Source organism: Quercus robur, chromosome 5, assembly GCF_932294415.1.
Source record: "Quercus robur chromosome 5, dhQueRobu3.1, whole genome shotgun sequence".
NCBI classification, from domain to species: Eukaryota; Viridiplantae; Streptophyta; class Magnoliopsida; order Fagales; family Fagaceae; genus Quercus; species Quercus robur.
In genome coordinates, this window is record NC_065538.1 from 3,604,663 (window position 1) to 3,663,479 (window position 58,817).

General features: G+C 37.7%; 3 protein-coding genes across 4 annotated transcripts in view; 1 reads left to right on the forward strand and 2 right to left on the reverse strand.

Annotated features, from left to right (window-relative positions):
- Positions 1-2,805, reverse strand: part of LOC126724861 (probable nucleoside diphosphate kinase 5) — a 5,265-nt gene extending 2,460 nt beyond the window's left edge. The window contains exons 1-3 of one of the 2 annotated variants that reach the window (XM_050429286.1): positions 2,642-2,805; positions 2,252-2,341; positions 525-749 (exon numbers count right to left, since the gene is read on the reverse strand). In XM_050429286.1, coding sequence (XP_050285243.1) covers positions 525-749; positions 2,252-2,341; positions 2,642-2,694 — 368 coding nt within the window. In that variant the 5' untranslated portion in view covers positions 2,695-2,805. Of the gene's footprint in view, positions 1-524; positions 750-2,251; positions 2,342-2,447; positions 2,593-2,641 lie in introns of those variants that run through there. The other variant, XM_050429287.1, reaches the window with a different exon arrangement.
- Positions 2,806-3,784: 979 nt separating this feature from the next.
- LOC126727687 (uncharacterized) lies at positions 3,785-5,794 on the forward strand. The gene is made up of 2 exons (XM_050433614.1): positions 3,785-4,104; positions 4,954-5,794. Exons 1-2 carry the CDS (start codon positions 3,785-3,787, stop codon positions 5,792-5,794), a joined length of 1,161 nt encoding a protein of 386 aa, XP_050289571.1.
- Positions 5,795-28,880: 23,086 nt separating this feature from the next.
- On the reverse strand, positions 28,881-38,183 carry LOC126724862 (uncharacterized). Its single transcript, XM_050429288.1, has 13 exons — positions 37,524-38,183; positions 35,424-35,576; positions 35,134-35,346; positions 34,969-35,058; positions 34,664-34,780; positions 33,722-33,991; positions 32,879-33,035; positions 32,225-32,302; positions 31,788-31,888; positions 31,406-31,576; positions 30,634-30,708; positions 30,020-30,127; positions 28,881-29,383 (listed from the first exon to the last, which is right to left on the reverse strand). Exons 1-13 carry the CDS (start codon positions 37,944-37,946, stop codon positions 29,045-29,047), a joined length of 2,295 nt encoding a protein of 764 aa, XP_050285245.1. The 5' UTR covers positions 37,947-38,183; the 3' UTR covers positions 28,881-29,044.
- Between the last annotated feature and the right edge of the window lie 20,634 nt (positions 38,184-58,817).

The window sequence follows — 58,817 nt, forward strand, 5'->3', positions numbered from 1 at the left end:
AAAAGTTGGGGCAGGGCTCATGAGTCACAACAGAGACTTCTACCAGATGACTTCTCCAAAAGAACTCAACACCTCCAACAACAAGGCTCTAATAAGCTCCAAAGAATCATAGTACAGAAATTAATAGTTTCATGCGTTGAGTAAATAAAGTCATCAGTCAACAAATTAGTCAAGGAAATACTTAAAGCATGACTATGCTTTTCATAATTTTAGCATCTCAACCATTTCCATGGGCATTAGATATATATCTTTATAGCATATATCAGCACAATAGTGGTTGCTTGGTAAATTATTTTATGAGCTAGGAAAGATGTGACTTTCTTCAATCTAGCAATTTATCAAAAGGATTCAGACAACTAATATGGAGCTTGCCAAAGAATAAATGCCAACACAAGAACAGCAGGCAATCCACTCAAGAACCAATTTTCATAACCTTAATTTTTTTTTTTTTTTTTTTTATTATTATTATTATTATAAAGTAATTAAAAATAGCATGTGACAAATCACAAAAACATAATGGATACCTCATCATGTATTTGACAAGGCTAGAAAAGAAGCTCCTCGTAGAGTGCTCAGCATAAAAGTTTGCAGCACTGTCCTCATCAAGTGGAACAACCTTCTCCTTGAAAATGATGAAACCAGATTCCAGAATGACATTCTTTATCCTATCAGTGTAGTTCCCAAACAATCCATCTGGTTTTATCATAGCTAATGTTTTCTCATTCAGCATGCTCCCATTGCTTGAAGACCTGTTTTCCCCAACCATTAACATAGCAGGCCAATAAAATTTAAAAATAATATAAAAAAAATTTAACAAGACATTGACATAGAAGTCCCATGACAAAGTTTTCCTCCAAATGGAGACATCTCCTCTAAACTATTACATGGCATTTCAAAAAACTGTCGATGTCTATTTAATCACATGACTCATTAAGGCATTTAAACAAACCAAATGACCAAGTCATGTGATCAAAAGCACACACAGATAGTCATTTGAATTACCATGTAGTAGGTTGAAAGAAATTCATGCAAACTAGTTTAGAGGAAATTTTGTTGAAGCCCCCACACCAAAAAAAAAAATGTTGAAACGAGAAAAATACAAGTCATTCACAAATTTCTTGTCAAAAAAAGGTTCAGATGAAGTTAGAAACAGAATTAGCGGCATCATTAAAACTGGGAGATGACTCCTAAATCCTAGGACAACAACAACAACCAAGCCTTAGTCCCAATTTTTTTGGGGTCAAACGACTCCTAAACCCTAATGAATCAAATTTCAATATTTTGTTTCTTTAATCATCTCCTTTTTTAATAAAATTTTCCTTTTCAAGTAATGCATAGGCATGTAAGCTCACAAAAAGATTTGGACCTCTTAAAATAAAGTAAAATAAGACCCTAAATCCCATATAGAATCTCTTTCATGCTTTTATTTCATTCTATGGATTTCCTTAACGAGTAAAGAAAACAGAAATGCACTTCAATTTCTGTATATTGATTGCAAACAACTAAATACTTTCATTCTCGTAACCTTTTTTGGACTCCCTAATATGATATATGACACTATCTGAGTGCTTATTCTAAAGCTCATGAGCTACAATTCTTTTAGCAACCAAACTGAATATAAAAAATTCAAACAGAGTATTTGTACACTTCAATGCTCTAAAATTTCCAGAAATTTTCTCAGAAACCAAACAAAGCAATTCAATACAACACTATCTGAGTACCTATTCTTAAGCTTGTGAGCTAAAACTTTCTTAACAAAGCATTTTCAAATACAGCAAATTCAAAACCAGAGACTTGAACTATAATACTTTGAATTTCCAAATGTTACTTCTCTTTTCTTTTCCTGAATTTTCTCAGCAGCCAAACAAAGCAATTCAATACGACACTATCTGAGTGCTTATTCTAAAGCTCATGAGCTACAATTCTTTTAGCAACCAAACTGAGCATAAAAGTTCAAACAGAGTATAGGTACACTTCAATGCTCTAAAATTTCTCCAGAATTCTTCTCAGGAACCAAACAAAGCAATTTAATACAACACCATCTGAGTACCTATTCTTAAGCTTGTGAACTAAAATTTTCATAACAAAGCATTTTCAAGTAGAGCAAATTCAAAACCAGAGTAGATACACAATAACACTTTGAATTTCAAAACGTTACTTCTCTTTTCTTTTCCCGAATTTTCTCAGCAGCCAAACAAAGCAGTTACTGATTATCAAATTCAAATGTATATATGAAACCCTAACTTTTTACCAGCAAGGGAAAGGCACAGAGACCAGAAGGAAGAAGAATAGAAATTTCGCGAGGAACGGAACGATTCGAAGCGTCATTTGAAGATGAACACTGCAAAAAAATAATAATAATCATTTAAAAAATTCCAGAAATTCAATTGAAACACAAAATAATGATAATAACAATTCGGAAAATGCAAAGAAGAAATGGAAAATACGCAATGGATCTTTTTTCTATCGAGTTTCCTGGTTTCAAAGCTGTGTTTGGTTGCTAAGAAAATGGAGGAAAAGAAAAGAAATTATGAAATGGCTTTACTCAGTCTAAGACAAATCAATTAGGCAGAGTTGTTTAGTTTGTAAAAGAAAATTAATAATATAATAAGCGTAGAGTTTTGTTGTGTGATTAAAGTACCTGTAATGGTGAGGAAGAATAACCACAAGGAAGAGAATGAAAGTTCTTGCCATTGAATGTGAGAGAGAGAGAGAGAAGTGGGCGGGAAAATGGAAAGAGGGAAAGATTTTTGGTGAGAGAGATTGGATTTATCAATTGCGTAAAGACTAAAGAGTAGCTACTTAATTCTACCGGGCTTATGTTACTCTTGTTTAAACAAAAGATTTTTGTGTTCAAAGAACATTACACATTTTTTAACATATTTTTTTATTCATATATATTTCCAAAAAAAAATTATATTACTAAAAATCTCTTACCAAACGGGTCAAATTGTGGCAATTATCTTACATGTGATTTCTCAAAAATATATATATATGTACATGTGGTGGGTAAAGTCTGTCAGTTGATGTTGGGCCATAACTCATGTACCCAGCCCAGCCGTGATAAAGAAGAAAAGGCGTGGGCGTAGGATACCCCGTCCCAATAGTGATGGGCCGGGCCTACTAAGGGGCGTCCGAGGAGGAACACCTCCTCGGACTCACCAAGTAAGCATCCAATTTGCACCCCTTACTTAGCGAAAGGTCGCCCAGTACACGGAAACAATGCGTGACACTCAGGAAGGAGGAAGAGACAATCACAACTGCCGCATTAAATGCCAGGGAACTACTTTTCCAGCCGCATTAATGTGGAAGGGACAGGAACGCAGAGTGACCTTGGCCACTGCAACTCACAGAAAGGAGGGAGAATGACCTATGGAACAGGCACTCGAGTGGAGGATGGGATGACTGACAAGTGTAGGGACATGATCTCAGGAAGGGAGCTATATAAGGAAAGGAGATCCCCATGGAAGAGGGATCGGAGGGTGTAGAGAAGAAAGGATAAAGGAGGATAAAAGAGAGAGAAGCAACAAGAACAGCCTCAGGGACCTTTACTAAAAATGCTCGAAGGAATATCCCTACGTCCAACTAGGTTGCATGGCTTGGTCGTAACTTCATTTTCTCCTGTCAAAGACCTAGTTCTATAACTCGCTCTCTACAAATTCATTGTTGAGGGACTTTTGGGCCAGGATCTCCCACCGGTTGGGCCTGAACCCCGAATTCGTCACCCTACAATTGGCGCCGTCTGTGGGAAGAACTTGTGTCTTGACAAGTGAAACAGCAAGGGATGGAAGGATCAGGTCCGCGCCAAGCTGGACGTACTGAATCTCAACGACAGGACAACTTTGTAAACCTCGAACGAGCAAAAGACCAAAATGATCAACGAGAGGGCAGTGTGAACACCGCTCACACGAGTAAAAGTCGCTCGAAAGGGAAAGACCATGCATCCCGCCAGCACAACGAGCAGAAGGCTCTGCAGCAAGAGATTGAGGATTTGAGGAAAAGGCTGCGGCGAGCCCAACAAAAACGTCCTTTGCCCATTTCGGATACTAGCAGTGGTGAGGATGATGAATACAGACGAAGGAGGAGGACCCCCCCGAGCGAGACGTTCTCCTATGAGGAAGAGAGGCCTCACAAACGCGGCCGCAAAAGCCCACCTTACCAAGGCTTAGTCAATGACGCCATGAGCAAGGCCCTGGATCGAATCTCCCAGTCGCCATTTACCCGTAGGATAGAGCGGGCGGTGCTCCCTCGGCGATTTAATCAGCCAACGTTTAGCCTGTATAATGGTCGAACTGACCCAGTGGAGCACGTGAGCCAGTTCAACCAGAGGATGGCCGTTCACTCCAGGGACGAGGCGTTAATGTGTAAAGTGTTCCCCTCCAGCCTGGGGCCCCTGGCCATGAGATGGTTTGATGCCCTCCCACCAAACTCTATAGACTCCTTCAAACAATTGACGCAGGCCTTTGGTTCCCGCTTCATCACCAGCACTAGAGTCCCTCGGCCCCTCGATTCCCTTTTATCTCTGTCCATGCGAGAAGGAGAGACGTTAAAGGCCTACTCGGACAGATACTGGGAGGTGCACAACGAGGTAGAGGGGAGTCACGATGACGTCGCCATCAGTGCCTTTAAAAGGGGCTTGCCAACAGAGCATGGTTTGAGAAAGTCTCTCACAGGGAAGCCAGCAACCAGCGTGCGGCAACTTATGGACAGGATAGACAAGTATAAGAGGGTCGAGGAGGACCAGCAAACCGGGAAGGGAAAGGCGAAGTTTGTCCCCCAGGAGAGAAGGGACTTCAGGTCGGACCGCTTCAGTAACAGTAATAAGCCGAGAAGAGATTATGCAGAACAGTCGGGATCTACAGGGGCTCAGGTAGTCCACGCTGTGTTCCGAGAGCCATTACACGTGATCATGGGAAAAATAAAGCACGAGCCCTATTTTCAATGGCCAAATAGGATGGCAGGTGACCCCTCAAAACGCAATCAGAATCTATATTGTGCGTACCACCAAGAGCCCGGCCATGTCACAGACGAATGTAGGAATCTGAAGAACTATGTGGATCGACTCGTCCGAGAAGGAAAGCTAGGGCATCTGTTGCAACGTCCTGAGCAGTCAAATGTCGATACCAGGCAAAGTACCTTGAGGCCACCCATCGGCACGATAAATGTCATTCTTGCCGCACCTGGGAGAACCGGTTCCGTCCCATTCAGAGTAATGTCAGTAGGTAGGTTCCCGACAGAGTCAGGCGAAAAGGAATCCAAGAGGGCTAGAGGGAGAGTGCCATTAATTGGATTCACGGAAGAGGACAAAGAGGGAACTATTCAGCCCCATGACGACGCCCTAGTCGTGACACTCAGAATAGGAGGCTATGACGTGAGGAGGGTGTTAGTTGATCAGGGCAGCGCCGTGGAAGTGATGTACCCGGACCTGTACAAAGGGCTGAATTTAAAGCAGGAGGACCTGTCGCCATATGACACTCCTCTGCTTAGCTTTGAGGGAAAAATCGTCATCCCTAAGGGCATGATCAGATTGCCTGTGCAAACAGACATAGAAATAGTGGAAGTGGATTTCATTGTGGTGGATGCATACTCACCCTACACGGCTATCGTGGCACGGCCATGGCTTCATACGCTAGGGGCTGTGTCATCTACCCTGCACCAGAAGGTGAAGTATCCCTCAGAGGGCCGAATCAAAGAGATAGTGGGGGATCAAGGAGTGGCCAGGCATTGCATGGTATCGGCCATTGCTCGACAATTAAGCGACGCGCCTTCCACTTCAACCGGGAATACCTTATAGCAATCAAAAGCCCCGGTCCGAGTTGCAGGTAATGAAGGACCGGACCTGGAGGTGAGTTGTGAAGAGCTAGAGAAAGTGCTCGTCGGATCAGACCCCGAAAGGTTTTTCCAGATTGGCTCGGAGCTGCCAGCACAGGAGAAGTCGGCGCTAATTGATTTTCTGCGTCGAAATGAGGATGTGTTCGCTTGGGATCCTTATGAAGCCCCTGGGGTCGACTCAGACCTAATACGCCATCACCTTAACGTTAACCCAGCTATTACCCCAAAGAAGCAGCCGCCTCGGCGCCCGTCAAGGGAGCATGCAGACGCTGTGAGGGAAGAGGTGGCGAAATTGAAAAGAGCTGGGGCTATCAAGGAAGTCTTCTACCCCGAATGGCTGGCGAACACAGTCGTGGTGAAGAAGAAGAGCGGGAAATGGCGAGTCTGTGTGGACTTCACGGACTTAAATAAGGCTTGCCCGAAGGATCCTTTCCCAATGCCGCGAATAGACCGACTGGTCGACGCAACCGTCGGGCATCCCCGAATGAGTTTTTTGGACGCTTTCCAGGGCTACCATCAGATATCCTTGGCCACGGAAGACCAGGAAAAAACTGCCTTTGTCACCCCAATTGGCAATTATCATTACAAGGTGATGCCTTTTGGCCTGAAGAATGCCGGTTCGACCTATCAAAGGATGATGACTAGGATGTTTGAACGGCAGATGGGAAAAACTGTCGAGGTGTATATAGATGATATGGTTGTAAAGAGCAAATTAGAGACCGACCACATCAGGGACCTTGACGAGGTGTTTCACATCCTGAGAAGGTACAGGCTGCGACTGAACGCATCCAAGTGTTCATTTGGAGTGGGATCGGGAAAATTCCTTGGCTACATGGTAACCCACCGGGGGATCGAAGTTAACCCTGACCAAATAAGGGCCATTCATAGTATGCAACCGCCTCAGAATCCCAAAGAAGTCCAAAAGCTTACCGGCATGATAGCAGCTTTGAACCGTTTCATCTCCCGCTCGGCGGATCGATGCCGACCTTTTTTCCTCTTATTGCACAAGTGGAAGGGTTTCGAGTGGACTGAGGAGTGTGACATGGCTTTCCAACAGCTCAAGGAATACCTCGCCCGACCTCCGATCATGTCCAGCCCCGAGACCGACGAGGTACTCTATGCGTACATCGCAGTAGCCGATCATGCAGTCAGCCTAGTACTGATCCGAGAGGACAACGGCACGCAACGGCCCGTGTACTACGTAAGCAAGTCGCTACAGGAGGCTGAGACCCGGTATCTCCCCCTCGAAAAGGCAATATTGGCTGTCGTGCAAGCTACAAAGAAGCTTCCCCACTATTTTCAAGCACATACAGTTGTTGTGCTAACCCAACTTCCATTGAAATCAGTCCTCCGCAGCGCCGACTACACTGGGAGAATCGCTAAGTGGGGCACCATCTTAAGCGCCTTTGACATCAGATATATGCCGCGCACCGCCATAAAGGGTCAAGTCCTCGCTGATCTGGTAGCTGAATTCGCGGAACCAACCGTGGAAGGAGTGGACGTGTCAGGGTCACCGAATAATGATAGGAGACTGGTCAGTGCGATTTCTGTGCAAGAGCACGATGAGTGGAGGGCATACATTGATGGCGCAGCGAACCAAAAGGGATCTGGAGTGGGGCTCGTTCTGATCTCTCCCGAAGGTATAACCCTGGAGAAGTCGTTGAGACTGGGATTCCAGGCAATGAACAACGAAGCTGAGTATGAAGCGCTGCTGGAAGGGATGTTGATGATCCGGAAGCTGGGTGGGAAATGCGCGAGCATATTCTCGGATTCAAGACTCGTAGTGGGGCAAGTAAGCGGGGAATTGGAGGCGAAAGATGAAAGAATGCAACGGTATCTTGCCCAAGCTAAACGCTTACGCACCCACTTCGATGGCTTCCGTTTGATGCATATACCCAGAAGCGGGAATACTCACGCCGATTCTTTGGCAACACTGGCCACATCCTCGGCCCAGCCCCTTCCGCGGGTTATCTTGGTCGAGGACCTCTGCCGCCCCACGGAGGAGGTGGCTAAAGGTGTTCGGATACACAATGTCGGCCGCGGACCAAGCTGGATGGACCCCCTTGTACAGTTCTTGAAGAATGATTCTTTACCCAACGACAAAGTCGAGGCCGACAAAATCCGGAGGAGAGCCTCTCGATTCTGGTTGTCCGAGGACTCCAAGCTCTACAGACGTTCATTCTCGGGGCCATACTTGGTGTGTGTACACCCAGGCGCAACTGAACTCATTCTGGAGGAGTTGCACGAGGGGATTTGCGGGAGCCACACGGGGGGCCGGTCCCTCTCCCACAGGGCTATGACGCTGGGTTACTGGTGGCCAAGCATGCATAAGGAAGCTCTGGAATATGTGAAGAAGTGTGACCAATGCCAACGGTTCGCTCCGAATATACATCAGCCCGGTGGGGAGCTTAACCCATTGTCCAGCCCTTGGCCATTTGCACAATGGGGCCTAGACATACTAGGTCCGTTCCCCAAAGCTGCGGGGAACAAGAAGTTTCTTCTCGTCGGCACCGATTACTTTACGAAATGGGTTGAGGCTGAGGCACTGGCAAACATTAGGGATGTTGATGTCAAGAAGTTTATCTGGAAAAACATTGTCACCCGATTCGGCACCCCACACACCCTAATCTCGGACAATGGACTACAATTTGATAGCAAGGCCTTCAGAGAATATTGCAGTGAATTGGGGATTGTCAACAGGTACTCTACACCAGCCTACCCGCAGGGTAACGGACAAGCCGAGGCAGTTAACAAAACCATAGTGAATGGGCTGAAGAAGAGGTTAGACGACGCGAAAGGGAGGTGGGTTGAAGAGCTCGCCCATGTTTTGTGGACGTATCGCACCACGCCCCGCCGATCCACGGGAGAAACCCCCTTTTCATTAACCTACGGGGCCGAGGCCGTCATCCCATTAGAGATAAACTTTCCCTCCCAAAGGACTGCTACATTCGACCCTATCGTTAACAACGGGCTTCTAGAGAAAAGCCTGGACCTCCTTGAAGAGAGAAGGGATTGCGCGATGGTGCATCTAGCTCAGTACCAGCAAAAGCTCAAGCGGGGCTATGACGCCAAGGTGAAGTCAAGGCCGTTGATGCCTGGGGACCTAGTGCTAAGGAAAGTCCTCGGCAATGCGAGGAACCCTGCCTGGGGAAAACTCGGGCCGAATTGGGAGGGTCCATACCGTATCACCTCTGTGGCTGGCATTGGAGCGTACTATTTGGAAGACTTGGATGAACGTGTAGTGCCACGTCCGTGGAATGTAAATAACCTGAAAAGGTACTTTTATTAATGAAGAATATTTTGCTTGATGTAGCTCTATTGTGCAATCTTCAATAAGTGTTAAATAGAACCCAAGTCCTGCATGGCTCCTCGGACCACAGACTTGGGGGAAATTAACCAGACAACGATTCTCACTAAGCGTTAAACAGAACCCGAGTCCTGCATGGCTCCTCGGACCACAGACTTGGGGGAAATTAACCACACAACGATTCTCCGTAAGTGTTAAACAGAACCCAAGTCCTGCATGGCTCCTCGGACCACAGACTTGGGGGAAATTAACCACACAACGATTCTCAGTAAGTGTTAAACAGAACCCAAGTCCTGCATGGCTCCTCGGACCACAGACTTGGGGGAAATTAACCACACAACGATTCTCCGTAAGTGTTAAACAGAACCCAAGTCCTGCATGGCTCCTCGGACCACAGACTTGGGGGAAATTAACCACACAACGATTCTCAGTAAGTGTTAAACAGAACCCAAGTCCTGCATGGCTCCTCGGACCACAGACTTGGGGGAAATTAACCACACAACGATTCTCACTAAGCGTTAAACAGAACCCAAGTCCTGCATGGCTCCTCGGACCACAGACTTGGGGGAAATTAACCAGACAACGATTCTCACTAAGCGTTAAACAGAACCCAAGTCCTGCATGGCTCCTCGGACCACATACTTGGGGGAAATTAACCACACAACGATTCTCCGTAAGTGTTAAACAGAACCCAAGTCCTGCATGGCTCCTCGGACCACAGACTTGGGGGAAATTAACCACACAACGATTCTCAGTAAGTGTTAAACAGAACCCAAGTCCTGCATGGCTCCTCGGACCACAGACTTGGGGGAAATTAACCACACAACGATTCTCAGTAAGTGTTAAACAGAACCCAAGTCCTGCATGGCTCCTCGGACCACAGACTTGGGGGAAATTAACCACACAACGATTCTCACTAAGCGTTAAACAGAACCCAAGTCCTGCATGGCTCCTCGGACCACAGACTTGGGGGAAATTAACCACACAACGATTCTCAGTAAGTGTTAAACAGAACCCAAGTCCTGCATGGCTCCTCGGACCACAGACTTGGGGGAAATTAACCACACAACGATTCTCAGTAAGTGTTAAACAGAACCCAAGTCCTGCATGGCTCCTCGGACCACAGACTTGGGGGAAATTAACCACACAACGATTCTCACTAAGCGTTAAACAGAACCCAAGTCCTGCATGGCTCCTCGGACCACAGACTTGGGGGAAATTAACCACACAACGATTCTCAGTAAGTGTTAAACAGAACCCAAGTCCTGCATGGCTCCTCGGACCACAGACTTGGGGGAAATTAACCACACAACGATTCTCAGTAAGTGTTAAACAGAACCCAAGTCCTGCATGGCTCCTCGGACCACAGACTTGGGGGAAATTAACCAGACAACGATTCTCACTAAGCGTTAAACAGAACCCAAGTCCTGCATGGCTCCTCGGACCACAGACTTGGGGGAAATTAACCACACAACGATTCTCACTAAGCGTTAAACAGAACCCAAGTCCTACATGGCTCCTCGGACCACAGACTAGGGGGAAATTAACCACACAACGATTCTCACTAAGTGTTAAACAGAACCCAAGTCCCGCATGGCTCCTCGGACCACGGACTTGGGGGAAATTAACCACGCAATTCTTACATCAAGGGTTAATCGCTCCTGACTCACGAAGAGCGTTGAAGGGAGCCCAAGTCCTGCGCGGATTTCTCAATCATGGACTGGGGAAAAATCAGCATTGAAAGCGGTGTTGCTCAGCTACAAAGTATCGCAATTCTAACGTCTTTATTTATTATTGTTCGATTTTAAAGCAGTAAAAGGGTAAGACCAATATTCATCCATGATTAAAACAAAATGAAGTAAGGCAGCGATATGCGTAATCAAATAACTTTTGTCATATAAAGTTCAAAGTAATTCAGTTCTAAAATATTAAGTAAGGATCAAACAAAACAAAGTACAAAAGCGGGACAGACGAATTCCTAGTCTACGTCCCTAAGGGCCCTGAGTTGGGGCAGGCTGATCATCCACTACTGGGTTCTCCGGGGCGATCCCCTGGGCCTGGGCGAGGATCTCGCTGATACGAAGACTATCCTCGGGTGACTGGCCCTGCGTAGCTTGTTCCATGCTGCCAGTCTCCGGAATGGGGGGATCTGCTGGAAGGGGCTCAGTGGAAGCAACCTCCCCAGGTGTCTCACGTATCTCGGCAGGATAAAAGATGTTCTCAGCTTTCCTGAGATCAGAATCTGCGGGAACGGCTGCCCTATCCATGGCCAATCCCCAGGTCGAGGTGACATAATCCCTGCAGACAGTGGCGATTTCCTCGGTCAATCTTTCCTCGGTATCGTGAACTCCACGTTCATACGAAGCCGCCACAGCCTTCTCGGCAACCTCCCTGGACAAAAGGGCTTCCTCCTTCGCCCTCGCGAGCTCGGCCCTAAGCTCCGAGACCGCTTCTTGCTCCGCTGACAGTTTTTCCTCAGAGTATCGGAGCTGCTTGCGCAGCTCTTCGGTTTGCTTTTCAGCAGTCTTCAGGCCAGCCTCTGCACTCGCCGTGGCCTTCTTTGTTTCTTTCAGCTCATGATCCTTACGATCAAGATCTCGTTTGAGATCGCTCGCGGCCCTCTCAGCTGTGGCACGGGACTGAGCCTCCTTATGCGCCTCCTCCCGAGCTTGCTTGGCCCATTCCTCAGCAACATAAATTTGTTGGGTGACCTGCACTCAGACAGAAATGAAGACGATACCAAGATAAGACGATAAGAAGGTTCTCAACACAAAGATAAGATAGAAGATTCCACTTACCACAGCCATGTCCCTCTTCAGTGACATGAAAAGCTCCGGTTGACGAATTTTCCTGAGGCCTTCCATATCACGAGGCAAGAGAAGAGGTTGCTGCAACGCTTCAGCCAAGAACGAAGCTGGCTCACGCTGGGACTCCCATAGCGTCGCATCCCAGAGGATTGGAGCGCCATCTAGCTCGATCCGAGGAGACCATGTCCGAGGTACCCTCTGAGTGACCGCCTCATCTCGGCTCTCAGTGGACCTTGTTCTTTTTTCCCGGGTCTCTTTTGTTTCCTTGCCCTTCTTTTTAGGCCCGGCCTTCTCACGAGCGACCTCCCCCTCCTCTGCCTCTTCTACAGGCCTTTTTCGCTTTAGATTAGGCATGGGCTTCAGCGCCGCACCCGACGAGGGAGGGGGAGGAAGAGCGGGGGCTTTGGAAACGACCTGTTCTCTCGAGGCCTCCTTAGAGGTCTGCCCTTTGGACCTGTTGGATAAAAGGCCCCTGAGACCAGTCCTCGGCTGGAGGTCCATTCCTTCTTCTTCTTCTGTGTCCTCGCTAAGATCAGGCTGTGCTACGACCAAACCAGTACCAGGAGCCGCTGAGGCACAGTCCAAATCAGCTTCAGAGTCGGAGATCTCTACTACTCTGACTGAGGCCTCCCCTTCCTCAGTAAATTGGAACCGGTCTATCTGATCCTCTAAGGATGAATGCGAGGAGCCGGACTCCACCTCTGGGATAACTACTGGGGGAAAAACGTGTTGGGGGGGTAATTGAATTGGAGGCAAGTCTGTATCAGCGAGGAACCCTGGTATGGACACGTCAATCCGTGCTAATCTCGGACTACCGGCCCTTATAGCTTGCCCGGCTTCTACCTGGGCTCGTGTGAGTGGAGTATAATCCAAAATTAAAGGAGCCGACCGTAGTTGTCCGTCCCTGCTAACAAAAATCTCGGACCTCAGGAGGTAATTTAGAGCTGGGACATTGACTAGGCTCAGCCGAGGAGTGGTTAGCTTCTTGTCTGCAAATGCCGTCAAACGATTTATGTTAGTCCGAGGAAACATGCAATCAAACCAACAAATCTAAAACAAGTAAAAGAAAGAGGGGTGGAGGAGCTTGAAACCAAAATCCTCCCCACGGCATCTAATTCTACGACACCCCACCTGGTTTTCCCTCCCTAGTCGGACAGTGAGGGCCGTCAGACCATGGCCCGGAGACGATTAAATGGTCGTCCTTCAAGCCTTTGCTAGACTTCGAAAGGCAAGATATCAACCTCACTGCGTCAACCCTAGACTTTAGATAGTATGTGTCGCCGAGTTTATGGCATTCGTAAAGATGAACCACGTCGTGCCATGAGAGGCCGAGGTTCATCTGATCGTTCAGGGCTTCGACACACCCCAGGATCCGAAATACATTAGCGGTGCATTGATGGGGGGCCAACCTATGGCCACGCAGATAGTCCCTAGTTATTTTCCCCATCGGAATAGTCATTCCTCCTTCCACGAAGGCTATCATTGGAATTGCGACTTCTTCTGTTCTCCGTTTCATCAAAATGTCCTCCAGATGACAGTACTCTAACCCTACCTCCGGTGGGATACGATACTTCGCCCTGAAGCCCGCCATACCGGCCGGAGAATCTACCAGTTTCTCAAGCCTACCCATCCCCTCTAATCCTAAAAACAACTTGAAGGCAGTATGATTAATGAAGAATAATGGAGAAGAAGCGCGAACTTACGGGTAAGAGGTTCGAAGAAGTCTTCAAGAGAATGGCAGCGGAAGCAAGAACAGACTGGAGGAATAGGCTCTGAGAAGTTCTGAATATTGGGAAGCTCGTCAAAAATAAGAAACGAGCGCCCTCAAGACCTGTTATACTTGGTGGAAATCGAACAGACGCGCTCGCGTCTAAGGCATGCGAGGCGCTGTCCACCGTAGATCCTGCCTCTAACCGTTGGATTGAGCGAGTGTAAAACCTCAAAAGCTGCGGTTACTTCCCCCTGAGCCACCAACTGCCCACAGCATTAATGAAGCACGTAAAGGCGTGCACTCCCCCTTCCACGTGTGAAGCAGTGGTTAGCCACGAGCCGTCTAGTGGGTATCAAAATCCCGCCTTTTCTCCTCGGACTCAAAAAAGGCCGACATTTTGAGGGGCTATTGTGGTGGGTAAAGTCTGTCAGTTGATGTTGGGCCATAACTCATGTACCCAGCCCAGCCGTGATAAAGAAGAAAAGGCGTGGGCGTAGGATACCCCGTCCCAATAGTGATGGGCCGGGCCTACTAAGGGGCGTCCGAGGAGGAACACCTCCTCGGACTCACCAAGTAAGCATCCAATTTGCACCCCTTACTTAGCGAAAGGTCGCCCAGTACACGGAAACAATGCGTGACACTCAGGAAGGAGGAAGAGACAATCACAACTGCCGCATTAAATGCCAGGGAACTACTTTTCCAGCCGCATTAATGTGGAAGGGACAGGAACGCAGAGTGACCTTGGCCACTGCAACTCACAGAAAGGAGGGAGAATGACCTATGGAACAGGCACTCGAGTGGAGGATGGGATGACTGACAAGTGTAGGGACATGATCTCAGGAAGGGAGCTATATAAGGAAAGGAGATCCCCATGGAAGAGGGATCGGAGGGTGTAGAGAAGAAAGGATAAAGGAGGATAAAAGAGAGAGAAGCAACAAGAACAGCCTCAGGGACCTTTACTAAAAATGCTCGAAGGAATATCCCTACGTCCAACTAGGTTGCATGGCTTGGTCGTAACTTCATTTTCTCCTGTCAAAGACCTAGTTCTATAACTCGCTCTCTACAAATTCATTGTTGAGGGACTTTTGGGCCAGGATCTCCCACCGGTTGGGCCTGAACCCCGAATTCGTCACCCTACAGTACATATTTATCTTATATGTGTGTCGTACTGTGATTGGCTACTTAATTATCACTATAGTATAGACTCACCACTTTTTATCCACCATTTACAATCTGCCAACTAGACAGTTATGGCACAAATTTTACTATTTTATGTGGTTTTAAAAATTTCTTGCGTATTGGGCCCCAGGCCATGGGCTCGAGGAAGGAAACCGATAAGTCAAAATACTCTATAGTGTTCTAAGTAGGAGCTGGAATCTGAAGAAAGTAGAAGTCAGTGGACGATGGGGAAGCTTCTAGCCTGGTGCAGCCTGTTGCATCCGCATTAAATAGTGGACAACAACTTTATTAGCCGCATTGATGAGGAAATGACCTGAACAGTGTAAACTACAGCTAAGCAAATTCCTTTCACCATCTTCTTCAGATGTGAAAGGTAACAAGTGTAAAAAAATGAGGGAGGTTAGGTGAAAATGGATGGTGAAGATGTGATGGAGGCAGAAGTATATAAGGAAAGGGGAAAGCACTGAAAAAGGGGATCGAAAAAAAAAAAAATAGAAGGAAGAACATTGAGAGAATAGAGTGAACAGTATTATTTTTTATACAAACTTAGTCTCCTCTGGCGAACTTGTGGAGAGCCTGATACTCATTTGTTTCTAAGTACAAACCTTACTTTTCCTTGTAACTGTCCTCGGGCAAAGCCCTCTATTGTTGTTAGTTCCCTCATCTTACAAATTTGATTGGTTTGGGCCAAGGTTGAAAGGCATAACCCATTATTCTAAGTGGGCTTGGGCTACAAATTTTCTGGTCCTTACAACTTTAATAATAAAAAGATTAAAAAGTTAAGTTTTAAAAAAATTGTACTCTTAATAAGTACTAGCCTCTGAACACGAGCTCATGCGCATGTTAGAGGCTTTTCTATTTTTCTGAAAACTGTTAATAATTTGCATTCATTATAATTAGGGATTACTACATTTTCCAATTACAAATATACCTAAAGGTGTGATGAGTGTTATGCGTTTTGGATGAAATAAATTTTTCATCACACCCCTAGGTATTTTTGTGATTGGAAAATGTGGTAATCTCATATTATATGGATGCAAATTATTAATATTTACCAACAAAATTGAAGAGCCGCAAAGGCTAGTTTATTTCATTTTTCTTAAAAAGTGATAACTTATTGAATTGTTAAGTTCTAAAAGACTATTAGATCACATACAATTCTTAGAGTGACTATATTTAAGAGTAATATGTATTAATCTGTAAATATTTGTTAAGGATTCTATAATTATGTAGGCTAAATACTAATTACCATCTTAAATATTTATAATCCACTTAATAAAATAAGATTTACAAAAGAAAAAAAAAAGTGAAAAAAATTACCCAGTACTTGATTTCTTGAAAATAAAGTATCATACAAAAAAAAAAAAAAAAAAAAAAAAAAAAAAGAGATAACCTAAGGGAGGTAAAGAATTAAATTTCAAATCACATGTAGGCAACTTAAATTTCAATCAAATCACAGGTGAGTAAATTGTAATTTACTCTATTTTAAATTTGAATTTATTAAAAAAAATATAAGTCTCAATCTCATTCCAAATTATATTAAATTTTAGCAATTTAATCTCAAATTTGTTTCACATATATTTATTAATGAATCCAAACTCATTTCAAACTCAACTCTTTATTTATTTTATCTATAAAAAAAAAAATATATATATATATATATATAACTTATCGAATTGTTAAGTTCTAAAATACTATCAAATCACATTCAAATCTTAGAGTGACTGCATTTAAGAATAATATGTATTAATCTGTAAATATTTGTTGAAGATTCTATAATTATGTAGGCTAAATACTAATTACTATCTTAAAATTTTTATAATCCAATTAATAATATAAAATTTACAAAAAAAAAAAAATTACCTAGTACTTGATTTTTTGAAAGCACTATACAAAAAAAAAGAAAAAAAAAAGATAAAGATAACTACAAGTGGGTAAATTTTAGCAATTTAATCTCAAATTTGTTTCACATGTATTTATTAATGAATCCAAACTCATTTCAAACTCAAATCTTTATTTATTTTATTTATAAAAAAATAAAAAAGATATAACTTATCGAATTGTTAAGTTCTAAAATACTATCAGATCACATTCAAATCTTAGAGTGACTGTATTTAAGAATAATATGTATTAATCTGTAAATATTTGTTGAATATTCTATAATTATGTAGGCTAAATACTAATTACTATCTTAAAATTTTTATAATCCAATTAATAATATAAAATTTACAAAAGAAAAAAAAATTTACCTAGCACTTGATTTTTTGAAAGCACTATACAAAAAAAAGAAAAGATAAAGATAACTACAAGTGGGTAAAGTGTCAAATTTCAAACTACAAGTAGACAATTTAAACTTCGACCCAACCATAGGTGGGTAAATTGTAATTTACCGTATTTTAAATTTGAATTTATTAAAAAATTATAAATCTAAATCTCGTTCCAAATTATATTAAACTTTAGCAATTTAATCTCAAAATTGTGTCACATATATTTATTAATGAATCCAAACTCATTTCAAACTCAATTTTTTATTTATTTTATTTTCCTAAAAAGAGATAACTTATCGAATTGTTAAGTTCTAAAATACTATTAGATCACATTCAAATTTTAGAGTGACTATATTTAAGAGTAATATGTATTAATCTATAAATATTTGTTGAAGATTCTGTAATTATGTATAATTATGTAGGTTAAATACTAATTACTATTTTAAATATTTATAATCCACTTAATAATATAAAATTTACAAAAAAAAAGAAAAAAAAAAAAAAGATAAACATAACCTAAGTTGGGTAAAGTGTCAAATTTCAAATCAAATGTAGACAAATTAAATTTCGACCAAACTACAAGTGAGTAAATTGTAATTTATCCTATTTTAAATTTGAATTTATAAAATATATATATAAAAAAAAAAAATATATATATATATATATAAATCTCAAATTTGTTGCACATATATTTATTAATGAATCCAAACTCATTTCAAACTCAACTTTTTATTTATTTTATTTTTCGTAAAAGAGATAACTTATTGAATTGTGAAGTTCTAAAATACTATTAGATCACATTCAAATCTTAGAGTGACTATATTTAAGAGTAATATGTATTAATCTATAAATATTTGTTGAAGATTCTATAACTATATAGGCTAAATACAAATTACTATATTAAATATTTATAATCCACTTAATAATATAAAATTTACAAAAAAAAAAAAAAAAAAAAATTACTCTGTACTTTATTTCTTGAAAGTAAAGTACCATACAAAAAGAAAAAAGATAAAGATAAAGATAACCTAGGTGAGTAAAGTGTCAAATTTCGAACCAAATGTAGACAAATTAAATTTCGACCAAACTACAGGTGAGTAAATTGTAATTTATCATATTTTAAATTTGAATTTATATAATATATATAAATCTCAATCTCATTCCAAATTATATTAAATTTTAGCAATTTAATCTCAAATTAGTTTCACATATACTTATTAATGAATCCAAACTCATTTCAAACTCGACTTTTTATTTATTTTATTTTTTGTAAAAGAGATAACTTATTGAATTGTGAAGTTCTAAAATACTATTAAATCACATTCAAATCTTAGAATGACTATATTTAAGAGTAATATGTATTAATCTATAAATATTTGTTGAAGATTCTATAATTATGCAGGCTAAATACTCTTTACTGTCTTAAATATTTATAATCCACTTAATAATATAAAATTTACAAAAGGAAAAAAAAAATTACCCAGTACTTGATTTCTTAAAAGTAAAGTACCATACAAAAATAAAATAAAAGAAAAAGATAAAGAAACCTCAGATGAGTAAAGTGTCAAATTTCATACCACAAGTAAGTAACTTAAATTTCGATCAAACCACAGGTGGGTAAATTGTAATTTATCATATTTTAAATTTGAATTTATTAAAAAAAATAAATCTCTATCTCGTTCCAAATTATATTAAATTTTAACAATTTAATCTCAAATTTGTTTCACATATATTTATTAATGAATTCAAACTCATTTCAAACTCAATCTTTTGTTTATTTTATTTTTCTTAAAAAGAGATAACTTCTCAAATTGTTAAGTTTTAAAATACTATTAGATCACATTCAAATCTTATAGTAACTATATTTAAGAGTAATATGTATTAATCTATAAATATTTGTTGAATTATGTAGGCTAAATAGTAATTACCATATTAAATATTTATAATCCACTTAATAATATAAAATTTACAACAAAAAAAAAAGTTGGAAAAAAAATTTACTCAGTATTTGATCTCTTGAAAGTAAAGTATCATACAAGAAAAAAAAAAAGATAAAGATAACCTTAGATGGATAAAGTTTCAAATTTCCAATTACAGGTAGACAATTTGAATTTCAACCAAACCATAGGTAGGTAAATTGTAATTTACCCTATTTTAAATTTGAATTTATTAAAAAATATATAAATCTCAATCTCATTTCAAATTATATTAAAAATAATTATCAATTTAATCTCAAATTTGTTTCACATTTATTTATTAATGAATCCAAACTCATTTCAAACTCAACTTTTTATTTATTTTATTTTTCTTAAAAAAAGATAACTTATCAAATTGTTAAATTCTAAAATACTATTAGATCACATTCAAATCTTAGAGTGACTATATTTTAGAGTAATATATATTAATTTATAAATATTTGTTGAAAATTCTATAATTGTGTAAGCTAAATACTAATTATTATCTTAAAGAAGAGGATGTAGAGCTAAACTGAATGTCTTCAATCTGAAGAATAATAAGAGATAGAAAGTAAGATAAAAACTCTCAAAGTGTACGTGAGTTTGTAGGTCTTAATGTATAGAAGTTTTATTTTACATCTTTGTCCCTGTTAGTTGAAAACTTGCAAGTGAATATGATATGCTCTTCAATTTTTTTTTTGTAAAGATTAATAATTTTTATTCATTATAATATGGGATTACTACATTTTTAATCACAAAAATACCTAGGGGCGTGATGAAAAATTTATTTCATCCAAAACGCATAACACTCATCACACCCATAGGTATTTTTGTAATTGAAAAATGTAGTAATTCCAAATTATAATAGATGCAAATTATTAGCATTTACCAAAAAAATAGAGGAGCCTCTGAGCACGCGCTCATCGTGCGCGTACTCAGAGGCTAGTATTCTATAATTATCACACACTTCTTAGAGGCTCTTTATTTTTTTAAGAGATTACTATATTTTCTAATCATAAAATATCTATGATGAGCATTATGTATTTGTGGTTGAAATAATTTTTTCATCACATCTCTAGGTATTTTTACAATGCTATCCTCAAGTTTTGTATGGCCAAAGTTATTAATACTTATCACGAGCGTACTCAAAGCCCCTTCTATTTTTTTCTTCTTCTTAAAAGCTAATGATTTACATTTATTATAATTTGAAATTTCTACATTTTCCAATCACAAAAATAACTAGGATGTGATGAGAATTATGTGAAAATTTTATTTTTCCCACAAATGCATAAATCTCGTCACACCCTTGGGTATTTTGTATTTGGAAAATGTAGAAATTTCGAATTATGATGAATGTAAATCATCGACCTTTAGGAAAAAATAATGATAATTGGAAGAGGCTCAAAGCACATGCTCACATGCGTGCTCTAAGACTAGTCTAATTATTAAATCAATTTCAATTTGGTAATATAATTATTTCAAATTAAACAATCCAAAAAGGAAGAAGAAAAAATCCTTATTGCTCTCATCCAATTGAAAAGTGACCTTAAGAAAAATATTTTCAATTTAAGCGGTTGGACTTCAATTCCATTAAAAATATGCTTGGGGAATAAATACTTTACATGGAACCTAAGTCCCCTCCAAAAAAAAATAAATAAAATATATATATATATATATATAGAGTAAAGAATAAAGAACATTGTTTTGATAATTCCCTCTATTCCCCCTTTAGATTGGAAGGGGCATGAAAAAGCTTGATAGGTTGTTCTTCCATATTTTCTCAAAGTGTTTCAGCACCACCTTGTTTTGCCATCTTGGTCTAGTTTGCTCTTGAGTTGGATTGGCTATCTCTTTACTAATTGTCATAACTAAAACACTATTTCGTCTCATGACCTTGATAGGGAAAACCCACAAAGATAACAATATGACAGTAGTCCTCCTATGCACTTTCCAACTTTGATGGCCCATGAACATATTGCAACCACTTCAAATTCTTACATTGAAATGAAACACCAATCCTTTTTCCTTTCTTAGTTTTTAAGGCTTCCATTAGGACCATGGTTTTCTGGAAAATATAAATTTTTTTTCATATGTTTTAATATTGTTGTTGTCCCTGTTTCCTATCATTTCTCTCGTTCCATATGCACTACATTAAGACGATATTCTATTAGATATCTTCTCAAATATAATATGATCTATACAATTTTTTTTTTTAAAAAAAATTGCTTCTCCTTCTGAAGGCAGCAATGGAGAGATACACCCCAACAATAAATTGAACGATTAATAAAATCTCTTAGTTTTCATTTACTTAGTTGTGCCCCTCTTTAGTGAATTATTGTTTAAATCTATTATGGGAAAAAAGAAGAAGAAGGAACTATTAGACAATGTTGAACAACAATGAAAATGCTATATTTTTCATATCGACATACAACATTGTTACACATACAATAAGCACTTGACCTAATCGCACAAAGATTAAACTCAACTTTGAATAAAGTTGAGTAATACCCACATACTTTTTTTGCTAAATAATCATGTATAAGTGAGATAGGCCCTTGCACACACTTCAATCATTGAATTTTTAAAATAATCCACTTGAAAGATAAATATTCACAAAAAATAGTCAAGGAAAGGGGGAAGGAAGTTTAAATTGTTGATTTTTTCTGTATAATCGGTCTTCTCTGCTGTTGGTTTTTTTTTTTGGTAAATTATTCTATCATACTAATGATCTTCACACATTTCAAGTCACAATTAGAGTAAAGAAATTTGACACAACATAATGACATAAAAAGTCTCAAATCCATTAATTTTTCTAAGCTTCACAATGAAGTCTGAAGGGCACCTTTGCTTTAATCCTATAAAAGATAATAAAAAATAAATGTATAATCACGTAAGTCACTTCAAATAACATATAAGGGCAGCATAATTGGCAATCCAAATATCAAAATTAGATTAGAAGAAGAAAGATGTACTAAGAATGCCTTTTTTTAGGCTTGAAATTTCTCAAGAATTAAAAAAAATAAAATAAAATAAGAAAGGATTCTTCTATCTTGAAACTGCAAAAGAAAGTTTTTGAATTACTGTCCATGGTTCCAATATGAATGGGTTTTCTATTTTTTTCGCCTTCTTTAATAACAGTATTAAAAAGCATGTAAATTATAAAATCCACTTCCTGATGGGAGTAATTGAAAGAGTTGGATACTAACTATATAGTGCCACTCTATTTTCAATTCTCTAGGTTGAAATCTAGGAAATAATCAAAAGCTAGGGCCAATGGCATCAAAATGTGAAGTGTGGTGGTCAATGGAGACAACATTACTGCTTGTATATAAGACTTCCTATGTAGTAATTGAATTATATTTTTCACTTATAGCCGAAGCAAGGGAGACATGGTAAGGTTCTATGACCAATATTGACATAGACGGTTGCTGCTTTGTCCATTTGCAAAGCAATTCTCCAGAGGGGAAGATTATTTGCTATCTCCAACGTGTGTTTCTATAGACTACTTAGCTTTCCATCATTTTCTAATATCAAACAGATCTAATTTTTTTTTTAAGAAAAATAAATCATGAGTATTCCAACTATAATTTAAAGAAGAAATCGCAACTATAATTTTTGCCACTTCAAATCAAATTGAAGCAAATGGAGGGAACACCCAGATAATAATTAACATTTGTGCACGTGAAAAGAAAAGAAGAGGTCTAGCAAGGTCATCATCATTTGTAAGAACAAATAAGTAAAACTTGAAAAACAAAATCAAGATTTACATGCTCAACGAAGGACAATGTGAAAATCCAAGAAAAAATTCCATCAAAGCAAAACCCAATATTATAAACTCAATAAAAAATAAAAACAAACAAACAAATGACACACTAAATCAGCATTCATAAAATCCCAGTAAAAATATCTTACCGTTTAGATGGGGTAATCCATGATTTTAAGGTTTGGACTTCGCAAACTTGAATCTCATAATAGGTTCCACACTGCAACCATCAGTTAACTTTATGGGGAGAAGTTTGAAGTGTGCAGTTTTGCAATCAAGAGAAATGAGCATGCATGGGAAGGAACGGAAAAGAGGTGGAAAAGAAAAATTGAAAAACTGAATGGAGGGTGTGGAGTGCGAAGTAATGAGAACGTGTATTAGGAAGTTGAATGACATTGATGTAATAAATTGATCCTATTATTTTAAAACGTGATAAGTTTGATGAAGGGGTTATTTTGGAACAAAAAAGGAGAGAGGAATCCAAACAGAGGAAGCCCCTTAAATAGTAGTATAGATGATTTGCAACAGCATTACCAATATTAAGAGGTTTTGAATTCCATTTCAAAGATTGTTTTGGTTAAGAATAAAAATCTTATGTATCGTGGGTTCCAGTTAACTCAACTAGTAAAATCTCTGATGGCTGAATAAGAAGTTTAGGGTTCAAATTCTCGCCTACACCAAAAACTGATTGGAATATTGACATGATGATAAAAAACTATTATTAGGAGTGACACCATAGGTTGAAAATCTCTTAAAAAAAATCTTCTATACCATTTTCTCTGCATCATTCTATGTACCATCAATAACATTCTGCCATGTGTCAATTAATTCCTAAATTTATGCTTTTAATTTCTCTTATCTAAAATAAAGAATAGCAGAAAAAAAAAAAAAAAACAAAAAAAAACAAAAAACAAAACGCTTCTTTTCCCCACCAGGCCACCACCGTTATTATCATCGACCTCCACAGCCGGCACTGACAAATACCACCACCATAACCTCACTGGCACCAAAAACGAAGAAGGCCGAATAAATTTATTCAAAAATAACACAAACTTTGTAATCCAACAAGACCTCAATGTCGTTGACAAGATTTGATTCTTTAGGATTGATTGGTCGCATTGTTGGGAAGATTTTGTTTTTGGGGTTTGTAACTTTGTAGGGAAATGGTTTTTGTTTGCTTAAGAGGAAGATGCAATGGGTAAATGAAGGGGTTTTAGTCGGTGAGGTTGTGGTGGTAGTCTTAGTCGGTGCCGGAGGCGGAGGTTGATGTGGTGGCCTTCGTGGGAAAAAAAGCATTCTGTTTGTTTATTTATTATTATTATTATATATATATATATATATATAATTTTTGGCTATTCTTTATTTTAGGTAAGAGAAATTAAAAGCATAAATTTAGAAATTAATGGACACATGACATTAGGGGTGTCCACGGGTCGGTCCGGGTCGGGTTTGTGCCTAACCCGGAACCGACCCGATTACATCGGATTTCCGGCAAGACAACCCGCCGCCGACCGCAAACACCAACGGGTCAGGTCGGATCGGAGTTGTTGGATAGGCGGTTGGACCGGTCGAAGCCGACGAGGATGCCGCCGAAGATTCCATTTCGACGGCGACTGTATTTTTCACCGGATCTTTGCCGAATTTGTGCAAAAATCACCGGATCTAAGAAAAAAAACATCAAATCGTCGCCTGATTTTTGCAAAACTCACGAGATTTGAGCAAAAATACACTAAATCATGGCCAGATTTGAGCAAATACCATTGGAGTTTCGCCGGATTTGAGCAAAATCCATCATATTTTCAATGGGTCTGAGCCTTATTTGAGCAAAATACATTAGATTGTAGCTGGATCTGAGCGTAAACGACGAGATCTCGCCAAATTCGGTGGAGATTTCATGGATCTAGCTAAAATCTCGCCAGAAAATGCTATAGAGCTCGGTCGGTTCGGGTTTATTCGGGTTTTGAGGAGAAGATCCGAGACCGATCCACCTAGATCGGATTCTGGAGAAGAAAACCCGACACCGACCGCCGAAGTAGTCGGATCGGCCGGCGATCGGTCCGGGTCCGGTCGGATTTACCTGGTGGGTCGGGCCACCGGTTGAGTTGGACACCCCTACATGACATAATTTTATTGGTGGTTAATATTGGTGGTACATAGAGTGGTATAAAGAAAATGGTATAGAAGATTTTTATTCAAATCTAAGAGTCTGTTTGAGAATAGCTTATTTAGCTAAAATTGAAATTTTTTTACTGAAAGTACTATAAATAAAACTAAAAGGTAGTTGAAATAATACAGTGAAATTCATGAATAGTACCAAAAAGTAAAATGAGACCCATAAATAGTAACAAAAAAAAAAAATTAAATAGTTAGAAAAAAAAAAACTTTTTAAGCTAATGCTAAATGCAAATGTCTAATTTGCCATCTAAAAAATGGAAAGGATTGTGTTAATATTTGCCAATGACCCTCACTTTGAAGCATTTTACAACAACTAACATTATAACATTAGAACAAAAACTCTTTTTTTTCTTTTTTCTTGTTTTAAGGCTTTGTTGCATCCACTTGGTTTGACTGAAATTCCTCAAATTTTCAAATTTATTCCACATGTAACAGTTATGGTGAGCTTCTAGCTAAAAAGTATGTCAAAGACTCAAAGGCAAGCCAATGTAATATTCATGGTCATGGGTAACCAATAGGCTCCCATCTTTTGCAGAACAACTAAGTACTCCTTCCGTTATCTCTCAAAAAAAAAAAAGTACTCCTTCCGTTTTCTTGATTTGCAGATTATTAATTTCCATGGGTAACCAGTAGGTCTCCAAACGCATGGCCTCATCATCATGAGATTAATTGTAACATATACAAATGATGCAAACTTGCCCCCCATTTCACTTGCCTTCAGAAGCACCTTCCCTGAACTTGCAGCATTATATGGAGAATTTGGTGATGTTCTGAGTAGGAATTTGTCATGATATTCTCTTCCCTGGACTAATTGTTGCATTATGAAGAGCAAAAGGTTCTCCATTTTTGTTGAAATAATAGTAGTTTTTCAGTATATTATACATATCATAGGTATTGAATGCCTGCAGGTACTCATATAATATGCTATTCTGTGGCATTTTAACATTAGCACTGGTGAACTGTTATGGGGATTGGGAAGTGATGCAGAGGCCAAGGTAAGAATCAATAAATCTAAAGGCACAATTTTTTTCACATTTGTTGAAGTAGCATGGTGTTGGAGTGATTAGTGCTATTAAAAGTAGTGCCAATAATAAGCTCCTGTGAAGGTGATGTTACTCTAATCACAACTTGACAAGTCAATAGTTGTGGAAAAACTTGTTAATTTTTTTGTATCCTTAGCATTAGTCGGTAAGAATATACAGGCTTCTTTTGCTCAAACGTTTTTTTCCTAAATTGAGTGTACAAAAACCAATTATAGCTGAATTTTTATTATTATATATAAATACTAATTTTATTTCAACTCTATATACAGCGAATTGTTCTAAATGGAACAAAGTAGACCAAATGGACAGAATAGGACCGAATAGGAACAAGGTGGACGAATAGGACCTAATAAGAACAAATAGACCGAAGTGGACAGAATGGATCAAATGAGACTAAATATGATTGAATAGGACCGAAGTGGACAGATTAGACCAAAGTGGACCGAATAGGACCAATGTGGACTGAAAATGACCAAAGTGGACAGAGTAGAACCAAAGTGACAAAATAGGACGAATGGGACCAAAGTGGACTGAATGGCCCGAATTAGACTGAAGTAGATCAGAGTGGACAGAATAGACTGAATAAGACTAAATAGAACCAAATTAGACATAATGGACCCAATAGGACTAAAGTGGAAAGAATGGACTGAATAGGACAAAGTAGACCGAAGAAGAGTGAAGTGTACTGAAGTGGACCGAATAGAACCAAATTGGACTGATTAGAACAGAATGGACCGAATAGAACCAATGTGGACCAAATAAGACTTTTGAATATTTATCATTTTTATTGCATTTTTAGGGCTCATATTTCTAATTTATAATATTTATTTTAATATTTTCTTTGTATTTTTTAACTCAAAACTAAAGAGTTTAGCCTAAATATAATAAATTTTCATACTTTTGAACCCAAAAATTAAGGAAAAAAAAAAGAATTTTTAAGCTAAACTTGAAAAGAAATCCTACAAAAAGAATCACTTTAAGGTGCAATTAGTCTAAAGTTAACTAAAGAGGGATCGAAATTGATCGAGTGGACGGAATTGGAGCGAGTAGACCAAATTGGACAAAAGTAGACTTAATTGGACTGAATAGAAATTGTTTAATTTTTAGGGAGAGCAAAATATCTTTAAAAAAATTTAGAGAAAAATTTATACATTATATTACAATACAAAATAATTATTTATTTCCACACATCTCATGGGTCTGCGACTAGTTAGAGATAAAAATAAGAAGTAAGGCTTTTCAGGAATATTCTTTTCATTTTGTTGCTAAGAATTTCATATTAGCAGCTCATGTTTTAGCTGTTGATGCTCAATCTATAACAGAAACGACATTATGGCTTAAGGAGTTCCCTTTCATATTTTATTACCCTATGCATAAGCTGTGTAGTTTTTCTATTTGAATGAGCCGTCAACTATTTTTATTCTTTAATTAATATAAGACTCTCACCATAATTATTATTGGTTGATGTTTAAAACGTCCTAAGCATTTCTTTTTTCTTTCTTAGATTATCATGTCCACTTACGCCTAATGGCAGAAAGTTTTATGATTTTGACAGCAGTTAATCAAATGATATAATGGATACCAATGACTCACTCTAATGGTCCGTTTGGATTGGGCAGAATAGAGTATAATTGGCCTAAAATTAGCATATTTTCAGTTAACTTTATTCTACTCCTCCCCTTCCTCCTCAATCCGAACGGACTCTAAGTCAGTACGATAGTGAAAACATTTCAAAGAGTTCCCAAAGTGCTTTTAAATGGTAAAACATATGGAAATTATCAGACACATAACATAAGTTGATTGCCTTTTTTTTTTTCTCTCTTTTTTTTTTTTTTAATTATCAAAGTCAAAACCGTGATAATTACCAGCTGCAAACAAATGCACGCACATTTATTAACTTGTTTTCTTTTGCTAATCTATCAAAAAGAAAGGATAATTTTTTTTTTTTACTTGAAAGTGTAAGTTAATTAAGAGACTTGTAGCTCAACTGACACTTATTCGTATTTCTAGTAAAGACTTTCATGGTATAAATCCCCCCAACTATTGAATTACCAACAAACAAAAAAGTGTACATCTAATTAACCCTATTAAGAATATAAATTATATTTCAAAAAAAATAATAATATAACAGGACCATAGACATATAGCTGTTTATTTTCTTTTGGTAATTTATCACAAAGGGGATAAAAAAAATTAGACTTAAAAGTGTACATTTATTATCCTTTCTATCATGACATCAAATCTTCAAATCTTCATCCTCTGTTGTGTAACTATCAATTTACCAAAAATAAAAAAGTTTGATTCTCATAATATATTTTGTGATACAATGAGCCCAAATTCTGAGCCATGGATTTCTTTTGCTCTTCTCAAGGAAAATTATGAACTATGGCCACTGGGCTAGGCCTTGACATACAGAAACAACATTTCACACAAATGATGCTATACCGATTATCTCAAAATGTTAAATTATTAGGGTACGATAAATTTAATCATTTAACTACATACTTCTAACACTTCCTCTCACGTGTGGGTTCAAACTTTATTTTAATAGGTCAGATCCAACACGTGAGATTTTAAATGAGAGGTAAAATGGAGGAGACAATGATCAAACTTAGAATCTTCTACTCTAATATCATGTTAAATTACAGATTGTCCCAAAAGTTTAAATTATTGGAATATAATAAATTTAATCATTACACCAAATACTTCTAACAAGAACAACATTCATTGATCATTGTTAGTCGTCATAGGTTCTAAAATCAAGGGCAGAAAATAGATTTCCCTAAAATTTTTGGGTTGATGAAATATGAGTCCAGTCAGAAACACAGTGACAACACAAAATGGAAAACAAACAAAAAAATCAATTGACCATTCAATGACAATGCTGCTGCTAGCTTGGTATATTTTCACACACAAAGCCTATGTACATATGTATATATTTTTTGTAATGAGCAATACACAGGAACTTCTTGTTCTTTTTTCTTTGACTATCTTTACATAGTTTATTAGAAACATGAACAGAGCTCATAACAGCAATTGATACACTCAACACAGGCAAGGGCAGCGCAGAGTTGGGTTAAAACAACTGCACATTGGTTATTCACATATGAACAAGACTGGATGCAACACATGCAACAAAAACGATCAGCTAGTTGGCTACAACAGTTGGAAGCAGCCTTAACCAACAGATCTGCAGGATCAGATGACTTTGCCTTTTCAAATCCTGGTGGAAGATTCTGTGCTGTTGCAGTCAAGTTACCAAAACCAACGCCTAATTTTCCCAAGAATATGTTCTTCGGGCCCTCCGACTCCACCTTCTTTTGCAGTTTTAGTTTCTTGTATACCTGTTTTAGTGGAATTTAAGGAAATCAGTAATTGTGCATGCTTACCATAATATAAATAAATTTCTTGTGGAGTAATGTCTTCGTATGAAATAGTCAAAGCCGCAAAAGAACATTAGTGTACATATAAATACTCATGTAATACTAATTATTCCACAGAAACTTTCATCAATTTGGATTTACTTTCTGAAGTGATTCATCTGAATTGTTTTTCTATTTTCATAACACATGATTGACATCCTCAACTTCTCCAAATTCATACCTTCATGTTCTTATGGTTTGCTCTATCAGAAATGTGACATTCCAAATAGGACAATCCACATAAAACTACAATAGAAAACTTCAAGAGCATAACAAAACTAATGCATGTGAACAAATCAAACTGTGTTTTTATTTAATGGATCGTATAGGAAAAATAATAATAATATATAGGCAATTTACAGTTATGCAACCTTGATAGTAAAGTCGGATGAAATTAGGAAATAATTTGAATAATCAGTTATGAATGCTTCTATTATACATCTTTTCCCCATATTAGAAGAACAACAGAGTCAAGACAAGCAACTCAGGGTATGTTAAAACTTGGCTGAAAACTTACATGCAGGAGCAACTAGTGATATAAACCAGGCAAAAACATACCTCTTGCAACAAAACAGGATCAGGTGCTTTCGCCACTTTATCAGTTTGAACCAAAATCATGCGGGTATACTCACATGGAACCCCAGTTTGTATGCTTATTTTGGCAACCTAAAACAAACAGCTAGGAATTATTGACTTTAAAACAAATATGTAAATTAGGATTACATAAAGAAAAAGAAAAAATATCCCTTTTTATATTATTGGCACTTGTATATACCAAGACTGCCATAACATCCATTAGTCAGGAAGGTATGGCAGATCTGAGGTAAGTTTTTCGTATGGTTGAAATGATCAAACCAAGGCTGATGCAACTTCTTAGGTGGGACTTTGAACTTCAGCAAGTCTATAATCATCACACCTTGCCACTGGAAGTTTGTCTTAATTCTTAAACAAACTTTCTCCTCTCTCAAACGTTTCCCTGCCTCCCTAACAACGCTAATATCTTTTCTTTTTCTGGACTTTTCGTAGATTACTGTCATATTTAAAGCTGAATGTTCTTTCATAAATAGAATGTTCATATTTGATTGCTCTAAATGTTCATTCATAAATAGAATGTAACTGTGTTATTTTATTATGATTAATCCAATATGTAACAAATTCCATGAACAACAAACCTTCTCTTCCAGTTCTTTAGTTCCTAACAACCATGCTTGAGCTGTGAGCATATCAATATGTCTCCTTGCAAGTACCTGCTGACATTAACAATACTTAGAGAAGAAAATGCAGTTGTAGCTGGAAATACGAATAGGTACAATAATGGTGGTAATGCACCTCATCAACTTTACATTACTCTTCATTAGGAGGATGTGTGTTATAGACTTAAATTTAAGCAATGACAAATCAATAACAAGTCCATAATTTAGAACTACTTTAGAAACTAGGTGAATGACATGATTTTTTATTGGATGTCTAAGCTTCTCTAAGCCTAATAGTAAAATCCAGCTTGAGGAATGTTAGAAACACCTTGTGTGGAGGGAAGCAAACATCATAGGGAATTATATATCTGATTTTAGGGCAGATCATCACAATAAAATAGTTTGAAGATGCAACTTTATTTCTGGAAAACATATATAAATTTCTTCCCAACGCAAAACTCAACAAAGGAATAAGAATACAATCAGAGAATAAAGACTTCACAAAATTGATCAGCTTCACTACGGAACCTAAAATTTGGAAAGTGGATATTCTTCTTGAGAAGGTCAAATTTCACCTTGCTTTAAGTAACAAATTTATAAGAAAATATTTTACTTCTTTATTTTGCTTTTCTAGTTATCATCAGCTATTAACTATGATTGAGCGAACTTAACTATGAATTAAAATTAACTTGTCCCTCATAAAAGGGGCAATGTCAATAATTATAATGCATGCAAAAGGTTAAAACATTACTCTTTCAAGTGGAACATCCTTAGCTCTTTGCACCTTCAGTTCTATTACAAAATTGTTCATATCTGCCAAGGTACCACTAATTTTGACTGTGTCTGGAAAACCTCCATCATATCTTCCTGATACAATCAATGGACTTCGAGAAGAAAGGTCTGGAATATGAGACGGAAATAACTGCAATGAGATATAGGAAGGATTATTTTAGGTCACTTTGCAGTCAAAGATCTCCAAGTAGACAATGATATGAAGATTCCCTCCTAGTAACAATAATATACATGATCTTTAAGTAAAATAGACACATGATATTTTGAATCCTCAAAAGACAAGCTGAATAGTTCAACCCAGGATGAGCATGAACAAATATTTCCAGTTAGGACAAGCGTACCTCAAGTGAATCAAGATCTACCAATGTGTCCATCTTTATATTGGCAAGAATGACAGATGAAGCACTAGCAAATAATCTTTGCATTCGAAAGTTAATTGTATCTAGAAAAAGAAAAAAGTAACATAAGATTGTAAAATATATCCATACAATTCTTAAATTACAAAAACTGATATATTCAGGACAAGGGGGGAAATATGTGCCTTCCCTAAAATGCCAGCTACATCATTGATACATGACCAGGTAGTTTTAGGTTTTTTTAACAATATAGTTGCTAGTGTATTGCAGGAGTAGAGAATCACACTTCTAGGGAAAAGTATAGCAAATAATATTCTTTAAAAATTAAATAAATAAATAAATAAATTTGCAATGCTGCTAAAACTCGTTTTATTATTGTTAAAAAAAAAATTATCATACTACTGATAAAGAGGAAAACTTACCTGCATCATATGCAGCATCATAGTGACCCCTTCCAATGTGTGCTAACTTTTGCAAGAAGTAATGGTTACAATATGAACCTGGAAAGTTATTCCATTCAATAACTTAATTGACAATATTCAAAAAAAAAAAAAAAAAAAAAAAAAAAAACCAAAACAAAACGCATGGTGCATCACATAAATAAACTTGTATTAGTAAACAGCAAAGGAATTCATGGAATGCTATTATAGAAATTAATAGATATGTGGCAGCATCACAGGGAACTGGATGAGAGATCAGCTAAATTGGTTTTTGCTATGCACAGTGAAGAAAAACAATGCATTGCACCAATGCAGAAAGATCAAGTTAAAGGTGTTGCAGAGACCGAAGGACCAGTAGCATATTGTCAGAGAGTGCAAACATATCGCCTAAGATTTAGTGTAGACAAGGTAATCCCAAACAGCTGGGAATGGAAACGAGTTGAGTAGATTACATAGAACAGCAGATAATTCATAGCAAGAAGAAATGGATTTGCAGACAGATGATGTGGTTTTGGACTTGGTGATTTGCAGTTGAAATGATTTATAATGCTGGCAAAGATAGATCATTGAACCAAAAACATCAAGATAGAAAGAGTTAGTTGACAACAAGTGAGACTCCAAAACCAAAAAGCTCACCTATGCCAAAAGTACTAATGCGCGGACAAATTGATTGCTCGCTTTTGAGATAGTCTATCATATTATTACAAATCTGCTTTTCATCTTCAACAGCCCCATCAGTAACGAGAAAAATGAGAGGAATTGAATCAATTGTCTTGGCCAACAACTTCATTGCCTAAATAAAGCAGATCACAGTGAAAATTTTGTATTAAATTTCCATATACAAAGAAAGGCAAGAGCTGTTAATTAAAAATTTTATGTGAAGTATGCCACAAATAAGTAGTAATAAAATTGCAGAGGTATTCATATCATCTAAGCCATCAAACTTCTGGAGAACTTCTTGCTTTAAAGACAAATGTTTCTTAATAGTTGTTATTATACAATCTATTTACAACATAGCTGTTCCATTCATGTATGAGATGACAAAGTGTTAACCACTAAAAGATGACAAGAGGCTATGTATGTGGTTGTAGCGAAACACCTCTTTCAGATTCTTCTAGACATATATGCAGCCAGGTGGACCAAAATAGTAAATAAATAAATAAGAGCTGCACTAGTCATCTACTTGTTTTGTAACATATGATTTTTCATATAGGATGGATCATGAAGTAAGCAAGGTTTACAGAAGTCAATTGGTAGATTGTTTGACTTTCCTCTCTCTCTCTCTCTCTCTCTCTCTCTCTCTCTCTCTCTCTCTCTATATATATATATAATTTTTTTTAAAGCAACATTTTTCAAGCAACAAGTTATGTAGTTTAAAATTGGATGAAATCTCAATTAACGAAAAAATGTGAACTTGATGAGCTTAGTAATTAGAGTACATTTGAATGTAACTTGGAACATGTTCCAAACTAGGTTTACCTCATTTAGGGGAAGCAAAATGTTTGTATTACCATTCCCAATCAAATTAGTTCCAACCCACTCTATAGCATTGGAAATAGCTTCCTTCGTTGCCAGCTTCATTGTTGACGAGAATAAGCGTACCTCTTCATTAAAAGCTATTATGTTAAAACTATCTTCAGGATTGAGCTTGGAGAGTGATGCCACTAATGCATTCTTTGTATATTCAAGAGGATCTCCCTTCATGCTTCCACTTATATCAATAAGAAACACAACCTCCTTTTTGAAAACCTATCAAATTCACTAAATAAAGTAAAAAGTATTGCAATGCATTTTAAAAAAAAAAAATGTCTATACGGTACAATAAGGTGTGGGACTCTCAGTCCTTGAGGACACTAATAGCAAAAAAAAGCAAGGATGGCTAGAGTTCCATTAGCAGAAAATCTGTCCTCTGCTGAACTAATAAATACATTAATTCTTTTCTAGTTGACTAGTTTCCCTCAAATTTAGCCTTTAAAGGAAATCTTGTCCTTCTCTCAGGCTATAATGTTGTAATCATTTCTATCTATAAAAAAAAAAAAAAAAATTTAAAAAAAAAAAAAAAACCCTAGCATTTTTACGATCATTCTTCAAACACCAAAAAGAGCAATCACATTAGAATTTATTTGCTGTGAAAAGTCATGAAAATTTATTTCTTTAAAGGATATCTTGTTCTTCTCTCTATTCTTTTTATTGTGATCATAATTATCTATTGATTCAAGAAGTTAAATTATGACCAAAAACAAAACAAATCTAGCATTTTTGCCATCCCTCTTTAAACACAACAGAACCCTTACATTAGAATTATCAGGAAGTGAGAAGTCAAGAAAACTCCCAAAAATGGAGACATCTTTAAAATTTGATAAAAAAAAAAAAAAAAAAAAAAAGTGAATAGAAGAAAGTAGTAGGTTAATGCTAACAAACCTTCCTACTCTGAATATTTCCAGGGAAAAGATAGAAGCAAAACGTCTCTCTTTCATCAAAATCACGCAGAGATGGAGATTGCAGGAGCACACCACCAAAGAAGTCAATTGAGGTAAACTGTGAAAACAATAGCCCATATGAGATAAATCATTCTTGCACCTGGTATGTTACCAATTTGTGACCATTAACAATCTAAATTCAACCCTCTTATAGTGATGCATCTATTCACTCACAAAACAACCAATTTGTGTAATGCACATTAGGAAATATTCATTCACAAGACAAACAATGGTTCAAAGTCTTACAGCGTACGAGAAAGTGAAGTCCGAACTTGACCATGTTGGTACTTGAGCTTCATATAAGAAGCTTAATTTACCATCTTGACGCTTTAGTTCCTAGAAAGTCATAAAAATCAAGTTACTATTGAAGTGTATTTAGAGGCTTGAACAAAATTTATGACAAAAACTTACCTTAAGAGGATGGCTGGCATTTGTCCATAAAACTTCTCTACCAGTACCAGAGTTCACTTTCAATGAAATCTTCTCTCTTTTAGAAATTTTCTTCCCAACAGGATTGACATATGCTGGAAAACTAAATGGTACATTGAGGCAAAACTGGCCATCATTGTATGCTAATTTCTGAGACCAATTGATCTTAACTGAGAGTGTGGAGCCTCCTTTAACCTAATATATTAACATAATAAAATTTTAAATCATTGATTCCAAACTGCAATTAAGCATTGCATGCACTAAATAGTAACCTTTGGAACTTTTAGAGTGTATATCTGGCCTTTGAGAAAGCGTCCATCTTCAACTTTAGGCACTTTTTCCACGTCTTCCATATCTTCCATTGTAACCAACTGGGCTTGATAAGATCTTCCATCAACTTCTACCTCGACACCTAGAAGTGAACCCTGTTAGCCACATCATGTTATTTTTATGAGAATTTAAAATAAAGTATTAAGGAGAAAGACTAGTCTGCAGGTATGTCAAAAAAGTTAATAACATGTAATCAACATACGATCACACAAAATATACAAGTTCAGATGAACAACAACAACTAAGTCATAGTCCCAAAATTATAATATCAGCAATGAATCTCAGTAGACTAATCCAGATAATTAATATTTATTTTTCTATATCAATCTATCTACCTTATCCAAAATCATATTCTCTATTGCCTTCTTAATTACCTCCACTTGTGTCATTACCTAGTATCATTTTTTGTTCACAGCCAATGCAAGCTCAAGACAAGGAAGGTTATTGTATATTGACAACCAACGTTAAAATAGAGTGGAAAAGGCTTGGCTCCAAATACTAATAGGAAGATGAAATGTGCTCCATCATATGCAATACATATAACTCACTTTGTTGGGTTAATTATGTTATGACTTATGCATTACACATGGCAAAGATTAATATCAACTTTCTATTGGTGGTTGGAGTTGATCTTTGTCCAAATTTAGTCTTTTCTCGTGAATAAAATTTAGAATAAACTACGTATTTGATCATTATCCTTTACGCACCATATTTTAATTTGGTCGCTAATATTTCAATTATGTCAATTTAGTCTCTAACATTTCAATGTCGTATCAATTTAGTCTATGTTATTATCTTTTAGATGAAAGTTGCTAACATGGCAAATGACCAATATAAAATATTAGTTTCCGTTAATGTGGCAATAAACTAATTTTTTATTTCGACTATTTGCCACATCAGCAATTTTCATCAAAGAGATAACAGAATGGATTAAATTGACACGGCACTGAAAAATTAAGGACCAAATTGATACAATTAAAAGATTAGGAACTAAATTAAAATATAATGTAAAGAATAGAGGCTAGATACATCATTTACCCTAAAATTTAATAATAATAATAATGAGTATCAACTAGTTTAACGTAAAAAGTCAGGCATTCCATAATTTCTAACAAACTGTAATGTTAGGGTCTAGCATTCCATAATTTCTCCCTAGGCCTCTAGATTATGATAAAAGCAATATATACATTGGATAGAAAAAGGTAAAACAGTTACTGCCGTCCCTGGTTGCCACCTATGTCAAATGACTAAAGTCAATAAACAACAGGACTCATATCTCCATGCAATCACATTACAAAGAATTCGCATTGTTTGGTGTCAGATCATTCGTACACTAGTCTCCAACACACATACTCACGTGGGACCCACATGCTAGAAGGTGTTCAAAGCCTCAAAATTGTATTTCCTGAGACTAAACAAAAAGCTCCATTTGATTACCACTGTATAAAAATTTGAGAGAGGAAAATCCGACTTCAACAAATTTCAACAACACAAATTCAAACACCATGCTAATTTTTTTTTTTGTTGGATGAAAATCAAGGAGATTTTATTGAAATAGCAGAAACCATATAAATTACACTGAAAACTTGAGGAGCAGAGCCTAAAACAAAAGAACTAGCCAGCTTATTCAATAAAGACCAAGTTGCTAAGCAGTGGGCTGCACCATTTGCTTCTCTTAAAACCCAGTCAAACACCATGCTAAATTGTTAACACATAATTCATCAAACAAAGATTCTATATATAACAAAACTACACAACAATAATCTCATTCTCTCTCTTGTGTGCGCGTGCTTGTTTCTTAAAAAAAAAGAAAAAGAAAAAAAAAAGTAGTGACAGTAACAACACAAATTCAAACACCATGCTAAATTGTTAACACATAATTCATTAAAAAAAAAATTATGCATTCAACAAAACAATACAACTAGAACTAGTAACGTTCTTACAACCTCGTTCTCTCTTCCTTGTGCGCTCGTGTTTGTTTTTTTAAGGAAAAAAAAAAAAAAAAAAAGTAGTCACTTTTGTTTTTTTTTTTGTTGCTTTACCTGCTCTCCCATGGGCACGGCAATGCGACAATCGCATCGCTGGCCAGCCATCACGCAATGCACGCGCCACGTGCCGCTCACGGCGACGAACGCCGTGTCCAATACGCTCTCGATCTCCATCGCCACGCCGTGCATATTCAGCGGTATCAGCGCCGGCGGCACGCACCGGCCGTACACGTAAGGCTGGTAGCTCGGTATGTCCGGATTGTCCACCACCTCCGGATCCGGCACCACCGCGTACACCATCGGCGCCGCCGGCATATACAACGCCGTCTCCACCACCACCACCTCCTTCTCCGAACCCGAAACTGACGAAGCCGACCTCGTCATCGACGGCACCTCCACCGGCATATCCTTGCCGTAGTATATCCGCTTCGAGAGCTTCAGCCCGTAGCTCACGCTGTTAGAGAACTCCATAGCCATTTTGCTCTCTTTTTCTCCGGTGAAGTTCGTTACTTTTACCGTTATTTTCCGTACAGATAACAAAACTGTTTTTTTTTTTTTTTTTTTTTTAAATATATATATAAATATTATGTGAAGAGCATAAATATGTAAGAGTTTTGAGTTTTGAGAAAGAGAGATGAAAGTCACGGAATTGGTTTTGTTTTGAAATGCAGTTGAAGAGAGTAAAGAGTGAAGAAGAAGAGGATGATGGTGTTTGGTACTTTGTGGAGGGAAATTAATTATTTTAATTGATGACAACTTTTTATTGTGCACTTTTTGTTTTTATTTTTTAAATGGAAAAATTCTAAAACTACAATTTATTTTTCAAATTTTTGTTGTAAACTGATTAGGTGAATAATTATTGTTTTATTGATAAATAAAAAAATGTTGTTGGTGATAGGATTAGATAAAATTCGGTAAAAAATTGTCATGTCAAAAATTTATTAAAATATTATTAAAAAATTTGTGTATATAAGAATTTTTTTTTTGTTGAGAAAGTACTTTTAAATTTAGATCATATTAACGGATGCATTTGAAACAATTATTAATAAATTATATTAAGAGAATTTTGACATCATTTTTATGATAAATATAAAAAATTGTTAATAGAATTAATTATTTTATTATTTTTATATAAAATAGTTTCTAAACCAATGTTTTAAGGTATTTTTTAACATTTTCGTTTAGATTATGGCTACCCAATGTTTTTTTTTTTTTTTAAATTACGGGTAACCAATGAGAATTGGTAATGTGGTTGTTAGATCATGGATGTGATGGTGGACTATATTGGTATCCTATGGAGCTGGAGTTTTCATTGCATGTGTTAACGGAAAATGTGCGTTCCAAACCCATATAGTATTATCATACAGGAGCATAGCGAATCGCTAAGCACATATAGCATAGCGAATCGCTAGTAGACAAGTATTGTACTTTTTTTTGCAGTTCTCTTCTGTGTTGTACCAATCAATAATGCTAAGCCATAAATTTACTTACGTACAATTTATTAAGGTTTTTTTTTTTTTTTTTTTTGGTGTCAAGGTGTGTGTAAGGATGCGTGGCCACAGAAAAACTGATAAAAATGGTATTTTAAGGAAAAAATAGTATCATAATGAATTTTGTAAAAATCAATAATAATTTGCCATAATTATGGAAAAAGTTGAAAATTTATTCATCCATAGCATTAGCATTACTCATACGTCAACATACAGTTGAAATTGATGGTATAAAGTAAACAAGTCAAGTCATCCTATCAAAAAAAAAAAAAAAAAAAAAAGAGGGTCATGTAAAGTAAACATCATAATCACAACTAACAATTAGTCCCAAAATTTTAGAATTATCTATGAATCCATAAACCAATACTAAACTGTTTTACTCCCTCCCAAGTTTATGCTAATAATCGATAATTAAATTGTAGTAAAAAAATTATAATATTTGAGTTAATTAGATAAAATTATTTTTCATTTATAAACTTATAAAAATTAGACTCATCAACCTTATTTTGTTAATACTATAAAACGGACTATTAGATTGAAATATCTTTAAAGTTTGATATTTCATGCATCATATATGTATGTAACGCTTTCAACAACAAGTGAGGAAGAATACAAAATTAACACATTTAAAAAAAAAAATTAGCCAAAACCACAATCTAATAGCAATAAACAATAAATCTAAGGACATATACTTTGTACAACTTTATGTCACAATTCGCTTGAGTGTCAATTTGTAATTATATTACTTATAACTAAGTACCCGTGGTTGATGCATTTGCAAGTGATGTAAGAACATTTGCATCAATTCGTGCAAAAACTTATATCTATTTTAGTCTAAGAATCTACATTTTCTATTTTACATACTCATTTTTCAAAACATCCGACATTAGACTATCTATTTTACTATACATTTTATTAAATTATTAATTTTTCTTGATTTTTTAATTGTTTTTCTTTCTTCACACACAACAACTACTATCTATTCTTTTCCTTTATCTTTGAGATACGTAAAGAAAGAATAAACAACTAAAAGTAAAATAAATAGTCAATGTAAATTTACACGGTTATTGTAACAAACCTGTAAATTTACACAATTATATACGGACTGATATAGATCATTATATTTTTAGGCAAAATTGTATAAATTTTACATATTTTTTTATTATATACGGACTGATACAATTGCTCTCATTCAATCACCAGTTAACATCGAAGAATATATTGGCAAAAATTATGACAAAGCATGTGATCATAATAAACTTTATAACAAAATAAACTTGAATCAGATCTTAGTAAGTAAAGTATATTTCAGTTAAACATTTTTGTCATACTTCACCAAGAGAAAGCAAATAAAAAAATGGCATGGGAAAAGGAATCTGATTATTTTAAGGCAACCTAATTATCTATCCCTTTCTTTATCCTTCTTCTTAATGAGGTTCACGTGATAATATATTGTTAAAGGAAGACCAAAGTGTCAATGACCTGGCCTGGACGAAGCATCTAATCTTGATTAGGTTTACCAAAAAAAAAAATCTAATCTCGATTATTACACTTTAATAAATGAAGATAAAGTAATCAAGTGACAGTCCCACCAGTCATATTTGTTTATTTTACCTGCTTTTTATCTTTTTTTAACCTTAAGAAAAAATTGAAATGATCCTAATGAAACACTTGTATCTAAAGGTATGATTAAGGTTCCCTTGTGGGGGGTTTATGTTTAGTCATTTTTTGGTTTGCGTTGGACGGACGGAATATTTGGACTTTGGAGAAAAGTTCCTTTCAATTCAATATGTGACAATAGAAATATTTCCATGTTACCCCGTAGAGCGGCTCCACGATGAAAGTGGGGATGGTCACATGATTATCTTGACTTAGAAAATAAATAAAAAATATTACATATAAATTTAAAAATCTTTATTATTAGTCTACTTTAAAAAAAAATAAAAAATTTGTGACCACCCTAAATATTTTAGGCCCAACAAAATTAAACTTTGGTTTCCTTTTTTTTATAATATCAAATTGGTTTCCTTTTAATAATATATTAGATCATTTCAAACACAAAACAAAAAAGCTTAAGAAAAAATGTAATGAACTAAAATTGAAAGAAATGTAGTTTGCAGTATTGATAATGAGATTAACATGCAATGATTTTAAAATATAAAAGCCGATTGTAAAACTTTATGTATTTGTGCGTGCGTTTTTTATTATGAAATTTTTTATAATTTAATTTTCTTAATGACCATTTAGGAAAAAAATTCCTAAAACTACTACTGTTGCCAAGAGCATTATAACTCAAATGACATTTCCTAGTGTTTTCAATGGAAACATTCATGATTTAAAATTCAAATCTCTCACTCTCAACTATCAATGCATCAAATAAAATTAATGCATTCATAGTGTATGTTTGGCATCAGCCTAAGCTTTAGTTTTTACATACAATTTTTTAAAATTTCACTTTCTCAATGTACAAATATATTTCAGTACATTTTTAGCAAAAAACTAAACAAGCTAATGTCAAACACACATTTTGTAAAATTGTCAAATTTTACGTGAGTTTTTTTCTTTTTTTTTGAAGAGAGCTTATTGAACAAGTATGATTTGTTTTTGTTCAGTTAATGAGTGTAATTGTTTTAAGAAAATTTTAATATCACTTTCATGAGAAATATAAAAAATTGTCAAAACAATTAATTACTTTTTCCTTTTCCTTCAAAAAATTTCTATAAATATTTTTGAAACCAATACTTTTAGAGTTTAGAGCATTTGTTAATTTTTCCATTTATTTATAAAAAAAAAAAAAAAAAAATACTAAGAGTAAGGACACTTATAATTTTCAAACTATTTTTCAATTCTTTTATAGATTATTTTTCATTTATTAAACTAATATCACTTTCATAAGTAAAAACTATTGTGAAAAAAAAAAAAAAAATTGTGAATTTCGTATCCCCTTAACTCATGACAATCAAGTGTGAACTTGTGGTGGGAACTAGGAAGTGGGAACAACCAGAAGCAAGTACAGTCTTAGAGAGAAGAAAGAAAGATACTGTCTAGTGACGACCCAAATCATATATGGGTCAGTGAGGTTGTTCTTACTAGCAATAAAGTGAAGGGACTAAAATGACTGTCTCTACCCTACTGCTCATTATTAATTTTCCTTATGAAATGAAAGGAGAAATAAATGCCCCCCATTATTTATTGGGTACACTGAGTCTGGACCGCATTCATCTTTCTTCGTGGTCCTGTTTTTGGGTTGGTGGTTGATTGATGTGTCACAATCTTGTGGAAATATGCACGTACTTTTTATGTTAAAATGTAAAATTGATGGAAAATCCACGTACTTTTTAACTTTTTCTAGATTTTATTTCGGTTCTTTAATTTTGTTTTATTTATTTTAGTTTTTTAAATTTTAAATTTATTCAATTAAGGTCTTTTCATTAATTTTTGTTAAAATTTTTTGAAAAAAAAAATTTTTAAAAAAATTTTCAATCATTAATTGAATTTTTTAATTTAAAAAATTTGAAAAAAAATTATAAAATTGAAAAATTAACCACAACATAAAACAAAAGTTGATGAAAAATCCTTAATTGAATAAACTTGAAAGTTAGAGAACTGAAATGAAATCTGAAGAAATTTAGAAGGTCAATTTTGCATTTTACCCTACTTTTAATATGGCCAACATAACTTTTTTTTTTTTTTTTTTAATTTGGGTAAAACTTTTTTTTTCAAAGAAATTAGGGTAAAATTTATGAACACTATTTAGAAGCTGTAATTTGATTTTTTATTTAAAATTTATATATTTTATTAGTTAATATTATTATGGCAAGAATTTGCTCCAACCTTGGTTGCAGCAATTCTTATATAAATCATTATATTTATTTTGTTTTAAAGAATATCAATGGTGAAGATCAGATCTAATAAAGTAAAAGTAGAACCTACAGACATATTTTGCCACATTGCACAAATCTCAAATCATTTAATTTTTTTTTTTTTTTCTGTACAAATGTCTATTTAACAAATTGACACATCACCATTATGCAGGAATTGTTGTAACCAAGATTGCAACAAATCTTTGCCCTAGTATTATATTGTTGAATTTAGTTGGAGAATATTAAATAAGATATCTAAAGAATCATACTTAAATTTTATAGTTTAAGATGTATATTAAATAATTTATTATTTTGTATATGTTTGATTTTATTTGGGTGAAGTGAAAATAAGTTAGGATTTGACAAAATTATATTTAAGAAAAAATAAAATTTAAAACACGGCATTATTATTATTATTATTATTATTATTATTATTATTATTATTATTATTTATAGATATTATAGAGTTGTAACTTATACAAATTATATTAGTTAAGCTAAATGGAATCCACCAAAAAAGTGTAAATGACAAATATACTAGTAATTTATTTTACATGAGATAAAGCCCAAACAATAGAGTACTTTGTAATTGGATACTATAATAAAATTTTCAATATTTACTCAATTTATCTCTATCGTATTGATCCATCCCATGAATTTGGAATGCCTAGTACACAACATCCAAACTTAAAGGTATTGAAACTTGTAATACAACTTTAAAAGGGCTCGCTAAGTGGTTCCTGTTAAAATAAATATAATTATTATTAGCAACGCAATGTGATATACCATGTTGTGTATGCTAGAGTGGATGCGGAAGGGGAAGCATATAATAGGAACATTAAGAACACGAGGGTTACGTGGTTCAACCTTGACGGCTTATATCCACAGAGGAATCCCTTAAGGGCTACCTTTTTATAATATATTAGAGTGTAGTACAATAACATGTGTTACAATGAGTCATAATATGAGTATATATAGGCGACTAAACCCTAGACTACTAGTACAAGCAGGACTGGGCTTTGGCCTATTACATTGGGCTAATATGTCTAATATATATCTCTAACACCCTCCCTCAAACTCAAGGCAGAAGCTCGATGAAGGCTTGAGGTTGGATAAGCATGAGAAGATCACTTGGAGATGCCATAAATAATGCCTTTGAAGAAACCACAATGAAGAATGTGCCAATTGACCAATTTTGGAGTTTCAAATGAAGAAACAGAGTCCAAAATTGGAATCTACACGAAAAACTGAGCAAGATAGGTCCTTTTGGAAATTTTGACTTTTGGTCAAAGGTCAACAGTCAAAGTGCTCATGGGTCAGATCCGGGTGGTCCGGGTCGGGTCGGTCCAGGTCAACGGTCAGCTAGGTGACGTGGTGCTGATGAGACGACACTGTTGACGTGGCTGATGACGTGGACTAGGGCTGACGTGTCTGATGACGTGTTATGCTGACATGGAGTGATGACGTCATTAGGTGACAGCAGCATCAGTTTCGGCGCGTGGCTGTTCATCGGCGCGTGGAGGAGAAGCCAGAAACCCGGACGGCGCATGTTGGTGCGTGTGAGTTCGTTTGATCACCAGATTTTCAGGCCAAGTAGATCAAGGGACGACAAGGCCGTCTTGGCGGCGCGTGTGGCTGAGATCCAAGCTGGGAGTCAAGAACGTTTGGCGGCGCGTGTGAGAGTTCCAGGAGCCATTGTTCGCGCGTGGTGGCGCGTGCGGCTGCCATTGGAGGTCGGGTGCCTGAGTTTTGTAGATCGGTGGACGAAGAGGCCGTCATGGCGGCGCGTGTACCAAGAACACGATCTGGAAGTCAGGAATCTGAGGCGGCGCGTGGGAGATTTTCCGGAGACAACTAAGGCGCGTGGAGGCGCGTGGCAGGGCTTCGGGTGACCGAATTTCTGGGTTTTCCTCACAGGAGGCCGAGGAGCACGTCTGTGGTGTCGGTTTCGACAGGCGAAGGCTCTATGTGCACAGATCTGAAAAGTTAAGTCACGGCTTTGCTTGAGTTTGTGGATCTTGAACACAGCACTGCACTACAGTGGCTGTGAGATGCCGTGGATTCTAGATCCAGCAGAGAAACATGTGTGACTTCAGATGGTGGTATGCACGTGAGAATCTTCTTTGCTTGCTAGAGATGTTTTGTTTGATGCCAAGAACGAAGTTTGGCTCTGATACCGTGTTAAATATTAGCAACGCAATGTGATATACCATGTTGTGTATGCTAGAGTGGATGCGGAAGGGGAAGCATATAATAGGAACATTAAGAACACGAGGGTTACGTGGTTCAGCCTTGACGGCTTACATCCACGGAGGAATCCCTTAAGGGCTACATCTTTATAATATATTAGAGTGTAGTACAATAACCTGTGTTACAATGAGTCATAACATGAGTATATATAGGCGACTAAACCCTAAACTACTAGTACAAGCAGGACTGGGTTGGGCCTATTACATTGGGCTAATATGTCTAATATATATCTCTAATAGTTCCTAAGGTCTCATGATATTTATGAGATCTTAGGTATGAAACATCTTGCTAAGTTCCTAAGGTCTCATGATATTTATGAGATCTTAGGTATGAAACATCTTGCTAATAACTTGAGGCCACTCTTGAAATTCTTCCATATAATAACCTAGTGTATGTTAGTGTGTAAGATGGAAGAACTGCATATACTCAAGAAAATAGTTAAATACTCAAAAACAATAATTCAAGAGGATATGTTTCCAAGCATATAATCAACTCATCTCTTCTATGAGTTATGAACGCACTTAATACATTATTAAGTCAACTAATCAAATCGTACGTAGGTCCTGCCATTCTACATTTGTTCATTTCTTTATTTTTAATGAAGTTGGTTTTATTGCTGTAAGCAAAGGATATGTCATGAATAGTTTAAATACTACTTTCCCTCAAAGGAATGAGAAGTATCCTTTGTTGATTTTTCTTGTTGAGTAGGCTATTTGTGAATCAATTAAACAAGAGGATTAAAAAAAAACAATACGAATGAGTGTGGATTGTGAGGTTATAGATTCAAACTTTACTGGGTACGTATGTAAGTTCCCAAAAAAAGAAAAAAAGAAAAACAAAACAAAACTCCAAGCCTCCCCCAATGGTTTTATATATTATGCTCTAGAATGTTGTTCACTTTATAGCCAGTAAACACAATTAGATAATAACATTCTTAATATTAGTTTCTTTCTTTTAAAAATCAATGTCCCTTTACCCCTTTACTTTATAGGTCTTCGAATTAGAAAACAGAAGCTTTGAAAACTTGTAAGATGTGACTTGTGAGTTATATATAGCCTCTCATTTTATAACACATTAATAATTTATTATAGGACAAACAATCTAAACCAAATGTTACTCTTTTTTATTTTATTTTCTTATAAAGAATCAAATGTTACCCTGAAACCCCTTGGAGAGAACACTGTCATTTTAAAGATAGAAAAGTTTAGGACTTTGTTGCACATCGTAACACTTATGTCTTAAAATAAGTTTAGTTTAATAATATTTATTATTGCGACTCACTTAGTTCAGTGCAAAAAGGCAGAAAAAGTCATCTTATAAATTTTATAAAACGCGTTAATTCACTTTTTAAAATAGCAAACATATATATTTATTTTTTGTCTAAAACATGATAACTAATCTGTCATTTAGGGGAAAGACTAGTTTGATTATCACAATAAATAAGATGCTACCCATTGATAGGAAAAAGTTAAGGGCATGATTTTCCTTTTTCTTTTTTTCTTTTTCTTTTTCTTTTTTTTTTTTTTTTTATGATAGAAAGAAAAAAAAGATTAGAAAGTTATGCCCTCCAGGGCATGATTAGACATAAGTGGGGAATGTTATGTCTGTCTTCCAAAGCTTTGATTAAACAGCCAAATTTCTATTAATATTATAAGACCTAGGCTGGACCCCAATCTTTGTCCTAGGATGGTCCAGGCTCTACAATTCGGCTTGTGGTTCCAACAATTTCCACCGTCAGATTCTCCTTGAGATTGACTAGGATGACTAAAGTGTACAATGATGATACCCAATTAAACATGAGGAACCGGTAGACCACATGTTTCATGTTTCAACTGTCTAGGGTCACATCATATCTTGCAAAAGACTTTTTTCCTCTTTGGTGTAGACATACAAGAATTTTAGAATCATGTAAAAAAAAAATTCATAATTTTTTATGAAACAATTATAGACAGTCTGTTAGGCCGTCACTGTCTGTTTCGTACGGTAATTATAACAAAAGTTATGATTTTTTTTTTATGTAGTATTAAAAATATAATTACTCAATTTATGTAATCATTTTATAATTAAAATAAAATAAAATAAAATGACCTTCAATTTTAACACTTAAATACAAAAAAAAAATTAAAAATAAAAAGGTGAAAAGTAAAAAAAAAAGAAAAGTAAAAGAAGTGAAAAAATGTCGGGAAAGGAATAGAACAATCACTCATGGTATTGCATATGATGTGAATCCACTTGGAGGTATACATGATTGATTAGCTCTTTTTGTTTCTATTTAATTGGTGGTCCTTATAATCTTATCCATGCGTAGTAGCTAGCTGTCTTTGCTACCAAAATTTGACCCATTTATGTTCACTTCACAAAAAAAAGGTTCACACCTCACAAAAAATGTGTGAAACGAGACTAATTATAAAAAAGAGTAGAAGACAAAAAGTTTTCACAATTCAACTATTTGGTTGGTACCAAATTGACAATTGGTGTGATGTGAATGGAAATTAGTGTAAGGTTAATTACAAATGCTTTGATCAAATGGTAGGCCATAGTGGAATCTTGAACTCTACCAAATTCCACTTCATATATGTGAAAGATTAACTTTTTTTCAGCATAATTGTTTTGTTTGCAAAAGCTTGGATTAGAAATGATTTTGGAGATGATGGAGTAGGAACGAAATGAAATTGAATTGAAGTTTTTCTTTGTTTGGGGATAAATAAGGTTTTCATTTTTTATCCATTAATTTTAATCCTCCAAAATGTGAGGAGCAAAATAGGATTAGATAGAATAAATGATACCAAATACACTAATATAGACTATATAGTACTAATAGTGAAAAAACGTGTGATATAACTGATAGAGAAGCGGAAAATAATCCATCTCCAGCTCGTCCAAAGGGTTCGTCCAGAGCCTACAGCGCAGGTTGATCCAAGAGTCAACCCAGAAGAAGGAGAGACGTCCATTAAATAATAGCACCACTCCATAAGTTTAAGTCTCCCATGGATGACAAGATCGTCCATGAGGTTCGTCCATGAGGTTCGTCCATGAGAAGTCGTCAAATATCCTTGGACGACTAAACCACCCTACACCAGACGGACGAAACCTCAACACTTAGACTTTCAGCAACCCTCAACTATCTCGACAAACCCTTCGAATAAGTTAACTTCCATTTAGCAGTTACCATTTTATATCCGTTGAGGGAGTTTACTCCGGAGTTGTTAGATTCCACAAAACCTGGGGAGGTTATCGAACAAATAACCGCCCCAGGCTCCCTATATAAGAGACCGGTCTAGACCCGACAGAGGTAAGTCTTTTCTCTCAGACACATTTCCAAAACACTTGGAACTTATTCTTCTACAAATCTAACTTCTCCATCGGAGGGGGTTCGACCGGTCTTCTCCGGTCTCCTCTTTTGATCGCATTCTCTTCCTTGCAGGCCATCAACCGCTTGAACAGCCCACCGAAGCCAGGCCATTCTACCTTACTGATTTCGAACACTATCAGTTGGCGCCGTCTGTGGGAACGAAGGTTGTTTTGCAACTTTCTTTTCCGCGACAAAAGAGTTAGGATGGTCAGGACCAGGTCGAGGGCTACCAGCCCTGGCCGTCAGGGAAGCAGAGGTGCTTCAAGTGATCCTCAGCGTGATCGCCAATCTGCACCAGTCATGCAGACGTCATCCGTTCAGAATATGCAATCCATGGCGGCTGCAATGGCGGAATTGACTCGCCAAAACCAGGAGTTAAGGATGGAGATCACTCACAGGAGACAGACACGTGAGGAACATGCAGGGCAGACGCAAGGCCATGGTGACACACAGAATACTGAGATTGGAAGTCAGTTTAGAGGCACCACTTCACGGACAGTGCCACACTTGAAAGAGGAGATGGACCAAATGAAGAAAGTCATGGAGGAGATGAAGGAGAACATGAGGAGAACGAATCCAATAAAGGATTTGGTCCACAGGACTGACTCTCCTTTTACGGCTTCCATCAATGGCCACCCTCTACCATCAAAGTTCAAACTACCTTCCCTGGACTCGTATGATGGGACGCGTGACCCCTTCGATCACATTGCAACATTCAAGACAACAATGCACCTTCAAGGGGTCCCTGATGAAATCATGTGTCGAGCCTTCCCTACTACCCTTAAAGGCCCGGCACGAGTTTGGTTCAGTAAAATCCCCCCAAGTTCCGTAAGTTCTTTTGAAGAGTTAAGCAAATTGTTTGTTAACAATTTCATCGGGGGACAGAGGCACAAGCGCTCTTCGTCCAGCTTACTGACCATAGAACAAGGGGAGAACGAAAGCTTGCGGTCATTCATCACTCGCTTCAACAGAGAAGCCCTTAGTGTGGACGAGGTGGACGACAAGCTTCTACTGGCAGCCTTCCACAACGGGATTAATTCGGATTTATTTATCCACAAGTTATATGAGAAGGAGCCTCAAACCATGGCCGAGCTCGTCCATTCGGCTCAGAACTTCATGAATGCAGAAGATGCAATCATAGCCAAGAAGAGGAAAAGAGCTGAAAGGATGGAAGCGCACCCAGCTCGACACTCAGAACAAGCCCCTCGTCCAAAGAAGGGACGGACGGAAGATAGGAAGGAACGAGATAGCAGGAAGACAGGTCCCTCGGGAAGAAGCCAGAACTATACGCCCCTGAATGCTCCACTTAATCAGGTGCTCATGCAAATCAAAGACGATCCTGCTTTAAAATGGCCAGAGAAGATGAAAGGGGATCCCAACAAGCGCAATAAGAACAAATATTGTCGCTTTCACAGGGACCATGGGCATGACACGGATGAGTGTTATGACCTAAAACAGCAAATAGAGAACCTTATCAGACAAGGAAAGTTGAAGCACTTTGTTGGAAGGGATCGTACAGATGAGAAGCTGAAAGGCAAAATGGAGGAATCATCCCGGCCCCCACTAGGAGAAATAAGGATTATCGTTGGAGGGAACTCGACGGGGCAATCTTCCAAGTCAAAGAAGACGTATCTCAAAGCGGTACAAAGCGTCCAGCTCTCTGGACGATCACCAAGGACGAGATCAATGGACGAGCCAACCATTTCCTTCACCGACGAAGATGCTAAGAGGATCCATCACCCGCATGATGATGCGATCGTCATTACACTGCTCATTGCAGATTATACAACCAGGAGAGTGTTAGTTGACAACGGAAGTTCAGCAGACATATTGTATTACCCTGCCTTCCAACAGATGAGGCTTGGACGAGATCAACTTCGTCCAGTATGCTCGCCACTGATAGGATTTGGAGGAATGAAGGTGCAGCCTGTGGGTACCATTACATTACCAGTTGTGGTAGGGTCGTACCCGCAGCAGATAACCAAGGAAGTCAATTTCCTTGTGGTAGATTGTGCATCTTCATACAACGCCATTATTGGAAGGCCCACTCTTAATAGTTGGAAGGCGGTAACTTCGACCTACCATCTATCAGTCAAATTCCCTACGGAGTACGGGATAGGACAAGCACAAGAAGATCAGTTAGCAGCTAGAGAATGCTACTTAGCCATGATGGCTTTGGACGAACAGGTGCAGACAATGAGCATCGAAGAAAGAAGAGTTATTGCAGAGCCCACGGAAGTGTTGGAAGATGTTATCTTGCAAGAAGATGATCCAGAGAAATTTACCAGAATTGGAACATGTATGAAGGAGAAGGCAAGAGAAGACCTCATCCAGTTCCTGAGAAAAAGTATCGACGTTTTTGCATGGAGTCATGACGACATGCCAGGAATCGACCCAAGCGTGATCACTCATCGGTTGAATGTATACCCCTTTTTTAAGCCCATCCGTCAGAAGAAGAGGGTATTCGCTCCCGAGAGGGACAAAGCAATCAAGGAAGAGGTTCAAAAACTGACCACAGTAAAGTTCATCAAGGAAGTCTATTACCCGGATTGGTTAGCCAATGTGGTGATGGTGAAGAAAGCTAATGGAAAGTGGAGAATGTGCGTAGACTTCACGGACTTGAACAAAGCATGTCCCAAGGATAGTTATCCTCTACTACGCATTGATCAATTGGTGGACTCTACTGCTGGCCATCAGTTGCTGAGTTTCATGGATGCCTTCTCAGGATACAATCAAATCAAGATGGATGAAACTGATCAGGAGAAAACTTCCTTCATTACCAGCCAAGGCTTGTTTTGCTACAAAGTAATGCCCTTTCGGCTTGAAGAACGCAGGGGCAACTTATCAGAGGTTAGTGAATCACATGTTTCGTCCACAGATAGGACGGAATGTGGAGGTTTATGTCGACGACATGCTTGTGAAGAGCATAGACGAAGGAAGCCATCTAGATGACCTACAGGAAACCTTTGAAACACTTCGGCGATATAAGATGAAGTTGAACCCAAGCAAGTGTGCATTCGGAGTGTCGTCGGGAAAGTTTCTGGGGTTCATGGTCTCGCAAAGGGGAATTGAAGCAAATCCGGATAAGATCCAGGCTATATTGAACATGGAACCACCAAAGAGTATCAAGGAAGTCCAATCCCTCACAGGACGAGTTGCCGCTTTGAACAGGTTTGTTTCGAAAGCCACAGATAAATGTTTACCTTTCTTTAAAGTCCTCAGGAAGGCATTTGAGTGGACGGACGAATGCCAAAGGGCCTTCCAAGACCTGAAAGATTATCTTACAACGGCCCCATTATTAAGTCCATCTGTGCAAGGAGAAGAACTGTACCTATACTTAGCGGTGTCCCCACATGCCGTAAGTTCAGCTTTAATCAGAGAAGAAGGGAAAATACAAAAGCCGGTGTACTACACTAGCCGGGCACTCAGAGGAGCAGAGGGAAGATATCCGTTAATGGAGAAATTGGCTTTCGCACTAATAACGGCTTCTAGGAAGTTAAGACATTACTTCCAAGTTCATATCATTAATGTCATGACGGACCATCCGCTTAAGAAGGCAATGAACAAGCTGGAAGCCGCAGGACGACTCGTTCAGTGGGCAGTTGAACTTAGTGAATTCGACATTCGGTATCAACCGAGAAGTGCAATAAAGGCTCAAGCCTTGGCAGATTTCATTGCGGAGTTCACTCTATGTTATGAAGACCTGGGGGAAGGCGAGTACAACAACAAATGGGTCGTCCATGTTGATGGATCGTCTACATTATATGCTGGAGGAATAGGAGTTGTTTTGCAGTCGCCAGAAGGGGACAAATTGAAATACAAGGCCCGTCTGCAATACCAGACTACTAACAATGAAGCGGAGTATGAAGCCCTTTTAAAGGGGTTGGAACTGGCCAAGTCCGTGGAAGCAGACTCAATACTTGTCCTGGGAGATTCTCAACTGGTCATAGGCCAAGTCAATGGGACATGTGAAGCCAAGGAAGACAGAATGAAGAAATATTTAAGGAAGGTAGTACGCCTTGTGAAGAAATTCAAAAAAGCAGATTTTATTCAAATCCCAAGGGAAGAGAATGTGGAGGCAGATACTCTGGCGAAGGAAGCATCTGCGAATGAGGCCTTGGACGAGATGAATGATGTACACTACATGCCGAGCATAGACCTTCCAGAACTGATGCAGATAGAGGGAGAAGGAAATTGGATGACCCCGATAGTGGCATACTTAAAGGACGGAAGGCTTCCAGAAGAGAAGGACGAAGCTAGGAAGCTCAGGGTCAAGTCAGCCAGGTATGTGCTTATGGACGAGGTGTTGTATAAGAGAGGTTTTTCCCAGCCTCTCTTAAGATGTTTGGCTCCGGACGAGGCCAATTACATGTTGAGGGAGGTTCACGAAGGAGCATGCGGGAACCATTCGGGAGCCAGATCACTCGTCCATAAAGTCATCCGAAGTGGATTCTATTGGCCAACCATCCAAACTGACGCTAAAGCATATGTCAAAGTCTGTGATCAATGCCAACGCTTTAGCAACATTCCCAGACAGCCAGCAGAATATCTCACACCAATGATGGCCCCTTGGCCTTTCGCACAATGGGGACTAGATATTTTGGGGCCCTTTCCGATTGGAACTCAGCAAATGAAGTTTCTGGTGGTGGGAATAGATTACTTCACAAAATGGGTGGAAGCCGAACCCTTAGCCAAAATTACACATCAGAATGTCAAGAACTTCGTCTGGAAGAACATTGTATGCAGATTCGGAGTACCTAGAGTACTAGTGTCTGACAATGGACGACAGTTTGACAACACACCCTTCAGGGATTTTTGTGAACAACTTGGAATGAAGAACCATTACTCCTCACCCTCCCACCCACAGGCCAATGGCCAAGCAGAAGTAGCGAACCGATCCTTGCTGAAGATCATCAAGACTCGGCTCGAAGGGGCAAAGGGGATATGGCCGGATGAATTACCAGGTGTTTTATGGGCTTATAGAATGACAGCGAGAACTCCAACAGGAGAAACTCCTTTTAAGCTAGCCTACAGAAGCGAGGCAGTTATACCAGCAGAAGTACACATGACGAGCCACAGGGTCAGGAAGTACCAAACTGAAGAAAATGACGAACAGCTCCGTCTTTATCTTGACCTTATGGACGAGGTCAAGATGGATGCAGAACAAAGGACAGCAAGGTACAAAAATCTCATGGCAAGACAGTATGATGCTATGGTAAAGCCTAGGCGTTTCAACATTGGAGATCTCGTCTTGAAGAGGGTTACCTTGGCAACAAGAAACCCAGCCTACGGGAAACTTGGCCCAAATTGGAAAGGACCTTATAGGGTTATCAACTGCAAAAGGCAAGGATCCTACTATTTGGAAGCTTTGGATGGGCGGAGGCTGGAACACCCTTGGAATGTTGAGCACCTCAGGAAGTACCATCAATAAGTGCTGACTCTTCACCGATGTCCTTGGACGAGATGTATGGACGAGAAGAAGTATTTTACTACTGTTAAGTGTTTTTAAGTATTTTAATAATCCCCTAGAAAGTACATTAGTGTTTTCACTTTTGTGCTATTCATGGACAAATTGGTTTGTATTTTTAAATTCAATAAGGCACTAGCTAATAAGCATGTGCCATGCCTGTGGACGAATGATTACATAAGTTTGGGTTTTCAAATATATATATATATATTGTTTTCAAATATATTATTGGAATCCTTATATGTTCATTCAGATTGATCCGCAAAAAGAAAGCAAGCATGGACGAATGAAATCCTTGGACGCAAGGATATATCGTCCATAAACCTTTCTCCAAAGGAAAGATGAAAAGGTACATCCGTCCAGAACATGGGACGAGGTGAAACCTAACCTGAAAATGAAACTAAGTTTCATCCGTCCAGAACATAGGACGAGATGAAACCCAAGCTAAATACAAAGAAAGTTTCATCCGTCCAGAACATAGGACGAGATGAAACCCAAACTAAAATATGAAGGTCCATCCGTCCAGAACACAGGGCGAGATGAAACCCAAGCGAAAAATAAAGCATGATTCATCCGTCCAGAACATGGGACGAGATGAAAAGGGAAACTCATCTAGACCCCAAGACGAGATGAATTCCCAAAAGTATTCGTCCGAAACGCAGACGAGCCAAGACTTCAAAATTAGCTTAACAATCCATTACCTTGGACGAGAAACGCTAAAAGTCTAATCATCCAGGACGACAAAATGATCGTCCATAATTTCGGAATGATGGAAAATCTAGCCAAAGGAATCAACATACTTTATCTTGGTGATGTAATAAAATTCACCCCCATGACCAAGACGAGGTGAATTGAATTCCTAGATGGACGAACCACATTGCTGATATGAAAATAAAAAGTTCATACATAAAGCTGAAAACATATATATTCAAACACAATGAAGGTAAAAATAGAATTATTCATTTCTTTCATTCAAAGGGTGGACGACCAACGTCCAAAAACCCCTTTAGTTTTGAATATGTATATAAAGCTCGTCCACAATCCTGGACGAGATGATTGTACTTGCATGAGCTTTAAAAAAAAAAAAAAAAAAGAAGTAAAAAGCCCAAAACAACGGGCACTTCCATGAAAAAGCAAATAAAAACAAATTCTCTAAGGAAATAGACTTCACTTGGGTTCGTCCTGAGTAACTTCAGTGTTAGCATCGTCCATGATGTTGACGTCCTCGGAACTCGTCTGCAACACAGAACTCTCTGTAGCAAGAGGAAGCTTGAACGAGTTGAAGTCCAAATCAGGATACGCTTCTTTGGCATCAGCACGGAAGTCTTCATACCCAGCTGCATAATGACTGTCTAGACGATTCTTATACTCGTCAGACTTCTTAAAAGCAGCAATTGTTTCTTCACGTGCCTTCTCCAAAGACGAGGTAAGCTCTGCAACTTGTCCTTCTAGATGGACGATGCGAGTATCCTTCTCTAAGTTGTCAGCTTTTAGCTCCTCGACATCGTTCTTCAGCTTCGTCTCGCTCCCCAGCAGACGATTAAAGTCCTCGGTCAACCTAATGACCTCCCCCTTCTTGGATAAGACCTCATGGCTTAGCTCCTTAGCCTTATCCTTGGCAGTCTTGGCCTCAGTAGCAAGCTCCTTGGCCTGGCAAGTCGCTGTATAAAACTTTGACATGGCCTGCATTTGGACGAAAAGGAGTTAGACATTTCATTCAAAGTTAAATGTTTACACACAAGGACGAGGAAGAAACTTACCTTGAAAAGGTCATGGATGCCAGAACGCTCAAACTCCTTCACTGACATGTTGTAACATTCGTTAACTTCATGATCAGTGACGATCCCTTTGAACGTCCTCCATGCATAACCCTCGTCCAGAACCAAATTAGAGGGACGATCAGAGGGCTCAGACGGGCTAGGCTTGTAAGAAGTTTTGGGAGCAGGGGGAGGATCAGACTGGACAGGATGAACTATTTGGACGGGCTCCACGTCCACAGGCTCGTCCAAGTTCACTGTTGGTGGTACGAACTTTGGAACCTTGGGAAGGGAAGTCTTACTTGGCTTTTGCTTCTTGTGGCCACGACGACTGGGAAGGTCGTCCAGGTCCACATTGCTTGAAATTGGCTTGGACTTCCTCTTCCCAGCCTGGACGGAAGCCACTTTGGGAGTTGGAGCAGCAACATCCTCGTCCCCGCTAGCCACTGTTTTTTCCTTGTTTTCCCTCATTGTGCTTATCCTTATGACGAGAAAAATTAATCAGAAAAATTAAAAAAGAAAATCAAAAGAAAAGAGAGCTGAAATAATAGAATATAATGGACGACACTTACTTCGACGAGTGACCTCCTCGTGACTTAGGTTCTCAGCAGTAGGAAGTGGACCAAGTCCCCAAGTTGCTAGACGACTAAGAGTAACTAAGTCGTGGAAAGTCCTTCCTGGAAAGGTGTGAACCACGTCTATCCGGTCCAAGGAAAACTTGTCCAAGTGTGGACGAACAACAGCTGCATCACCAAGATAAATGGTTAGACGAGTAACAGATAAGAAATTTTAAGGGACAAACAGGGTAAAATGGAAAGAAAGACATACCCTCAGGACGAAGACGACCTAGAGGGCTGGTAAAAGGTGGGAAGAGGGGAATACCCACATCAGCTGGGTCCCCAGCCCAATTTCCAGAAATAATAAAAAATTCTTTTTTCCAAAGCCGGTCAGACAAACTACGGCCCGTTATTAAACTGTAATATGTACCTCTGGACGAAAACTGGTAGAACCCAGCAGATTTTTTGATCTCTGAGGGCTTATAGCAGTAAAGGAACTCGTCCACTGTAATTGGACGGTTCCCTTCCAATGCCTCACGCCATAATACTTGCATGGCAACAATCGTCCTCCAGCCATTGGGGTTGAGCTGGTTTGGCCCAATACCCAACCTTTGGAGGAGGTCTCTGCAGAAAGAGTTTAAGGGAAACCTAAGGCCAGCTAATAGGTAAGAAGTATATACCCCTAAGCCAGAGGAAGGGGAACAACACCATTCACCAGGCTGGGGTAGACGAGGGTTAAGCTCTTTAGGGATTTGGTATCTATCTACAAGAGTTTTTAACTTAGCACCGTCTAAGGTGGATGCTACCTCTGGGGCACAACTATAGATTACATCTTCTTCGTCCTCTTCCTCGTCTTGAGGAGGACTAGATGGCTGTCTGGACGAACTAGCCTTGGATCCAGAAGCTGCCCTACGTCGTTGCTCCTGAAATTCCTCTAAAGGAATGCCAGGAACCCCAGACGAGTAATGCTCGTCTGAGGAATCACTACAGGACGAACTACCTATACTACCCTCACTCTCAGAGCCGTCCAGGTAGTCGTCTATCTCTCTCTCTAAACTAGACGATGAAGACATGTTTGGAATGTAGAAGACTTAAAATGAGAGCCTAAAAAAAAAAAGAAAAGAGGAAATACTTGATGAAACTAGGACGAGAGCTAGACGAGAATCTTGGACGAATTGGCAGAAGAGAGAATGAGGAAAAAAGTGAGGGGCATGAAAGAGAATGTACTATTTATAGGCCCCAGCAACAGGGTCAACGAAACGACGTTCGCCACTCAGAGACAGACACGTGGCGATTCTTTTGGGAAACGAGATCGACAGGACTGGCCAACCAACAGTTTCGCGACACGTGGCGTACGAAAAAGTGAAATTTAGCCAAAATCACAACGATGTCCTGGACGACCCTTTGAACAAAGGGGCAACTGATAGAGAAGCGGAAAATAATCCATCTCCAGCTCGTCCAAAGGGTTCGTCCAGAGCCTACAGCGCAGGTTGATCCAAGAGTCAACCCAGAAGAAGGAGAGACGTCCATTAAATAATAGCACCACTCCATAAGTTTAAGTCTCCCATGGACGACAAGATCGTCCATGAGGTTCGTCCATGAGAAGTCGTCAAATATCCTTGGACGACTAAACCACCCTACACCAGACAGACGAAACCTCAACACTTAGACTTTCAGCAACCCTCAACTATCTCGACAAACCCTTCGAATAAGTTAACTTCCATTTAGCAGTTACCATTTTATATCCGTTAAGGGAGTTTACTCCGGAGTTGTTGGATTCCACAAAACCTGGGGAGGTTATCGAACAAATAACCGCCCCAGGCTCCCTATATAAGAGACCGGTCTGGACCCGACAGAGGTAAGTCTTTTCTCTCAGACACATTTCCAAAACACTTGGAACTTATTCTTCTACAAATCTAACTTCTCCATCGGAGGGGGTTCGACCGGTCTTCTCCGGTCTCCTCTTTTGATCGCATTCTCTTGCTTGCAAGCCATCAACCGCTTGAACAGCCCACCGAAGCCAGGCCATTCTACCTTACTGATTTCGAACACTATCAATAACAAATTTGCAATATTTTCAAATTAAAATATAAAATAATTTTTTTAATAATTTATTTTATATAACAAAAACAATAACTAAACCTTAATCCCAAAATTTTTAACACCAACCATAAATTCTCAAGAGACTAATCATAATCTACCAAATATATTTTTATCTCTTTTTTTTCATATTCAAAATTACACTTTCTCACTTTTTTTGTTTATACTAATATTATTTTAGGTTTTTCTCTACATTTTATCGATCTCTTAGACTTTTTTTTTTCTTTTCTTTTGAGAATCAATCAAAACTTTTATTATGATGTTAATATTTTAGTTTGCACAACTTTCTGAACCAAATGACCAAATGTAGGGTTGCCTACGGCCTACAAGGTTCTAATCCAATTCCACAATAGAGGTCCTCTGTAATTCTTCTGATTCCGGCCCAGTTGGAGCTTTGGGCCGATTAAGCCACATTGGTGTTTGTACCTGGCACCAACTATTTGTATTCTAAACATCAACTCTTACATGGGTATGTTCTCTGGCCCAATTTTGGTTCACTTACATGGAGACAT

Coding starts and splice junctions, on each gene's coding strand:
- LOC126727687 (XM_050433614.1), top strand. CDS start 3,785: ATGGAAGGATCAGGTCCGCGCCAAGCTGGACGTACTGAATCTCAACGA. Junction 4,105..4,953: donor AGGACCCCCCCGAGCGAGAC/GTTCTCCTATGA, acceptor ATGGCCAAATAG/GATGGCAGGTGACCCCTCAA.
- LOC126724862 (XM_050429288.1), bottom strand. CDS start 37,946: ATGGCTATGGAGTTCTCTAACAGCGTGAGCTACGGGCTGAAGCTCTCG. Junction 33,992..34,663: donor GAAATATTCAGAGTAGGAAG/GTTTGTTAGCAT, acceptor TGAATTTGATAG/GTTTTCAAAAAGGAGGTTGT. Junction 31,577..31,787: donor TAGATCTTGATTCACTTGAG/GTACGCTTGTCC, acceptor ATCTCATTGCAG/TTATTTCCGTCTCATATTCC.